Source organism: Arvicola amphibius, chromosome 7, assembly GCF_903992535.2.
Source record: "Arvicola amphibius chromosome 7, mArvAmp1.2, whole genome shotgun sequence".
Classification (NCBI taxonomy): domain Eukaryota; kingdom Metazoa; phylum Chordata; class Mammalia; order Rodentia; family Cricetidae; genus Arvicola; species Arvicola amphibius.
Window position 1 is genome coordinate 5639949 of NC_052053.1, and position 72089 is coordinate 5712037.

General features: G+C 40.9%; 1 protein-coding gene across 1 annotated transcript; it reads right to left on the reverse strand.

Moving 5' to 3' along the window:
* Nucleotides 1-1616: 1616 nt before the first annotated feature.
* Itprid2 (ITPR interacting domain containing 2) lies at nt 1617-37395 on the reverse strand. The gene is given in 23 exon segments (XM_038336351.1): nt 1617-2742; nt 3631-3749; nt 10416-10853; nt 11451-11516; nt 12617-12767; nt 13364-13491; nt 13571-13648; nt 15455-16633; nt 18061-18149; nt 21878-21950; nt 27320-27538; nt 27540-27644; nt 27647-27697; nt 27699-27758; nt 27761-27877; nt 27879-28020; nt 29027-29236; nt 30425-30523; nt 30617-30656; nt 32512-32568; nt 33385-33434; nt 36716-36761; nt 37042-37395. Coding segments are annotated over 22 exon segments (3714 nt in total). The 5' UTR covers nt 37253-37395; the 3' UTR covers nt 1617-2742; nt 3631-3644.
* Between the last annotated feature and the right edge of the window lie 34694 nt (nt 37396-72089).

A 72089-nucleotide genomic window follows, 5' to 3' on the forward strand; every position in this document is an offset into this window, starting at 1 on the left:
TAATACGTGTTTGTGTAACCAGAGACTGTGCATTGATTTCCCGGCCTATTAGCTCAGGTTTCTTGTTAAGTAACTCTTACATTTTAAATTAACCTATTTCTATTAATCTATGTATTACCTCAAGGCTATGGCCTACCAGCAAGTTTCTGGTGTCTGTCTCCTTTGTCAGTTACATGGTGTCTCTCTGACTCCGTCTACTCTCTCTAAATATCTCTTTCAGCCTGGCTATATTCTGCCTTGCCATAGGCCAAAGCAGCTTTATTCATTAACCAATAAGAGCAACACATATACAGAAAGACTTTCCACATCATGTTTATGAATCTAATTTAGAATCTTCTTCAAAATACTTAAAGGTGTTTTTTTTTTTGTTTTTTTAAAAAATAAAATCTTTGGACTACAGAAATGATAGAAGGAACCATAAATCATCTATATATGGATTTACTAAACAATGACTCAAGAACACGAGTAACAAACTATAGTGTTTACCATAGACGGCCTTGCTTTTAACTGCCAATTCCTTCCTGAAAAGGAACGGTACAGCCTGAGCTCTGATCTGTGGCGCTGCCTGTTGTTGGTGTATCATTCAGTGGCTACAGACTTCAAGAATCATCTCGGGGCTGTCTTCTGTGCCTTCCTTTGTGAGGGCTCTTGGCACAGTATACTGAGCTATGAACAGTGTGCACCTTCAGAAACACTACTCCCCAGGCACATGGTAACTTAAACTCGATGCTGGTGTGCTAAACTCTCCACTTCTCTGTCTTTAGTCTGGAAACTTCACTCAAACCAGAACACATTTGTAGACTTTTTTTTAACCACTTTTAAGTTATACTCTCTCAAATTCTTTCTTGAAATTGGACACTGCTAAGCATACTTTATATGAAAAGATGTATCTGTTTTCAGTCCCCTCCCCGCATCATCCTACATCGCTCAGCGTCTTGAACATGAAGATTTCCCAAGAAACCCAGGAAGAAAAGCATAACAGAGAATGCATGCCAAGTGATCTGTCTGTTGGCACTGCCTGCTGTTTCAACTGTTAGACCACCAATATTAATCATCAAAGCATGGGAGTCTTATTCTATTAGAAATAGACTGAAATTGTCTAAAAATTCCCATAGTTGCATTCCTTACTATCCCTGTGGGATGTCTGATTGACACGTTTGCCATCACTGTCACAATCATCCGGTTAAATTCCTGGAAAATTTGACTAACAATAATATTTTATATATTATTTTTCATTTATTTTTTGAGGCACAGTGACATGTAGTCCATCCAGGCTGGCTTCAAACTCCTGATATATCTGCATCACATCTACAATACTGAGATTATAGGCATGCATTTCATAACTGGCTTTTTATCTGTTCTTCATAGTTTAACTGTACATTTTAAAGACAAGGTCAACCTGGCCTTAGATGGGATCGTAGCCCTGGGCCGTTATGAGCCTGTGAGTGTCTTATTACTGTGCCTCCTCTTGGTAGTGGAGACCGAACTCCCTGAGCATTGCAGGAGTCTCACCAGGGGAAAGGAGGCTTGGTAAGAAGTTCAGAATTATTGGTTAGTCATGAAATGTAATCCAAATTCTTCAGGTTGCAGGTTAATAAATAAATAAGAAATTAACATTTTAAGCAAAATAAATACTTTATTGTTTTAATGGGTTTTTGTTTCTTAGAGATCAGCCTTTATGTGATATTTCAAATATTTATAAACCTTTTAGATAGTTTTTCAAAGAATGCTAATATTTCAAGCACTTTGACTAAAATTTCTCACATAAAGTAACATATAGGAATTGAAGATTACAAATACTAAAATACTAATTTCTAATATCATTTGGTTGTTACTTTATACATTTATTTGATACATAAAATACTGGATAGGAGACTTTTTTAAAAAAGAAAAACTAAGACTTTTCTGGTTAAAACTGAATTAAAATCATTTAGGCGTGAGGAAAACAAATCTAAATCTCATTTTGGAAAAAAACACAAAAACCAGCTTATTCATTTCTATTCTATCCATTCAAGTCACAGATCCCATTATCTTAACAATACTATTTAGTCTAAAAGACAGAGAAAATGTCTTAAAGTAAGACATCTGGACAATGCAGGAATACATAGTGTTTACCATAAGGCACATAGCTATAAAATTACATTTGTTTGGGCAAAGCAACAAGGCTTACAGTGTAAGAACATGAAGTATCCGTAGGTAACCTCATGAAATCTACCCTCTTGCTTCTCAGTAGACTCCTCAAGAATTGAGTGCATTTTTAACAACATAACTGTTTGTCTTCTTGGAAGTGACTCAATAAAGAGCAGTGGAGGGAAAAGTCATTGGTTGCTTCAAGCTCTCAGAAGATGAATCTGTTATTGCACAGTAAATACCTCATAGAGGTCAGTGTTGTCGAAGCTAGTCTGAAGAAATATGTTATAAGCTGATTATGTCTGGAACTCTTCAAGTTTTATAATTCATTCTATGTAGGACATCAACTGGAAAAATATTGACAAACAAATAAATACTAGACTTTCAAATGGACAGTCTGATAGTTTAGAAATGAGCCAGAAAAGTGCCTAAGTTTCTATGTATGTTTTTAAATTTTTATGCATAGAAGAACACTGCATACAGAAATGCATACAGTCCATTGTGTACAGTAGCCCAGTTCAGTAGAAAGTATCCTCCAAAGGCGAGCAACACCTCCACCAGCAGAAATCACTGATAACACCAGTATTACAGCTAATGGGATCCATCCCAACCCTAAGAAGAAGGAAACGTGAATATTAAACATTCTTCAAATACTATTTTGAAAGTTTTTTTAATATAAGATTTATTCAAATAAATCCATATATATATATAAACATACATGTGTATTTGACTGTCTATCTTCATATCTAACTCTCATCTATCTATCTGCACATACATGCATACACATATGAACACTTGCACATAATCCTCTGGCTGCTGTATATTTTTTGAGAGTTAATTGTTTGATTCTTGGCTTTTGAAAAGAAATCCTCTGAGCTGGTTATGACATAACTTATTAAAGTATTTTCTTGTTTCCCACAGCTGAACCATGGGTAGCACTTTTCATGTGACAGGGGACATAGAACACCTCCACTGTGACAGTCGTGCAGACTACTGTCCCTGCTGTGCTTACCAGCACTGCTCTGCTAGTGATACAGTTTATAAAAGAGTTGTAGTGATTCATCTCAATAAGAAAACCACATAAAATTACTTAATAAATTGTGAATAGAAATGGATCTATGGAATGTCTGTATAAAAAATAAAAATAACAAGGAAAGGTATTACAATTTTTTTGACTAATTCTCAAACTCTTGCCCATAAACTGCACATCTAAGGTATAATTTAATTAATATTAAGGTAAGCTTTGGGTCTAAAGTCCAATTCCAGGATTTATTTATTATATTGAAATTCCAAAGTAAACACACATTGTAGGCAGTTCTGTTCTTAAATTGAGCTGTCTATACTTTACATGAGGTTAAATGTGGTTTTTATACTGTAGGACAACTAAGACACACGTTATGAAAAGAAAAATTTAGCTAAAGATAACAAACTGCACTAAAACTAAGAATTAAAAAGGCACCAATTCATATCTAGTTAAATGAAGGAATCAATAAACATTACCTAATAAATTCCATTCAGTGACTGTCCTGCTTAGAATTCGATGCTTTACTTGAAGACACTGCTGCCAAAAGGCCACTTACAATTTCTCGCCGAATCTCCCCAACAATAGACTCTTTAATCTATAATGGAAAAAGAGAAAAACACACAACTTAATAACAGGACTAAGATTTGTTTTGTTTTAGTTTTCAGAAATAAATATATCCCACTTGATTGCTATAGTTGGTTAATCACAGAAGGGGTCACGGTGTTCACGGCAAGCACAAAGGAGCTCGCAGTGCAGGCCCACCCTCAGCTCCCATCAGACGCTGTGGTCTGCGGCAGCACAACCCAGCCAGCGATAGTATGAAAACAGTCACAGTTCCTATAGGACAAGCAAGATTAAACCATCTCGTAAGTTACTTCACAGTGACCTGCAGGAACGAATGTGAGGCTCGCACTGTGAAGTCAACAGGATTCAGAAAACCTGCAAGTGCAAAGGGATAGGCAGGCAGAAATATTCTGCCTGTTTCCACCAACTAAAAACTGAACATGTAGAGAAGTTATATATTGTTTTAATCTAACATACATTTTAAGTGGACAGAAGAAACTTTCATTTAATAATTAATAGTTATGTTTTAAATATTATAAACATACTCAAAACAACAATCCACTCTAAAATTAATATTATTCTTTAGTTTTATAGTGTGCTTGTCACCTGTCTAGGTAAGAACTTTCATCTTGGGTTGGGGAAAAGCCAGTCAGTAAAGTGCTTACCACATAGGCAAGAGGATCTGACTCTGATCCAAGAACCATGCAAGAAAGTCAGTTGTGGTGATGTGTACTTGTAATTCAGGCATCAGGGAGGTAGAGACAGGTGGGTCCCTGGAGCTCACACTATCTGTCTGTCAGTCTGTCAGTCCAGCCTAATGCATGAACTCAGAGTCAGTGAGAGATCTGTCTCATAAAACAAAGTAGAAACATGTTGAAGATGACACTTGAGGTTGTCCTCTGGCTTCCACAGGCACATCCACAAATAGACACCCAAACATACACACACACACACACACACACACACACACACAGAGAGAGAGAGAGAGAGAGAGAGAGAGAGAGAGAGAGAGAGAGAGAGAGAGAGAGAGAGAGACTCACTTTGCTTTTAAGGAAAGCAAACAGACCTGAGGCAATGATCATTTGAATTAGGATTTTCTTGTCTAGATATCTAAATACAACATAAGACTACTTTTCTTTCCAATGATAAAGCCTCACCTCCAAATAGCTCTTTGTAAAGGCTTCAAATGTGCATTTCCTGAAGTAAACTGATAATGCATTCCCATATTAGTACTGTGCTGCTTTCAACTAGCTCTTAAATTTTCTACAATTCCACAGTTTCCTGTCAGCCTGATCTATTTCCTAACACGTTCCTAAATACATCCTGAAAACATCTCAATTGAAGTCTTTCTAAAATGGCTCTGCTATGCAAAACTGGGACATAATACCCAGACTTCTATAGACTCTTCATAGGAGCGAATCAGGGCTAGAGTGACGGCTCCGTCTAAATGCGAGCCTCGCACCAAAAAGACAATAGAAACACTCATGTGACCTGCTACACATGTTAATAAACATAGCTTTTTAAATTTATCTCTTACCACCATTTTTAGAACAGTAACAAAAGTTTTTGAAATTCATAGCATTATAGGCCCATTTTTAAGTAAGTATAAAACATGAACACCAGATGGTCATAGCCACAGTCTATAAGGCAAACGCAGTAGGTAAGAAAAGGCCAGTGCAAATCTGCATTTCACAAGATGACAGGCACTCTTTCTAAGGCAACTATAGTCAGACAACTTTACGACATCTCCTTCCTGCTCATCATTTAAATACACACTTGCTAACAAGTTAGCACATGATATACCAATTAAAAATGAATGCTAAGCATTTTGGATAACACGGATATTACTGGCATAAAGAATGAAAGAATACCTAAGACCCTAGCAGGGTGAAATGCCTCTGTAGTCCCAGTCATTCGGGGACTGGGACAGGAGGATTGCTTAAACTCAGGAGTATGACTGTATCTTGAACAATAAAAAACAAAATAAACAAACAAACATGACTCTCTCCTGTCAGACATATTTTACTATAGATGGGTACAGACAACGATATTGTCTCTAAAGCAATGAGAGGAGGTTACGTGTGGTGGCGCGTGCCTTTAATGCCAATGCTTGGCCGCAGAAGGGGTTCCAGGACAGCCAGTGCTACACAGTGAAACCCTTGTCTGGAAAAAACAAACAAACAAAAAAGACAGAAAAGTAGCTACATGTAAACTAGCACTGAAGTAACACAATGCCTATAATATCTATTTCATAACTAATCATGGAGAACTCTTAAAGTTCTGAAGTTCTCCATTTTATACAGAGACAGGCGGGTTCAGGAAAGACAATTCTAGGGATGGTGGTAAAACTACCTTTGTGAGCTCAATCTCCAAGGCTGTGCAGACTTTAGAGGGACTACCCGACATATAAAAAGGGCTGTTGGTCTTGCTGGTGTGACACGGGAGGCTGCATCTACACAGTGCCTCGAGCTCCAAAGCCGTGACCCTTAAACAGTCTCTAAACGATTCCCAAGGAATATATGACAAGCTGTGTTTTTACCAAAACACATGTTTCAACATGTGAGATGAACTGACAGTTGTAAACCAAGCCCAGAAGCTTAAACAAACACAAAAAACCTTTACTAAAAGCATGGCAATCTATGTTTATTTCTCAACATTCAGTGTTGAATTTGCCTCTGTGAAAATGGCATGTTCACATATCCAAGATATTGTCTTTTTATTCCTACGTATATGTACATTTTCTAAAATATATGTAAATAGTTTCAGGCCCCATCACACATACCATATCACAATGACTGGGGCAAATTCGAAGGCCTTACTGACTGTGTTTTCCCCAACTGTGGCATGCAGACAATCTGAGCAAGGGTGTATCCTCAGTCTGACAAAAGTGTAAATGCAGACTGTGTATTAAACACTTGTCTGAAAGGTCTTTGTGTCGACTTTCTCCTTCCACAGTGGGGCTCCCCTGAATTAGCACACTGTAGTAATGAAGTGCTCAAGACCTCACATGGTACCGCGATGGGAACAAAGGCCTGAGAGTCACCATTGTTTCCATGCATGGGACTGCAGGAAGAAGCTTCCTTGACTGCAGCTGCCAAGCATATTTAATCCTTACCTGCAGAACTCTTCTACCCAAGACAGAGCTCGCCATCCTGAATGGAGGCTTTGTCAATGGGGCGCAGGGACCACAAGTTTATAAGGAAGATAGAATCTAATTTAATTTTCTTGGTAGCAGATACAAAATGTAAGAACTTGAAATTTCGTACCATGGACATTTAAATTTAAAAGGTTACCAGTCAGAATTAATGGAGTACGGACAACTCAGTATTTTAAATATTTTGTAAATAAACTTTTAACATAAAACTACCTAGCTATGCTATGACAACAACAGGAATTGCTTTTGAATTTTAATGAGCAATGACCAGTGTTATCTATGCATGCATGTTCTCAAAGTACTCCAGAGAGTTTGATTTGCTAATTATAATTATATCAATATTGTTTGTGCCTTGTTTATATAGGGTAAGCCTTCTTTGTAGCCAGCAAGGCTACAAGTGTTAAGGCAGATTTCCTTCAAATGGTGCCATTCTGAGCTGAATGGCTTCTCCTGAAGGGTTTAGTAACACATTCTAAAAAGTTCATCAAACATTTGTCCAGCATGCCAATTTAGATGTTGACAAAGTATAACATCTTACATATTTAATGGGAGAGTCCTATAAATGATTAAGTATTTCTCTAGGACCAAGGCGGCATAATGGAAACAAATGACTTCTTCTACAGTCTGTGCTATTGGCCAAAGAATCAATGTTCTGGTCTAAAGTGAGCAGTCTCTTCCTAGGAAATTACCTGCAACATGGATCAGGCCAATACATTTTTTAAAGTGGGAGCTCCGGCATGCATTAAGAAGCAACCATGCCAAACGAGCAATAGGACAGGAAGTCATGTTTTCAGACCTTCCTGACCAAAGCAGGCTAAAGGAACAAAAGTATCAGAATTTAGTAAAAGAAAAACAGAGTTAGCAAACGTGCCATGAGCAAATGCATACAGAGTAATTACTTAATCTAACTCAGGGGCTGTCCTGTGCTTAAATACGCACCTAGGGACAGATTCCTCCACACAGGCATACCTGACGATGGAGGCTTGATGTACACTTCGCTAAATGTTAGCCAACCATCACCAACATACAAAACTAACTCCATCTGTGGAACAAATAAACATGCCCAATTAAAAGCTTCCACTAGTCCATAGTCAAGTCTGGAGAATACATAAGAACCATGCAGCCTGAGCTACACTGATTTTGAAAATGGGCGCTTGTTCCAACATGTCAGAAATCCTGGGTAACAACATGCATGTAACACAAATGTAGCGTCTATTTATTTGCATTTCATCCTCAAGATGCATGAGTGGCCACAGAAAGTAGCTTACAGCTGAACCCAGGACTCAGAACACAAAATGCAGAACTTACCCATCCACCAACACGGTCAGCCCTGTACACAGCCATTCCTACTCACACCCGGCAGTGTAGTTTTGTTAGATTCCAGACCATCTTTTCACCCCACGATAGTGACCCCCATGCGCTGGCCCTCCCAAGCCCCAGTTCCACAAGCACAAGTCAAATGTTTCCAAGGTCCAAGGAACATTTTCACATTGTATGGTCTGCTTCCAGACTGTGTAACTATGCATAAAGCCACGCTACTGTTTTGATAGTTTTCTGTCTTTTGCCCTTTCTAGTGTCGCTGATGAAATCTGGAATGTTGTCTTTCCAACACTATTCTACCCAGACAGGTCCTATGGTTTTACTGCACGTTTCCACAGCATGTACAGTTTCAGCATGACATCATCTGTGTGTTCACAGAACTCTGTTTACTTTAATGTACTTTTTAAGCTACTGATGTGCAATAAATGATAGCATCATATATGTAAGCATCAATCTTTGGCCTTAGGAGCTCAATGGCCCATTTGAAGAAAGATTCTATGCTACAAAGTGATTCTAAAAGTACACTTATATTTACATTAGAAATAGTTTAAAAATAGGGAACCCTAGTTCCTCTGGCTTATTTTGCTCCTAAATTGTTAGTTCTTGAATAACTGAAAGATTAGGAAATCTGCATTCATGAGGCAAGAAATGTTGTATAGTGTGTACACGTGTGTGTGAGTGTATGTGTATGTTTTCATATGCTTTAAAATCACAAAATTCATAAAATAAAAAGGCCTAAAAACCTGAAAACTTTTTAGGGATCACTGTAAAAGTTTTCTATTTTCCTTGGGGTTTGTCTTCTTTAGCCCGCTGTAATTTACGTTACTGATTTTATGGCTTACTACTACCCTAGATACTTTGTAAACTGTATTGCTGGTTTCTTTTTGTTTTTCCTTTTGAGTAGTCCTGTGCTAAGGAGGGGGGTGTCATACTTGGAGCCACACACATACTGAAGGCTACCTTTGCTGGGGGTCACACTTCAGCCTAAAACTTTTGCCACTAAGCTACACATGAAACCATAAAGTGACTTTTAAAATATATAATGTATTCTTCTTTTTAGCTAATGGCAAAACATAAAAGGTGCTTATGTCAGGGATTTTGGACTGGGTGGAAGGAAAAGCACAACTGTGCTCCCTCTTCACGGTTATTCTTAGGAAAACAGAACAGAAAGTATCCCGGGTGTATAACCTCCACAGAGTCAGATTAAAAAGCCATCATGAAGCTTGTCCATAGTGCTTTTCTTCTTAATGATATACACCAGTTTATGTGACTGTAACTCAATAGTAAAATTAGTGCTGTAACTTAAATCTCCAATCCCCAGGGGCTCAGATGCCAACAGTTTGGCTCCTGTGCAATGAGTCTCAGAGGTGTGCCTTTTGAGAGCCACTAGATTAATTCACATGTGGGCTCATAATTCCACAGGCTACAGGAAGTCAAAGAAACTCACAAGTGGGGACCAGGTATAAAGTAGCTGGGGCACAGAACCAGCCGTGGGTGCTCTTTGTTTGCCTGGCCCCTAGAGCTCCCTTCTCCCCTCACAGCTAACACAGGGCAAGCAGCCCTGCTCTGTCCTTCTGTCCTGCTGCAGCCTTCTCTACTTGCTGGGCTGCAGCACAGGCAAATGAACACAGAACCACGTGCTTAGGGGCTGAAACCTCTGAGCACAACAGAAACAAACCTTTCCTGTATCAGCTTGTTCTCCAGGGCATTTTGTCAGGGCGATGGAAAGGTCACAGCCATTCTATACATTTTCTCAGTTAACTTTTAACCGTATAACCTCCATAGATGTCCGTGATTCCTTTGGTAAGCCAGAACTATGGTTAACACTTTAGGAACCCACGCTGTTGTTATCCAGGGTAAACCTCTTTTTCATACCATGTTTCAATCTATGAACAAATCATACAATTTCTACACTTTTCCAACCATCAAAGGAAAAAGAACATTCTTCTCAATCATTAATCACCTACTTATCTCATGCCAAGTGGAATTTTATAAAATGACAGCTCTAATTCTGGAAGAAGTCTAAAGAGCTTTCCCGCCTTCCACCTTTATGAACAGCTTCTGCACCAGAGTGGGAACACCCTGCAGGATGAAATCCACAGAAACACGTGGGGTGGGAAAGCTCCTGCACCCACTGCAGTCAGCCGCACACGTCAGCAGCCTCTGAGCAGATCTAGCAGGACACACGAGCGCAGCGGCCCACGCACGCCAGACTCGACCCACCTCCCGTATGACTTGCTGCAACTCATCCTGCTCCACGTTCCGATGCATTTCCTCAGCAGCGGGTAGCAGCTCCTCTTGCTCTTCCTCCAGGTGAGATGGAAGTCCCACAACCTGTGAGGCTTCCTCAGAACTCTCCAGCTCTGGAGGTGTCTGCACAGAGCCTGTTCTGGAGGGGGCTGTTGGCGTCAGAGCAACAGAGGCTCGGAAGATCTTTCTCGCCACTAAGCGGGCTCGGGGTTTGCTTCCCGAGTTGCCAGAAGGCCCCCTGGATCTTCTGGTGTTGTGGGAGGGGCTGGAACAGACGGAAGATGACTCTGATGTGGCCTGAGAGAAAACGGACTCTGAGCTCTCTCCAGGAGGGATTTCAAACCCCATCTCTCCAAGTCCCAGGCCCAGCTCCGACTTCAGGTACGACTGCTCCCGTATCAGTTCTGTGACCTGGGGGCCAAAACATGGCTCTTCACTCAGAAGATGAAGACTGGTAATTAAGAAGGGCAAATCCCAGCTGTGCTTGCTGTCCCCAACTATCTTACTAACTGGCCAATTTCATTTCCAAAAAAGAATTTAAATTCACAGTAATCTCAAGTCATAACTTGGGAGTGTAAGAAACACAATGAAGTGAAATTGTACTAGTTAACACACAGATGTCTGAATTATTTCATGGAGGAGCAATTAATGAAAAATAAAACAGCTGCTCAGACGGCTTTGCCAATGAGTCTACAATGTATGTAATGACGATAACATAAGTCATCTTATAGATCCTGTGAAGACCTTCATCTACAGGAAAGGATCTTTGGAGGGTAAACAAAGTGTTTCTACAGTGCATACTTCCTTCATGGTATGGAGACAAATCACTATCCCAATAAAGCTGGCTTTCTAGGGGCCCAAAATGGCACTAGATTTCTAAATGGCAAACCCACTTTCAATAAATTTAACTTCCTGACCTCTGTATTTAAAAGCAGCATGCCTTGTATAGGAACGGGGCAAACTGCACACTCACAAGGCGCCCCGGTGCCTGGGAGGACAGAGACTTACTGGCTCCATGACGTTCAGTGGAGACGAGCAGGACAAGTTGTCAGCACTTCTACTGCCACACATCCCCTGAGGAGTAAGGACAACACACGCGCTTACACACGGACAGTTTCTCAAGTGGCAAATGTGTCATAGGAACATCACTTTATGTCACAAGCACTGTAGTAATCAACTGCCATGAGTACCACCAGATGTATCACTGTGACAGCTACACAGACATCTGCTGCTCTGGTCCCAACACACTTCTCAGAACAATGGCTCAAAACCACAGGAGCATGCATCCGTAATGATTTAGAATATTATTTTATCTATGAGCATATACAGCTTCCTTTGTATATGTCTACACATGCATCCATTTTAAACAAAATCAAACATGAAAAAGTAGGATAAAATTCAAAATTTCAAATGAACATATTTTATAACTGGAAAGATAGTGGCAAAAATCAGAATATAATGGTGAAGCTCAGATTCCATGGGATAGCACATTAGAAATACTGAGGAGTGACAGAACATGAGGACAAACAGTGTCCCTTTCTTTATTCTTGCTGTATACACAGATCACATCATGACATCACACTTGGTTCCTTAAGGAGATGGGAAAGGCACCCGAGGCACTGCCAGGGGATAGAGCATGATTTGGCCTAGGGGAGTCCTCAGGTTCAATCTTCAGCATCAGAACAAAAACACAAAGCAAAAAAACACAAGGAATGGAAAGGAACTACACTGAAACAAAGAAAAAATTCAAAGGCATAGCCTATTTACTTAAACAAGGAAGCCGGGTGAAAAGGAGTCATATACTATGTTCTTTGTAATTACAAGCAGGGACACGAACTTAAAGTAGTCATATTTTAATTTGTTAAAATTTTTCCTTCAAAACCAGAACTTTTATGTTGATCTTTGCTTTTTCTATTACTGAAAATTATCATTAAAAATTTCAATGTATTTCTAATTATACTAATTATGGAACTTATCATACTTTATACATAAAACTAATGTGTATAATATGAAGGTAATTAAGGCAAAATTAAATCTTCAGTAAGTAGGATGAAAACTACTTGAACATCATGCATGGTTCTAAAGCCATTAAAGCAAATGGTTAAACAAATCCCCAGTCCTAAATCACACATTATGAACAACCCTACTTGGGACTCTGGACCCCGACAGCGTACCGGAAGCACAGAGGATCGGAAAGGGGAAGGCACCCGGACTGCATGGAGCTGCTCATCCAGGCCCAGCAGCCGCTCCTCCAGCTGCATCTCCAGTTCCTGCAGCTCCATTCGGACAGAGTTCCGCAAGCCCTGCAGCTGATCCACTTCATACCTGTAGATTGTGAGAAGCGTAACTTTAGAAAAAAGTAGCCGAGTGATTTCCAGTAGTGACTAGAAAAACTAGACACTTTTGAATACTGTGAACTAATGAAATGTTTACAAATGATTGCAGTCCCATCAATTTGGACAGAAGCAACCCTGGGGTAATGACTAGGTCTTTTTTAAAAAATAGTTTTTTATTTTTATTTCATGTGAATTTGTGTTTTGTCTGCATGTATGTCACATGTGAAGGTACTGGATCCCTTGAAATTGGAGTTAAATGTGAAGGTACTGGATCCCTTGAAACTGGCAGTTATGAGCTTCCATGTGGGTGCTAAGAATTGAACTAGGATCCCCTGGAAGAGCAGCCACTGCTTTTAACTGCTGAGTCATCTCTCCAGCCCATGATGAGGCCTTTGATCCCCTGCACTGTCACCTCTGTAAAGCAGACTACTGAGAGTCTTGCTTGGCACACTGGGGGCACAGATATAACTTCAGTAAACTCCCCATGCCTATCTCTTACCTACACTGCTTCACTAAAGACAGAGTTCAGGGAGTGTGAACCAAGTGATGCTGAAGGCCCGCTCTCTAAAGACAATGAAGCTTTACCTGTCCTGCTCTGTCATATGAGGGTACACCATGGTCTGCTGCCGCAGCATGGCCAACTCCAAGTCCATCATCTGCGTTCTGAACAGATTCAGGCTCCGTCTCACGACTTGAAGCTCCTGAAAGGTATTCTGAAATGCAACCGAGTAAGATTACACCTCTAAGTAACACTAACTACCTTGCAATGGAAAGGGTTAGGAGGGAACTTACTTCATAAAGAGGTAGAACAGACGACTTCTGAGTACTGTATGGGGCAGCAGCAAGATCAGGTCCTCTCATCAGGGGGTACTTCAAACAATGAAACAGGATTAAAAGTCAGGTCAAAGTGGCTACCGCCAAGTTCTCTAAGGTGCTAAGGCTATTGTTAGACATGCATTATCATTTCTCTTTAAGCTAAATCAAATCCAGCAACAATGTTTTATACTATAATCAGCAATGAAAGAAATTACTCTCTAATACTACCTATTATTCTTAAATATTTCAGGTCCAAGTTACTCTTTTTGGGAAAAGAGGCAAAAGTGGTGTGTGTGTGTGTGTGTGTGTGTGTGTGTTCACAGAACTCCCTTCTTGCCTTAAAAAATTAAGTAAAAAGCCAACTGAGACTTGGGGGTCTGAAGCAAATGCAACAGCAGACTGCATCACACTGGTGTGGCTGGAGAGAACAGCCAGCGGCCATCACACAGACTCTCAGTGGGCATATTCTATCGTTATAGGCAGAGACGACAGAGATTTGCCTTGCCCAATCTCACAATGTAAGGAAGAAAAAAAAAGAAGTTAAAAAGAATAGTGTAAATGTGTACATGTGTGTATGTGTGAGATCAGCATGTATGTGAATGTTTGTGTTAGTGTATGTGAGTGTTTGCAATGTGTTTGAGTGTGTATGGATGGATCAGTGTGTGCAGATGCTCAGTATGAATGTGCATGTGAGTGTGTGTGTGAAAGAGAATGTTTATGAGTGTGTGAGTATCTGGTAGGAGGCTATGACGTGAAAATAAGCAAAAATCCAGTGGGCTGAGCTGAACTTCAGACACCACTGAAGCTTTGCAGTCCATGCAAAGAACGGCAAGGCCAGAGCTCTGCAGGTGGAAAAGAGCAACAAGATCACCCGACCCAACCAACCAAGTGACAGGTGCAGATTACCCAAAAGTCAAGGATACAGAGAACCCTGCGTGCCCTGCTGCTCAGTATCACCCAAGCAAGGACACAGAGAATCATCTGTCTGCTTGGGTGAGGTGGGGAGTGGGGCAATTCCTCGGCTACACTCATGGCCACAGCCCACAGGTGACGCTGCTGGCCTGGAAAGGCATATCACAGAGGCACAGAGAGAGGGCTCTGAGAAGTCTCAGCCTCACAGAAGGACAGCAAAAATGCCGAACAGCGCAGCCACAGCCAGAACTGTTCCACGGGGAAGGAGAAGTAAGTATATCTGATCGGACTGCAGACCATTCGGGACAGTTGTCGGGGACAAGGGTGGTATCTAACACGTCTATTCTATTGTTCTTTGAAGGACTGCAACTCTGATTTTCACCAAAGCGGCTTCCCGTCCACTCTTTCATGGTAACAGGCGGCATGCACTGGGCATTCACACTTTACCTGATTCTCTTCAGAGCGGTTCCAGTTTTGAGCCCATGGAAACAGACTAATTCTGTGCCAGAAGGCAGCATCAGAGGTCAGCGGGTGAAGAGGAAAGCCTAGTCACAGAACTATGAGAACCAGGAGAACACCGTGCCAGCGGAGCCAATGAGAAGACTTTAAGTTAGGGGACCACACATCCAAATGGCAGAGAGGAGGAAAGGCTGGGGATGCTTTTAACAGGACAGCCTGAAGTTTCGGACAAAGAGAATGAAGGAGAGGCTAAAGGCAAACACATGAAACAGTACCTCCTCTCAAAGAGGAGGCTGTCAGCACAGAAATGAACTGTTTGGGATTAGTTACAGCCTTCCCCCACAAAACGGGGGTTCTGTCTAGAGAGCAGGTAGAGATGAGTTCAGGCAAGTAGGAAGGCAGGCCGAGGTGGTTTGTCTGCTCAGTTCTCACTTCCTGGTGACTTAAGAAGAATGTGGAACAGTAAAGTGTGCCGCTCTCTTTTCTCACCTGTGAAAGGTTCTGTAGTGAGTTTCTGATATCATGCAGCACTCTCCGCAACTGCATCTCTATGGCAGAAGGAGGATTCACGGGGCACGCCCTGTACGGGTGGGCAGCATGTCTGTGTGCATAGGGACACCCGAAAGGAGAAGAGAAGCTACTACACGAGGTGCCCGATATGTTGGGGACACTGTGGGCACTCAGAGTTCTCATGTGTTCACACAGGGGCCTGTCCTGCCACTCGTGGGCAGAGTGAAGGGAGCAGGTGGACTGGGATATTGGAGCAAACTGTGGACAAGGGGGAAGCCGTCTGTGGGGGCATTCCTCCGGCTGCGTCGCCTCACTCTGAGGGGTTTCTTCTTTCTTCACAGAGGACGGGGGGATGAAGATGGTGGATTTAACCACAGACTGACCGTCATGCTCAGTCACTTGCTTTTCCAATTCTTGTTCCTCCTCAGGTGTGTACTTGTAGGTGAAGGAAGGCGGGCTGCACCTGGTCTCTTTTCCTGGAGATAATCGCACATTGACAGAAGACACAACCCTTACTGGGCTAAGTAAGGTGGTCGGCAAAGACTGAGACCTTCTTAGGGGATAGCCAGCTTTTGCAAGCAAGTACCTTTGTTTCAACAGATCCTTTGATTTTATTAGGCTCCGCCCTACTCTCTGAGCAGACAGATTGCACACCTTCATCTGAGCTCTCTGCAAGGCAGTATTCACCCTCTCCACAGAGGAGGGAAACCCAGTTCTCTTTTCAGAGCTCACAGCGCTGCACTGAGCTTCGATGGAGGCCAAGGGCTTGAGGATGTGGTGTGTGGTATACTGGGGGAATTCACAGCCACCGCCCCTCTCCACATCGCTGTCTTCACTCCCTTCCCTTAGGAGCTCTCCAGCCTCCTCCATGGCAGCATTCTCGGGGTCACCTGGATCCCTCGGGGACTCTTTGCTCCCAGTATTCTCTGCAGTCTCACATGGAGGGGAATCCTGGCTGTCTGCGTTCATTTTGTCAGCAACTACGGCCACCTTTGCTTTTCCTTTCTCAACAGGGGCACGAGACTCCTCCTCTGACTCGTTAAAGTAAGGCTGGTCTTGTACTGTAGGCGTCACATGGTCTTCCCCAAGTGAGGTGACAGTGGTCTCACTGTCACAGCTGTCAGCACTGCTCCCCATGGCTTGCAGGGATTCGTGAACCTGAAATGGAAACCATTTGGGAGGATGGGAATAAAATCAGAGCCACCACTGACAAAAGACTGCAGATGAAATATGTCTGCTATCGTGGTTGGTTTGGTTCTTACCACCTTCCTCCCCACTTACTCATCAAGATTGTTTAAGGTCTATTTTTCTTCAATTTCCTTTCCAACACTTGCCACTGACTCACAGAATTGGACAAAAATGTCTTGATGTTCTCTTCCAGTGCCTATAATTTCCCGAGCTATCACCACTTTCCTTCATTCTGAAAGGATGCACGTTCTTCCCCACATCTAACCATGCTGCATTTGTGATCACGTGGCTCCAGACCAAGTGGTCCATCCACAGATGTATGGTCTTCAGCTCCTTCCCTAAACCTCCGATGCTAAGACATAGAAACTTCTTCAAGGAAGCAGTCATCCTTACTTGAAAACCTAGCCAAGGGTCTCATCTTTCCTTCCTCATCACTGGCGTATGGTGCAGGCCACCTTTCCCTGGCTTATTTCATCACAACCATATGCCCTCTTCCCACTGCCCAATTCTGTTGTAGTCCATTGTTCTTTATTTAAATGTATTTAATATACATAACCTGCCAAGTGTCATATCTTAGCCTATTTTATCTTAAGTATGCTCAAACCACTTATACTAACTTACAGGTGAGCAAAATTATCTAAATCAGTCTTGAAAACACAGTGAATCTAACCAGTCTTACCCATATGTACAGGGCCAAAGCCACTCACTGCAACATGGACAATCTAATAGTGGCCGGCCAGAACACCAAAGAAAAATGACCCCTCCCCTAGCTGTTATCAGCTGCCAATAACTCAGGTCAGGGCAGATCATTGGGATCTCCTCTTACTGACTCTTCCTGGGTCTTTTTTGGGTGTGTTGCTTGCCTGTTTACCCTTCAAATGTCATGTTTCTAGAAAGCTCTTTTTACTTTTTTTCCCTTATCTTAAATTTCAAATTTTATTGAAGATACTTTGAATACCTTCATGAGCATCCTGTGACTACACACACCAACCCACCCACAGCTCCTCAAGGATAAAGAAGCCCCTGCTTCCTGGGTCACCTAGCACAGTCTAACTTTCCACAGAAGTCCACAAAACTAGCAGAAATACGAGTTTTCAAATAAACTAGTCATTATAAAATGTTGGCATATACAAATGTAAACAAACAAAAAACATCAGGCCAAGCACTTTAATGATAAAGTAATTTAGTCACTAATAATACAAAATTAAGATTTTTTTTAATATTCTGAGATCATGAATGAGTAAAACCTGAAATTTATAGTCAAATACTTAGCCAAGATCTATATTCCAGATCTATATTTCTATTTCCATTTGATGGACCACCCTGCAGTAAGACATGGGCAGAGCACCGTAAGCTGAAGATGTAGTGAGAGTGCCTACTCCAACAGGAAGCGGTACCTGAAGATGATTGAGCGAGAGGCAGTCCGCAGAGTCCTCAGCGAAGCCGCTGCTGTCGGAGTGCTGACTTGCAGTTCTCAACAGGTGATCTGTCAGCAGAAACACACTGGTGAACAAAACTGCATAGGCCTGCATGGCAGCAGCACATTCATTGATACGAGCCCCAATAAAGCAGCCCAGATTACCTATAAAAAAATCACGGCTTCAAAGCATGGCAAGTAAATCAAGTTCAAGTAAAAGTTGGGTCCGGTTTCCTATCAGAAACCCTCAGTATTCACTTGCTCATTAGGCTTCAATGGTAATGCATTTGGTAAATCCAATAAATTTTTCTCTTACCATAGAGAAAAACAGGACGAAATAAAAATTATATTATGTAAATCTATAAAAGATAGTTAAGTGCCGGTCGGTGGTGGTGCACGCCTTTAATCCCAGCACTCGGGAGGCAGAGGCAGGCGGATCTCTGTGAGTTTGAGGCCAGTCTGGTCTACAAGAGCTAGTTCCAGGACAGGCTTTAAAAAAAAAGCTACAGGGAAACCCTGTCTCGAAAAACCAAAAAAAGAAAAAAAAAGATAGTTAAGTAAAATTAGAATATTATATGTAGAATGCATTTTAAAAGTTTTATATCTTCTTAGTATAAAAGAATGAAATTAAGGGCAGTAAAGCAAATCATTTGAAATGGGAGGGTATTTAAATATATTTGTAATGATACAAGTATTTGTATTAGGAAATAATTCTTTCATAAGAATTATACCAAAGTCAAAGATTCAATTAATATATAACATTGCTAATATTGTAAAAACATGTTTTTACATCACAAGGCTCTAATTTCTACATATATAAATATGTATATATGCTTTTAAGAAAGATGCTCAGTACAGCAAGCAAGACGACACTTGTTCCACACGAGAGCTACCACAGAGGGGATGTTATAGCTAGTTCATTTGCAAGGATCTGAGAGACAGGAGCGTCTTACAGAACTTCAGAAACAATAGCCAAATACAGTATTTACCAAATAATTTGAACCAGATAATATGACTAAATAAAATTCAAAATTAAAGTTCACTTGGCTTTAAAACATCCCACTGGAGTTTGAGGGCTCATGAGATGTGACTTTGATCCTATTAAAAACAGAATAACTACAGTTATGACAACAGTAGTTATAATATTAATAAAGCTCTATAATGAGTGATGGAAGTGTTCCGTATCCTTACCAAACCTAGAAATGCTGGAATAATTACTACACTCAATTTTAACAAACCCTTACCACCAGTTCTAATGGGAATTAATTTATTCAAACATGAACTAACAGTAAATTAAGCTACATCAGCGCTCTTGTCAGTGTGCTGGTGGATCCATGTCTTTGCTATGCTTTGCTTTTTAACTACAAGCCCATTAAGCCGGGGGAACTTTATTCTTAATGTTCTGGTATGCAGACCAACAAGGCAATGCTTGCTGAATGCCTCAGTCTTAACTCTCCACACAACAATTGAGCAGTGATATAAATGATCTAGAAGCTAAAGTGCCTATTTGGTTGGGAAAAGGGAACTTTGGTGGAGTACAGAGAGGCCAGAAAGACCTGTTGAATGTGCAGCAGAATAAGGTCTGAGCCGGTTGCCCTCAAAGCTGAGCACCGTGTGACCCCCACAGTGTGAATAGCAACGGAGACTATGCAGGCTTCAGAGTGAGCAGAACAAAGAGCTTAAGTTTTCAGTGACTCCTCTCCTCTGCAGATTGGGCTCAGAGCCCTCCACTGCCTGGGACTACTTCAGAAGGCAGGAAAATATCCCCTTAGCTGCAAAGCACACAGGACTGCTGTGCTCATCTACAAGCCCAGAGACTGAGCTGCAGAGAAAGGCCTTGCCTACAAGCAGCATTCTTAAAGTCTGAATATCCCAATTTACGGTCTTTAGGCAGACATTTCTGTTCCATAAAAAGCATAGTTCTCTTCACCTGAAGAGAGGCTCAGCAGTAAAGAACATTTGTTTTTTGCAGAGGACCTGGGTTCGATTCCCAGCATCCACAGTTCTCTGTGGTTCATAAATAACGGTAACTACAGTTCTAGGGGACACAGCACCTTCTTCTCGCCCCCACGGACACCAAGTATACAGACTACATACAAGGAAAATAGTCAGAAAATAAAATAAATTAAGGAAATTTTATAAAATGAAACCACAGTTCTTCATCAGAGAAATTTAGAGCTAAGGATTAACTCTCAGTTCTGAAGACATTGAATATTATCTAAATTTAAAAGTTATAAGAAGTATTTAAGTGTGAAAACATAAAACAAAACATGAAAACCATCCGCTCAGTATCAAAGAAACTAAATACAATCAGCATATTCTCTTCTAGATGTGTAAGGAAAGTCTGCTACGTCTTCTATCACAAGACCAGTGCTGGACTTCTAGGAATGTGAAGCCACGCAATAAACATGAGGCTGGGACACTCTGAGCCAGAGCCTTTCTGAGGTGCAGGAGAGAAGAACAGAGTCCCTGCCCCTGAGGTTAGGGAACTTCAACTTGTAAAGTCCTACTAGTGAAGCCGTGCACCATTTCTATTACAGCTGTGGAATAAGTGGCCTGCCGTGATTCTAATTCTGAAATTAGGATCAGTCAATGACATACCACATTACCAGAATTCCTTCCCAAATGGATAAAACGTAGCTGTTTCCTGACCCCCTTTTTTGTGAATGCACACACAAAGCACTCTTACTGCTAGTTTATAAAAGATTTATTCACAAATATGTTACTAGATTGTTTGCGCTGTGACAAACAAGAGACCAGAGACTGTGAGAGGAAGAAACTCAGGTGTGGCCATAACTGAGTGAGTCTTCCCCATCCCTTAGCTCCCTGAGACAACTTAATGCAATTTCACTGTTTTCATCCTTGCCTATCCACCTACGGCAAAGACTGAGGCATCACTTCAGACCTCAGATGCAGATATACTTATTTATGGACTTAAGAAGGAAGGGAGAGTCAGTGAGGAAGTTCATTTTGTGCCTGGCGAGAGCTGCAGTCCACAGGGCCCCATTCTTTAATGCCACACTGCAAAGGAAGAGAAGTCACACGCAAACTGTCCCTCAGGAGGAATTTCAGAGATCAGGAGGGCAAACATATAATTTTCTATTCTAGGAACATACATATACATTTTTGTTAAAAAAAAAAAAACACGGTGGTTTGGTATGTGTAAGGTTTCAAAAATAAACAGTCCTACCTGCAGTGGCCATTGAATTCCTTCCTCTTTCCCTAAATACCAAAAGCTCTATGAATCTAAAACCAGACTGTCTTTTCTAGTTGCAAGTCAGAAGTGTAGGGATGGATCCAAAGGTTCTCCGGTCAATAATTAATGATTTAAGAGGAAAGTGCACCTGTGGCCACTCACCTTTGAGCGATACTTTGAATTTATCTAACTTGGTTTAACAATTGCGAGCAAGTTTTTGCCAGTTACACCGCATGTATTATACTTACAAGATGTGTTTGCATAAAGAAAACCCAGCCAGAGAACAAGAGTTTCCAATCCGGCCAATGTAAAAGCAGTCTTGATCTGTTTCAGCACATCTGCAGATCTGAGTACTATTTGGAGCACCCAGACATGTTTAATGAGGTCATTCCAGGATAGACAATCTAATATTAGTTTATAAGTATAAATGTCTCCCCTGCATAAAAATCCCACAGTAATTATACGATAAAATGATAACACCCCCCCTTATCCTAATCTTTGCACACTTACTGCTCCTACAGAACTGATGGAGAAACCCCTTGTTTTCCCAACCCAAAACATAGAGTAACCATGGGGAACTTGTGGGCAGTGGTCCACTTACCTCTCTTTGACTTGGCAAGACCTAGCTGGCAAGTGGCTGGCACGTGAGGTGCCTCTCCCTCTGTGCTCTGAACCTAAAAGAGAATCCTATGTAGTTAAGAAAATCTATGGCAAGAATCAAATATCTCTTGATGGTAACTCATCAAACAAATCAGTCTAACTAAAGCATACAAACATCACACAGACATTCTGTCTCTAAACTGTCAGTGTGTCCCCACAGCCATGTCTTCCGACTGCGTCCCCAGAAACACGCAGCACCTACCTAGGTAGCTGGGGAGAGAAATAACATTACAAAGTCACTGCACAGGCAGAAGTGCAAGAAGCACTGCCACACCAGGAAGCTGTGCAAATCTTAAACTCTGCAGTAGTTTCAGAGGGAAAATGCTAATCTATGTATCATAGGAAGTGATGGCTGAGCCATATTTGATACACAGATTAGCATTTTTCCTCAGACTGAAACTAAAGTTTAACATTTAGGCAACTTCCTGGAATAGGTCACCTTTCACCTATGACACCTTTTCAGAAATGACGTCATTACACGTGACATTTTCCTACAGTTATGTGTGTATTTAAGTGGAAAGAAATCTTAAACAGCTAAAACCTTGAAAAGTCTTACCCATAAAATCTCTCTAAAAATTCTATTAATGGAATCATCAAAACCTACAAAAATTGCCTGTCTTTGTCCTACCTGCACAAATATATCCTTGTCAGGAAATTCTGATTCTAAATGCCATCCGCACCCTGTGCAGACACTAGCTAGCTATTCTAATCTGACTAACTTGTGTCATTAAGAGGAGGCACATGCTAATTTCCCAATACTTTATGACATAAAAGTAAGTGGAATGGCCAAACACAGCTTTTCAAACCTGAACAAGTCAAAGAGCAAAGAGCAAAGTTTTAATTTGAAGCCTGTTATACTTTGAGCAATTGGACTTAATTTAAAACTAATTAATATCCCATAGGAATGAATAGAAAGCCAACATGTGTGTGGCATACACACCACACACACACACACCCACACACACACACACCACACACACACAACACATACACACACACATACATACAACGCTGCCCTCCACAAAGTGTAATGCTACTACGGCCCAGATGGGGAATGTCTGCTGTGATGTGATGGCTGTACTCTACAGTGTCAGGAGTCTACAGCTATGGCCTGAAGAACTGGAATACTATCCTGATAGGAGACATATAAAGCAAGCTCTACTGTGCTTTGCTACTATTTATAAATTATATTATTCAAAGCAGCAGATACAAGTTCAACCGGAAAACCATTGTTTTAAGTGCAAGGGAACAGAACACATTTTCTTTTTATATTCAACAAAAGGTCTATTATTAGCTGCTACTCAGGCCCAACCTAATACAGACAGATTTCTAAACAACAATCATTAACTAGACTGAAAGAGTGCAAAAGAATCCAGACAACTATTATCTTTTAGGAATCTAGGTTAGACACAAACAAATTACTATTTTTCACCCTGAAATGTAGGATTAGCAAACCATTTCTATTTCCTAAGAGATAAAATTAATCACAAAGTAGTGCTACCTTCTCTAGCAGTCTATCCTCCCTGATGCTATTTTAGGGGAAAAGAATACTTTGCCTTCTACTACAAAGCCCTGCATCTCCACACTGACAAACAGAGAGGGTCCCTGTTTTACAAAACTGACGTTCACTGAGCCTACTCTCACTCAGCAGATTTTCCAGTGTTAAAAACAGCGAGCCATAGCTTATTTCTTAGCTCTTATTGGTCCCAACTATGCAACAAACAGATTTGAGTGGAAAATCAGGAAGCCAATACAAAATGAAGATGTACACAGCAGGCGTTCCTAGTGCTGTGTGGTAAGCTGGCCGTGTGTGCTACAGGTAGCCCTTTGATTACATTCTTAAAAATATAATCAAACATAACTGAATTGAATTAAGTAATAGGCTTTCATCATACAATCCTGAACTTTGTAAGTTTAAAACTTTCCATAATAAAAGGAAAACAAACAAATAAGCAATACAATTAAGTCAAAATAATAAATTAGGTTGTTCCTTAATGTTTGGGGGACAGCTTTCTGAATCAGTGTCTGTACATCATGGCTTAGAAACTAAAGAAATCCAAGAACGTCAAGCAGAGAGGCTGTTGGGGCTATGACAAGAACTCGAGCTCCTGTGCCCTGAGCTCACCACTCTCCACCCAGCCATCTGATCCATGGGAAGTCTATGGTGCAGTCAAAAGCAGCCAGTCCTGAGCTCCAGCCTTACTTACTTACGATTCCTCTCAGCCTTCTGTCACTGACCTTCACCCATCTCTGCTTCACCCATCTCTGCCCACCTCCACCTGACATCATAGGGGAAGATTGCCATCCTTCAGAGAGATGGTGAAAAGCCCCTGTTGGGAAGTGCTATCTAAGTGTCAGGAAGGTGTGTGTTGGGGGGAGGGGAGACAATTGCAAACAATCTTCTTTGTACTATTATGTAATTCTGTAATTACTTGTAAATTTCCTTAAAGAAAAGAAAACCACTAAGTTTTTTAAACACACAAACCACAGTTTGTTTCCCACTGTTACATAATTTTTTTAAAAGACTTTAGACATTTATATTTAAAATAAAACAGGTCAAAACACGGTGGATACTGGGCACATCAGGGCAGACATCAATTGTTAGAATTGACATTCTTATCTCCAAAATTAGAACTAGAAACAGGCACGCTGGAACATGCCTGCAATCCTAATATTTGGAAGTAGGAGAATCAATGTGAGTTCAAGGTCAACCTCGGCTGCATAGCAAGACCTTGTCTCAAGAAAACAATTCCACAGCCAAATTTGGAGGGACAAAGGAACAGTGTCAGCTGTTCCTCAAGTATCTGACTGATTTGGAGTTATTTAAATTCCAGATGAATAAATAAAATAAACCCTAAAAACTTAATGCTAAAAGTAATAAACTTCATTAGTTACAAACCAAAAATAAGTACAAAGATAGGATAAATGCTCAAGAAATATTATGTATGCACTCAGTAAGGATTATATTTAAGTAGTTCAATAGCACTGTGAGAGGACCACCAGGCACACAGGGGCGGGCTCCCAACACATTACAGACATATCTTATCCACAAAACATGAGCAACTGTTCATTCAGTAAGATCAACTTTAACTGTGAGTCAGTCACACATTTGATGCCTAATCCTTAGAGTTATCATGCTATTCAAAACAAGCCAACAAAAACCAACAAACAAAAATTATCCATTTAAGCCAAGAAGTAAAATCCTCTCCCCGCAACCCAAACAAAAACTGAGAAAGTATTGAATTTCTGGATCTTTTGGGCATTCTGAAATGTTTTTTAGAAGGCAAGCTGACTTTTAACTAAATAGCCTATGAGCTTTTTCATCTTTTTCTTTGTCTTAAATATAAGAAACAGACACTTCTCCTGGGCCGCATCTGTCTTGTCGTCTGCTCGGCTCTCTCCACAGTTAAACATCTTCCTACTTAGGCCCTGGTTACCGTCACATCTTACCTCCTGCCTCACCCAAGGAACCACAGCAAGCTGCTGGCCTTGGGACTGCTTGGAGAGCTGGCTTTTTCTAAGAGAAAGAACTCTAACCGGTATCCACCCGCTGTTCCACAGGAACAAAACACTCTCTACAGGACTCGGACCCCAACTGAAGGGTGTCTCCCAGAGAAGCCGTGCTGGCCTCCTCTGAAGGGGATGTAAGTCGCCTCAGGAGGACTGCTCTTTGTCCTATCATGCTTAAGAGGAAATGAAAACAACACATTTCCTGCTTAGTTATTGTTCTATAAGCTTTCTCTAAAGTTCTCAAAGAAAAAAATAGAATTCTAGGTTTCTAATGCATTTTTAAAATAATATGAAAAGGGTAAAGATCATTATCCCTAAAGTCTATTTACAACAGACAAAGCTAACAAAATAATTGTTTTATTTATTTGAGAAAATATCTATGTATATCAGGCTACTAGCCTAGAAACTTGCTATGTAGCTTCATCTTGTCTCTGAACTTATGGCCATCCCGCCTCAGCCCTCTGGATGCTAACATTACACACACACAACACCATTCCTAGTGACAGCACACACAAATATCTAACTACACTTCACAAAAAAGGTTCCACCTTATGTTGTCATTAAACTGATTTTGCCCAGCAGAGGGCACAAATGAAACAGGTCTAAACAGAAAGGAAAGGGAAGCTACCATTTTACAGGGGCTGTGGACTCTGGTGAATGTAACGGTCCCTTTCAGAGAACTGTCCCCTTACACTTCTGCTTAGAAACCATCAATTCTTGAAAATCCTATAAATCACAAAGACACTGCCAAGCTATTGCTGTCCAAACCGAAACAACAGCATGAAATTTTCAGAGAGTGCATGATTTGTATTTGTTTTGTGTGATACGGTGCTGAAGTGTAGAAGCTGTGGGGTTGCTCAGCACAAAAGAGTGGGCCCCAGGAAAGACTCGAACCAGACTTAGTAGTTAGACCAAAACAACATGCAACAGGAATCATTAGGACAGGGCCAGAGGTTTGAAAGCATACATCATAATTCCCTTCTGTCCTCATTGGACTGAGATGTAACTGCCTTAATAATTGAATAATAGAAATATAGCTACAGGAAAAAGATTTAGGGAAAGTAGCCTGCAAGAAAATGCACAATATGCCAAAGAGATTCTGTCTCTTTCCCCTTCCTTTCATTTTACTCTTTAGTCATAATGAACATTTAAAAATTCTAAAACTACACACATACAAAAAAAGAAAAAAAAAACATAAATAGCCCAATCAGGCCCAAGCATCAGTCCCGCCCACAGTGCAATGGTGTCCTGCTGGACCACAAAGCTGAATCTCCTTGTGCATCAGTCCCTATGGTCAAGAAGGAGCTCTAGATGAACCTCATGAGAATTTTTCCTCCCCTGAATTCAAATTCTACCATTAACTAGCAGGATGATTTTAATCAGTCAAATAAAAAGTCCCCAAATGTTGATTGGGCTTACAAACACCACTCAGTGCCTTCCAGAACCTTCCCTTCTTAGGCAATAAACCAACCAAGACAGTATCTATTCCACAATCTTGCCTTCAACCCCTCTCCCTAGTCACTGGGACCCCTTTCCGATCCTGAACTGCATATCTGATTGATTTTTTGCATTTTACTGTATGCAATACTGATTTGGAATTTACATATACACTCTCAAGGCCTCTCTCTGACATCAAAATCTTAGGCTTGAGAGAAAAATTGGCTGCAGATAAAATGTCATGTTGGGGGGAGATGACATAACAGTCTGGCCTGAGGGGTGCCACCACACACAGTTTGGCAACCAACTCCTGGTTCGTGGGGGACGACCCAGGGCCAAGTTTCCATAGCTACGAGTGTGCCGGCCTCCCATCTCATGAAAAGGTTCTGGAGCTTCTCTTCCGGGCTCTTTGCTGTCTCGGGAACCATTTACCTACCTCTTCCATCTCGAAGGAGTCTTTCTGCTGCATCATTATGTTTCTTATGAATGGGATCGTCAGGGGTGCACAGGGCTCTTTGTCACTTGTAGATGCATGGGCACTTCTCAGCTCACTGCTGCTCTCGGACTCGCAGTGGCTCGGCATGTTGACATCACAACCTAAGACAGACCCTGCAACACCAGATTTATCCTCCTGACTTGGAGTTTCCTTTGCTTCCTTCGCTTTCCATTTTGTGGCTAATGTTACTATCTGCGTCATCAGAGAGTCTGTCGGTATCCACACTGTCTGTGATAGTCGATGAACTACCCCGAGACTCTTCTCTGTAACTGTAGCCAGTGTAGAAGAGGACTCCTTCTTCTTCATAACTTTCTGCAAACTTGGGGTCATTCTTGCTGCCACTGTCCTCAGCCAGAGAGATGCTCAGAGCCTTTCCTTTCTATCACTAGAAGGGGAGGGGCTCCCTTCCCCTTTCTCTGTCTTTATCAACACATACGTTTAGTTTGATAGTGTTTTCATCAGACGGTTTGCAGTGTTGCTTCGAGTTAGAGGAGGGGGGAGGAATCTGATGCCTCCTTGGTGGAGGGTCGACTGAGGACATGCTTCCCAATTCTCTTGAAGGGGGGTTCCCAGAGACTTGGGAATATAGAGAAGAAGAATGCATTGGCACAGTAGTAAGCACTTCAATTTGACGAAACGGCCTACAGGAAAAAAAAAAAAAGAAAGAAAAAAAGAAATTATATGCTTATGTTATATGTACCTACTGTTAAACAAATTCTATGCTATCGGCACATAAACACATGCTCGTTTAGAACTCTAGTAATTGATTTAGACCTTAGTATTACGAAATCATCTTTTCCCATATAAAACACTGAAATCTCTACATTGTAGAATAGGGAAGATTTTTTACTGTGAACATAGAATTTATATTAAAAAAGTTAGAAATAAGCACAAAATGGCGATAATACTGAGTATGAGAGAACTATGCTACTGTTCTCTAGTATGATTTATGTTTGATCATGGACTCCACTAAGACTCTCAAAATGCCTTCCTGAGAGAACACATCAGCATATACTAACACTGATCCATTGACAACCCTGAAGGAATCATGTTTTTTAACTCTATTTACCATAGAAACCAGCAGAGATGGAGTGAAAACCAGCACACCAGCCAAGGTAAGTTTGATTATAGAAACAGCACCTGAAATGTACTGACTTTTCATTAAAGTTAACAAGTTCTTTCACCTACTTCTTTCTTTCTGAACAAATGCCTCCGATTCGAGATAAATAAAGGTGTCTGCAATAATAAATTGATGATTGAGTTAATGAGGAAGGAAAGATGGAATAACCTCTATAAATAGAATAATTAATTCAGAATGAGTAAAAGATGCCTATTCTAGTATTACACCTTCTTTTTAAATGTCAGGTGCTCAAAACAAAGGCCATCTGGCCTTAGATGCTAATAAAAAAAATTTTTTTCTTGTTTTTTTTTTTTTTTTTTTTTTTTTTTGAGTCAGGGGTTTCTCTGTGTAAACAGCCCCTGGCTGTCCTGGAACTCGCTCTTCCTGAGACTCGGCTGGCCTTCGAACCTCACAGAGATCTGGCCTGCCTCTGCTTCCTAAGGGCTGGATTAAAGGTGTTGTTGCTCCACCCGCCCGGCTTGATGCTAAATTTTTAAATGCAATACATTAACTATCAAAAATCTTACTGTCAATGCATTAATTTGGGTTTCTCACTTCCATCCGTTTGCATTTGTGCACTCAAAAATACTTTAATGTCTATGCCTCTGGCAAAGGATGATGAATTAAAAAATCTGGAAGGAATTTTAGAAGCAATATCTGGTTCATCTCGTCCAAATCCAAGATTGTACAGAATTTCTTCAGGATCTTCTTCATAGAGCTCCAGCAGTTCTGAGACACTGCAACGAACGAGGATAAGCGTGAGGATGGGAAGTGTAGCTGTGGTCGACACTGCACTCTCAAAAACACACAGCTCGGTCTGTCTCTACTCTTCACACCAACATTTCTTTCGCTGTCTTCTGATACTGCGCACTCCTGGGATACACAACCCTTAGGAAGGACACACAGGTGCATTTTCTCAGGGTGCTAATGTTGGAAAAACAGAAACTGAAGTTTGAACACATAGTCCCTAAAAAATGAAAGAGACCTCTAACGGATTCCTCACCCTATTTTCTTGGTCATTTTTAAGGGATTCTCCAGTAAAGCAATTCAGTTAAAACAGAGTATGCATAATAAGGAAAGAATGGATGAAGGGGAGATGACCAGGAAAAGCATCTCGGGAAGTTGGTACGGCTTGAGTACTGAGGAGCCAGATGTGAAACACAAGCTTGTCAGGCTTTTTTTTTTTTTTGTCTTAGAGAGGCAACTACCTTAGAAGAAGCAATGAAGGAGACAAAGTGGAGTCAGAGAGCAGGGAGGAGCCTCCAGTTCTCTCCCCACATGTACTCAGGAAGGAGGGGTAGGGGAGGAGGATGCAGGTTACACAAAGGGAAACTCTCTCTCTCACTCTGCTGTGCTGGACGCTCAGCAGCATCACACCTTTTCACCCCAGTGATAATCCAAGCTTTCTGGGGCTCAGTAACAACCAAGAACTTGTCAAGAGGATGGTTATATCTGCTTCAAAGATAAGTGCCTAGGTTGTGATACAATCATTTGTACAGCAATTTAAATACTGGTTCCACAGGCCCCCATAGTTGATTTAATGCACGTATTAAAGATTGGTTTAACACGCTGAAAACAAATTTAGCCTTGAATACAAAGAAACTAATTAGGCAGGTTTATGCTGATTTCTATGTCAGTTACTCAAGGCTCTCATAGTACAGGGGGGTTTGGTTCTCATTCCAGTATGGAGTTTCTCTTTCAGGATGCTCATACAGCTTTAACTCTATTTACTGTTAGGAACACAGCTACTGATTTCATTTGCTTAGTTACAGGTGCTGTTGGTTTCTGCACGAGAAGCTCCTGTCAGTTATGACAGTTCAGGAAACACTTTGGGTTCCCTTTAATTCAGTCTCAGCATCAAAACAAAGACCAGAAGGTGACAGGTCCCTTCAGCAGCATATGATCCCAGGCTTAGCAGGACTCACCTTGACACTGTACCACTGCTTTTCCCAGACCCAGTAGAATTCATACTTCTCCCTTTCTGATGGAACTGTAGTCTCCTCTCTTTGGCCAGGATATTATTGCTATAAACATAACAACACACTTTAAAAACCTGATTCTTCTATAACCAATCCCTTTTCACTTTCAGAAAGAAGCAGAACCAAACAGGTACATACCAGTTTTCAACTTGAGCATCAGGTTCGTGTAGATGATTGGCTACAAATAAAAAATAAGTGAGCTCAATAAAAATCAATAAAAAAAATAAGTGAACAGAGAACACAGCCGCCAGCAGGACAATGGCACAACTATGCAGAACACAGGTTATCCACATTGCCACAGCTGGCCTGCTAACTGTGGCCGACTGAAACTACAGTACAGAGAGGCAAGCAGTGGGCCAGCAGCTTTTAGAGGCTGCTTGTACTTTCTGGCAATGCAAAACTACTCTTATTTGAGTGCTTAAAAATAAAAAGATCTATTAATAATCAGTTAAATTTCTGGACCAGCTTGAAAAGTTAATGAGGAAAATAAACAGCACATACTGGTGTACGCAGTGCTATTAAACTTCCAAGTTGTCAATCAAGAACTTCTTAAAAGCAAATGTAACCGGGCACCAGTGAGTGGAGCCACAGTGCTCACATATTTCTTATTTGTTTTCAAAGCTGCTGGCAGCCTTAAGTATGCAATGTGAAATGCTCTACACCTTTCAATATAACGTTTCCTTTAAAAGCCAAAAATAAATTAATTAATTTAAAAAAGAATCACCTAACATAAAAAACCCAAAAACCATCCTCTCAACTTTATTAGATTAACAAGATCAAAGCAAATAGAAAAAAGCCAATGTTTAGACTTAATTTTATCATTATTTATAGAAAAATGAAACAAGTGAGGTTAATAACAAAAATGTCTACTTCATCAATTGCCTTTTTTCATTTATGATGTACAAATTGGTGAGAATGTTTTTATTTTGCTTCTTTGTGTATCCCCTAATAGCATCATCTGACATCATGACCCAGGCAGACTGTTAAAGCTGTCCACAAGGTGCTGACAAGCATCTTAACAAGGTGCTGACGGGTTTGTTAAGGGCAATGACTTGAAAGAAGGAAGCTAAAGTTTTCATTTATTCTTGAAAAATACATTGATAGATAGTGACAATATACATATTCTCAACTTTCTGAGGGTTCTAATGCTAAAATGCTCCAATAAGTAACTCAGCTTACAAATGGCATTAAAGTACCAAAGGGCCAAGGATACAAAATTCAGTGGAGGAATTCACTCTTCATCAGCTTCTACTTTTTAAGCATTTAACAAAAATCTTTAGTTCTTTGTAAAAGTTACCAATAACCTATTCACCTAGTGTAACAGAATAGAATCAGTGTGGGTTCAAGCATGGTGGACCACACCTGCAATCAAGACGCACACAGCTGTGAATTTGAGGCCAGCCTGAGGCTACACGGGGAACTCAAGGCCACTGTGCCTACAGAGCAAAACCTATCTCAAAACACAGTAAAAGCCCTACCTTTTATTATATCAACAAAAGAGTTTTAAAAAGAGAACCCTAACTTACTGTCCTGGGAAGCTTTATTGGGAAGTTACAAAGAACTGAAAGACATGCTTTTACAGCGCTGAAGCGCCCTGACAGACACCAGCAAAGTGACCTGACTTCGACTTCTCTTCAGTCTTTGTGCTTCAGCCTTAACTGTCAGGAAAAGAGGGAGAGCCTGAGGAGAAAGACAAATCCCAGCCAGAGTGTGACATGAGTCCGCTTCCCTGAACCAAAACTAACTGCAGCTGAGTTTCTCCTGCATAAATATTTAAGCTCCTTTTCTCCTTGGGGACACTTTTCCCCTCATTTATATCACCATAGTTCTGTCACAAACAGTTCCTCCAAGCGTTGAAAACAGGTGAGAGGTAGCTATGGTATTTCAGAGAAAGCATCCTACCGGTTAGGACAATGAAAGTGGCACATTGTCAAGACCTTCCAGTGATCCCTGAGAACTGGAGACGGACAGTCTTTACCTCATTTCTAAGATAACCATAGCTACAGGAAGGCACAGCTCCTCGGCAAGCATACCTTCAGCTCCCAGCGACAAGTCATCTTCGAAGCTTCCTCCATTTCTCCCAAGCACACCTACAGCAGAGTGTGAAAATTCAGAACCATACCCGAGCTCTGCTCTACCCCATGACGCCACTGCCATACAAAGTCATTAATTAAATACGTCGACCAAGCAAAATATTCCATAAACCACAGGAAACTATCTCAAACCTCAATGCACTCAAAATTATTAAGCTGGCCATGCAAACGAGCTTTTTCTCTGTTGTACAGAAATAACGTTGGTAGCCAGGCAAAACTTCCAGAGCACAGGGAATAGACTTTATATTTCTTACGCCTAGGGAGACATTTCATTAGACAGAATACGTGACTGGAGAGTTCCACAGAAAGCTGGGTCCTGAAGCGGCCACCCCTTCTCCACCTTCAGGCTGCATCGGGCCGAGCTTTGTTCTCCTGACACTGTGAATTCTTTCTCTTCACCCTGTCATTACCTGCACATTCTTGTTGCATTTTGAACTTGAGAATTTTGTCTTTCACAGGTGCTAAAATTTCAGGTGTGGCAATTTCAGTTAGTGTAAGCAAAGAAATGTTACAGTCAAATTAGCCTACCTAGTTCACTCACTGTGAATTTTCGTTATGTTTACATATCGTACCCTGTATTTGATCAGCCTTTATAAGATCTAACCGGGCAATAACAATATAAGTATGACATTGTGAAAAGCTTTGGGAAACAAAGTTATTTAAAGTTACTATTCTTCCATGGCTTATGAGAATATTTTTCCCTTTGAACTTCTAGCTCAGAATGGCGCCAAGCCTCACTTGTGTGATTCAAGCACACTCTCACCTAAAAGACGAAAGAAAATTTTCTGTTTGGAAAAAAGAAAGCTCTCTTACCCTTCACTGCTCCACCACTTTGCTCATCCAGTGAGGCTCCCAAAGGGGTGCTGCAATCACAGAGACACAGAAGCCTCAGTCCTCTGAAAACCCATCTGCAGAACTGTCACTGCAGAGCCTCACTGCAGAGTTACAGCCAAGCAAGCATCTTAATCAATTTAGCGCTCCTCCCCAAACACCAGGAATGTGAGTGGCTTACATAAGCAATGTCCTTCTAAGCAAATACGTGTTGTCAAGTCAGTTCACCAGCAATGACTTAATCACAGGTCTGCTCTGCAGCAATTAAGAGCAGGAATGGCAGTCGTACACGATATTAATTGTTATTTTCTTTGCAAACACACACATACACACACAGAGAGAGAAACAAAGACAGAGAATATCGATGACAAAAGGCTACGGAATCGTGTCAGTGTCTTCCGCCGAAACAAACCAAAGCCAACTAAACCAAACAACCAAAGAAACAAAACAACAGAAAACATAATTTCAGTGGTAAGCAACTTAATTTAGTAAAACAAAAAGTTCCAAGGGTTAGGAAATAAGCCCAAGAGTTTTGGTTCTTTCTTACCTGTCAGCCGAGCCGGCAGTTCAGAGTACTGCCTCAGCAGCTGCTCCCTACCTCAACGAAAGCCTTCCTCATACACACAGAGAAGATTAACTTTGGAAAGTCCTCAGCTCAGCTTGGGAATCAGGGTTAAGGCTCAGCCAAGGCTGATTTTCTCCCCATTTGTAGTTCAAACACAAATGTCTCAGAATTGGTTGCCAAATACAGAGATACCTTTACTTTTCTCCAAACAACTTAGTTTTGTAACTTGAATCACAGAAACATCCCTTTATTCTGAAGGCTGCATTTATTCAAACTTTGGCTTCTCAGTAACAGTTCCGACCTGCTAAAGGCTACATCCGAAGAGAGCTCCATCCTGGGAACCGTTTCAAAGACTGTGCTACAGAGCCGGTTAAAAGTGCGAGCACACACATAAGCAAGGTGGGTCTCTGAAACTGATCTTCTGAGACTTAGAAGAATCAAGAGCAAGCACCATAATGGGAACTGATAAAAACCTTTCACTAGGTTTTGCATATATTTCATTTAAGCTCTAACTGATGTTATTAGGAAACCCTGTCTTTTCTCCTGATGGCTCTTTTCTTAGTTGGGCCCAAACACTGTATTTCTGTGCCCATAGCTGCCCGTGCTGCTCCGCACTAACAGAGAACAACAAATGAGGCAGACTATAACTGGCTTCCTTCTTCAAAAACAAGTTCTTTACTCCTAGCTACCCTCGTCCAAGTCCCAGCAGAATCTGCACTGCTTCCTAGATGTCGCTTCAGTCAATTTGGGTGGTTAAAAAAAATAGTTATCAGAATGAATAAAGATTCCATCAGAGAAGAGAAAGTATGACATCTTCACTCAGGATATGGATAACAATGAGAAACAGAGTATTTCAGAATTGGTCAAGGAGGGAAAAAGCTATCCTTCTAATCATTTGCAAAGAATCTACAAAATATATTAACACTCAACTCTGAGAAAGATCCCACATTGCTCTTAAAAAATAGGAAGGAAGGGGAGTGGGGGAAATGTATAGCTCAATTAAAAACAATAAAGAATAAAGAAAAATACAGTTGCAAATATCTTAGCAATCAAATCTACAACAGAATAGCCAACATCAAATAGGATTCCATGTTCTAACTTTCCCAGGCGCAGATGAATATGCTTGTGTGCTGACAGGGGTAGCTATCGGAACAACAACGCCATCTATGAGAGGAGGGACAGAGGCTGCAGAATCTGTGCACATTGAGTTTAGCAATGAAACTTCTGGAATTTTCTGATCTGAACTTGTGTCCTGGTCAATGTCAGCATTCTCCTACTGCATTTACCTGAAAGATGCATTTATTTTCTGTCTACTTAATATTTTTATCTTCTTCAACCCTGCTTCCTATACATCATTTTTTAAATGTGATTTTTCTCTTTGCCTTACATTAAAAAAAAAATCCTTTGGCTTGAAATAAAATGCTAGAAAATTTAAGAGCGATTTTAAGGGTTAACCAATACTGTATTCAGCAATGGATTTTAAATCAGGACCAAGATGTAAACTTGAAAGACTTGAATAAAAACAAGGGTAGACTACACTCTCCACTCCACGATGGAGAAATATCAGAGATACTGCTTTCTACGTTCTCTCCTAGAAAGTTTCGACGATGTCCATCTAAAATTCCAACCTTTCTGTTTCACACTATTCTGCTGACCAGCCCCTGGCACACGACTGTGCTTCTTAAAGATCATATTCTCATAACTGAAGGGGTAAACTAAGCTGAGAGTTAACCTAAAGATGTCTTGAAGCAGTGTATTTGCCTCTGTGCTTCTTTGAGAGGGCCGTCTACACATTCCATAACATTTCCGACCCTTCCATGACACAACTAACCAAAGCAAAGAAAAATAAAAATCCGCGGTGAAAAATCAGTAAGGCTCCAATCACTCAAGTCACCAAAACAAAGACTTCCAGTATTCCATCTTTAAGGGACAAAAATTACTACCATATATAAGAATCGCTTTCCAAAATAAAAAAACAACAATATAATCCCCAGAACAAACATAACTTGAGAAAACAGCAAACGCCAACAAAAGTTTAAAAGCTATAATCTTTACACGGATTTTTCAAAGAGCAAATAAATTGGAAAAAGATGAAAGTGAGATACATTTTACCATAGTCAGATTTACTTGCAATGCCACCTATTCTCTGTATTTTATCAAACAGTTTTGTGCCAGTTGCCAAGGCATGTAACTACACAGACTCATGAAGTCTGAATGCCTTCAAAGCTCCATTTCCTTCTTCGAATTCCAACGCGAGCTGACAAACCCAGGTCCAAGGAGTTCAACTCAAAGGACCAAGCTGACTAGTTTTAATAGCTCCCCAGAGGGACTTAAGGCACACAACCCAAATTAAAGCCCGGTTAGAGTAGTTAAGTAAATTAAATTCGTCTAAAACACATTTGAAAGGAAAATGACTTGGTGCCAGATATGCAGATGCCAAAATAAAACACCCTACGAAACACCAGAATTCAAAGAAATGCCACGACCAACCAAAGTAGCATCACCATGACCTGTTTTAGTTTTTGATCTGATGCTGACATCACGCCCGGGCTGCTAAACTTTGCAGTCCTAACTGTAAAGTTAACTCAGTCACAAACAATCAGCGGCCACAACACTTCCACTTCTAATCGCTTTAAGAAGGAAGCTATCGGCCGGCTCACTTTCCGGTTCCTAGCATACAGCTGCCACGGGACCCAGAGACACCGCCGAGTCCCTCGCTTCTCCCCGGACAACCCGAGCAGGACTCACCGGCAGTCTTTGAGCCATATTGCGATCTTCTCATTGGGCACGTTTCCTGCGGAGCAGAGCGAAGGGACAGCTCGTTAGGGACTCCAGAAGAACTCAGAGGCTGTGCCATCCTGACACTCCCTTGCAGAAGAATCCGCCGGGGGTAACCGGCAGCCTCGGGGAGCCTTCCGGGCGCCCGACCGGGCGGAGCCAGCCGGCAGCCAGGTGCACAGGCTGGCGCGAGAGCGCCGATCACGCGCGCGTGTAAAGGTCGGGGGTCGTCCGGTTCCAGCGCCCGGTGGCACGGAGCACGCCACCTCCCCGCCCGCACGTCCCGGAGAACCGACCTCGCCCCGCGGCCGCCGGCAGCTTCGCGCCGGGGAGGTCCTCCTCGTCGTCCTCGTCCTCGTCCTGTGTCGTCGCCTCTGTGGACAGATCCTCCGTCTCCGACGCCTGCCAGGAGCTGCGGCACTTGGCCCAGGCCTTCCTCCTGCGACTCGCCACTTGCCACTCCAGTTCCTCCTCCGCCTCCGCCGACGCCGTCAGGGGTCGGTTCATGGCCGCGCCGGGGGCTTCCGCGGGCCCAGCCCGAGCCTACGCGGGACACGGCGGCGGCTGCGGGGACCCCCGCCGCTGCTGTCAGCGCCCAGCCGGGCAGGGGGCCCGGGGGAGCGGGAGCGAGCGCCGCAGGAGGAGGGGACTGGGAGGGAGGGAGGGAGGGAAGGAAGGGAGGGAGGGGCGGAGGGCCGGCGCTTCACGTGAACCCGGCCTGGCGGGGCGCAGCGGCGCGAGTGGCTCCGGGGAGCGCGGTAGGCGCCGAGCGCCCGGCCGGCCCGACCCCGCCCACTCCGAGACCCCGCCCCGCCCCCTTCCTAGCCACGCCTCCCCACGAGACACGGTCCGGCCCCCTCGCGGCAGGGCGCCCCGCCCACGAAGGCAACCACGCCCCCTTCCGGTGGCGGTCTCGCCGGGAGCCGGAGTGGCGAGTCCGGGCGGGGCTTGGCCTGACGAGCCCGGAGCCGACCCGCCCCTTTGGCGGTTGCCACAGGAAAGAGCCAGATTTGTTTGTTTGTTTGCTTGCTCCTAGATTTTCCTTCTGTCAGCTCCACGCTCAGCCAGCGACTGAGGTAAAGTGCCAAGGCCAAGTCTCGTAACTCGCCCCCGCGCGCGAGCAAGTGGCTGGGCTGCTGAGACCTCTCCTTTGAGGCGTTGCTCCAGTGTGGGATGCCTGAGGGGTTGGGCAGGGATGAAAGAAGCAGGGGGTTGCACCAAGTGTGAACGCCTCCCCCGGTGCTGCTTGCACGCTTGAGAAATGTCCGTCCTGGCTCGTGCGAGTGATGGGAATGTGCTGAGAAAGGAAGGACAAACCACATGGAAGCTGCCGGCCGAAAAGGGAAGGCGACTGGAGCGAGAAATGGCCCTGGAACTGTAGAGCTAGCTAGCCGCTTGGGAGTGGAGGGTTAGGGGAAGCCACAAGAAGCAGACAGTGCCAAGGTTCTGAAATGAAATGAGCCTCGCATCCTCCCTCCCCCCCGACAGTGCCAAGGTTCTGAAATATCTTTTAAATGAGTCTCGACATCCACCTTTATCACATTTTTATCCCTTATGAGAAAACAGATTCAACTTCTATCCAGAATGAGACAAAGTGTGACTTCTCAAACAGCGAACATCCTCTCTAGTGTTATTTCTAAACTATCTGCACATAATATAGGTTTCCAATATTTCATTGTACATGGTCTGAACTCCGAAAACAAAGAATACTTTCTGTTTTAGTCTTACCATTGCTAACAAGAATATTTTTACATAAATAATAAGGAAGAAACTTTCCACTTGAAATAGATATTTACAGTTAATAAAATTTCAATTCCAGGGTGCATTAGTAACCAAGGGAAATAATTTTGGGAAATGTTAGGGTGTCAAATGTTCTTGAGGTAGCATGGTAGTCTTCCACGCATGCGCTCACACCTAACCCATACACTTAAAAAATAGCTCCTTGACCTTCTCGTTCTTTCCTGTCTTCTTTCTGGTCTAGTCCATATGTTTGATAGTTCACAACAACTCCTGATAGCTTTATCAATATCGCCAAGATCAAATCCCAAATCCGGGCTGTCTTCCCAGAGCCATCACAGTGTGATGTCTCGCACTTCCGGTGAAATGTAAAGGGGTTAGAAGGACGCTTCCAGCGTCTCGGTGTTGGCCTTTCTCTGGGAAAGAACCTTCTAGTTCTTAATATGTCTTAGACATCCAGGAGGTCTGTCCTGAGGGTGAAGCTCACTCCCTAGCATCCTTCCCAAAGCAGCTGTCTGGGAACTGAGACAGACAACAAGGTGGAGTCTGTCGAACTGTCACGGGCTTGGTCAGATGCTGCCGAGTTACTGCCGCATAGTTTAGTCAGGACCGTGCTGGATCCTGTCCCATCCATCTGCTGTCCCCAGCTTCCATCCTGCCTCGGTCATGTGCTGTGGCTGGCTCTTTTTCTTTGTCCTTTAATTCATTCCTACTCTGTCTAATACCTGAATGGACAGACCAGCTGATCCAGAATTCCTTCACTCTGTAGTTCACCAGTCATGATCAAAACCCCACTAACAGTCCCTTGATAAGTGACAGAATGGGGCACTGATTGTGCAGCAAATAATATGACTGGATCCAGACAACAGGCTTAGTTTACCAGCCACATTGTACAAATGAGAGCTTAGGAAACACATTTTAATAGCTTTCTAGTCAATCTAATACAATACTTATTCTACATGGAATACTGACTGCTTGAGCTAAGTTGTCTACTTGTTAATGTTCTTCAAAGGAGACAAATTAGGAATATGTTGTTTTTGTGTTTTTCTACAGTGCGTATTATTTTTTAATTAGTTTTGCTCGCATTTTTCGAGTGAAAATGGGAAAGGCAGTAATGGAGTATAACTTACAGTTACAAGTCATTCAACCACAATCAAAGAAAAAAGGGAGTAAACGCAGGAAATATCATTAGAATAGAGTATAGCGATTATTGAATCTGCAGTAGCACAAATATTTTTATTTTACATTGCAAAACTTAATGGAGAATGAGAAAAGTATATTTCCTTGAGAAGAAAATTCTCAGAGAGCATGTTTTTACCTTATAAACAAAGACATTTGTGTGGTCAACTCAGAAGTTATTTTTAATGCTCAGAGTATTTGATTTGTTCAATAATGAATACTAAACCTGAGGAGAGTCTAGGCATTTGTATGTTTTTCAGGCAAGTACCCTAGGCTAGACCAGATGCAAAATCTGCATTGTTAATGTTCTATATTAAAATATTGTCTAAGTCATTGATGTTTATGGAAAGGAGAAATACAGTTCTATTAATATGGACAATGTCAACTGACAATATAGAGTAGAAAGGGGGAGGCCTTTGGTATTAGACCAAAGCTGAATGTTTTCCTTCTTTCTGGGAATCACTACATTCATATGTGAACTCGCAATCATAACTACCAAGTTGTTGTGAGGGTTACAGAAAGTCAAGTAGATGTTCATTAGTGCTATTACATTATTGTGTTTCAAGAGACAAAAATAAGTCGATTTCACATAGAGGAAATTTCTCTAATACTAGTGAATAGCTCCTATTTCTATTTTTATAAAGATGTTTTTTAAAATTATAGTAACTTCAGAATTGAACAAAAAACAGATTGTTGTTAAATAACAAAATTTAAATGGAAATGCTCCAATAGTAAGCAATATACGCTAACATGTAAAATTTCTTAACTTTAAAATTAGATTCTAATTTGATTTAATAAATTAGATTTATTTTGGTGTGAGTTACATTGAAGCCTGTTTCATTTATATCTATGAAATCAAAATCTGATCTGAGATGGCGGAATTGTAGTCATATCCACCACATACTGTGATACTGTGGTCTCCACTTTCTTCCGTGCCAGCCCAATGCCAGCATTAGAGGCTTGGGAAATACCTAAAGCATATTTATGTGAGACTGACAGGGTGTCTCCTGAGCAAAGGAGGCTCCTTCATGGGTTATTCTAAACAAATATAACGATTTGGGTTAGCTCAGTAATTCTAAAATTCATTTGAGAAGAAAACCTAGTGGGTCCCTCAGCATCTATTAGCATTTCCAGTGACAGCAGGGGGAAGTTCCCAAACAGGATAGAATTGAAGGAAGAAGTCAATCAATAAAAATGAACTCTTCAGAAATACCCAATGGCTTATTTATAAAAACAGGTATAAAAAATGAACTCTGCTGAAACTCTGCTAGTTAGTCTGACTTTGGTCAGTTCTTTGATCTATTCCAATAAACTATTATTAATCATTAAAATATATTTTGTTTTAGTATTCTAGTTATTGTTATTTTAGAGTAATAAAATCTTCTCATATATTAACTCAAACCTGTTATTAGACTTTCCAGACTAGTAACAAATCAGCAATTACTGGGTTACTTTGTTTTTGTTATTGGAAACACCAGTATAGCACAACCATCTGCTACTTTTGTTTTCTATTTTTTTATCAGGTTGCGCATCAGAGGGAACGGTGTAAATAACTTGAAAACTGCCTTACGGAGTATTTATTCAACAGGCAAGTAGGATATTTTCTGATGTTATACACATTGGAGGATGGCCAGTTTTATTACTTGTTCTTGGGTCACAATTGCTTGTTTGTAGAATTCTAGATTTGCCCTTTCCACAGTGACTTTGTAGCCAGCTTTCCGCCCCCCCCCCCCCCACTGACTCAGTTGTCTCCTGTTTCTGAGCAACAGTCAGCATGCCGTCTACTCTTCATCCACAGTGCAGAGCAAGATTATGTAACAGAGTAAATAAACTCCATTGGGTTTGGTTTGTGAATTCATGAAATGGGTCTAAGGAGGCATTGGAGCCTCCTCACTGGACATATAGGGAAGTTATATGGGAAAGCCAAAATATTTGCAATTCATCTGTGAAGCCTAGATCCTCAAGTTTGGATTCATCTCTGTTCTTTTCCCCTCTCAGTCCTGCCCTAAAATGTTGCTTTTAAAGATCCCAGACATCTTGAATCATGCAAGATTTTACGAAAGTGCAAGAATCTATATCAAATGCTCGCCCTATGCCAGTACTTGCTGATGGTAAGACTTTTTTGTTGCAGTATAGAACAAAACAGGATAATGTCTGAAGTTCCTAAGGATTAACATCGTCCTGTAATGGGATCAATTTTTTGATACACATTTTCTTCCTAACTTGATTATTTCCAAACACTTGTATTTTATATACTATTGTTTTTTTCACTTAAACCAAATAGAACTTTAAAATTTTACTACGTATAGGTTTAGAATTAGGTATTCTAATTTACATTCCAATTCTAATTTAGAATATGGATTCTAATTCTAATTTAGAATATGGATTCTAATTCTAATTTAGAATATGGATTTATACTATACTATATAAAACATTCTTTGTGCCTTTTATAAAGGTGAAAGAAAAATGTTAGTGCCTGGATATACCACATATCCAGGCAATACTGATATATCTGAAAAGCTTTGTGAGGACAATGTTCATAACATTTGTTCCTCATGTGAGGATGCATGAACATGCGCATGGAACACACACACACACACACACACACACACACACACACACACACACACACACACGTTTTCTTAAAACACAATCAGTTCTTTGATATTCACCTGATCCCGAGTAAATACGAACTACACTAGCTTCCCCCATGACATTTCCTGTCTCTAATCTCATTTCTGCAGCTACTTCATGCCCACTGCAGAACAAACAAAATCTGCATTCAGAACAGGACCCTTCACAAGTTCAATAGAGTTATTTTGGGGGAGTCATTGAAAACTCAGTACAAAAACCTTTCCTCACTCACCAGAAATGCATTTTAAAAATGAAGCCAAAGTGAACAAGGCTTGGCCAGTTTAAGAGTAAAACAGGGAGAAAGCAGGGTCTTTTCTAGCCACAGACAGGATTTTGGCTGCTTCTTAACTTTCAACTACTCCATTTCCTTTAATCAGCTCTAAATAAAAAGTGCAAAATCTGTCAGGTAAGACATCAAAATAATGACACCTGGTTTCAACCAGCATTGTCGCAGTGGGTCCCCTGCAGAGCTAGCACATCTCTGTAGCTCAGAACAGTTTTGAGACGCCTTTGTGTCTTTCTTACTTCAGATATGAAAAGCACACACATTAACTAACTTCTTTCTCAGGCTTTCAGACAAATAATTAGAAAGCTGTATATAGAGGCCATGTTCATTTCTTTACAATAGCTTTTAGGTAAGCCAGGCCCCATGAAAGTTAATCCAGAAATGAATTATTAGAGGAAGCAGAACTATAGAGACAGAATATAAGCTAGTTCCTAAGAAATTTTTAAGTTGAGTTTGATAATAACCAAGTCTGTATAATAGTTTCATTCATTTGAGATATTTAACATAGAAGTATTGAAGATTTCTAAACCAGTACAGTCTACTTCCCATTAAACATGTTACTCACCCAATACTGTGAAGAAAGCTTGCTATTTTCCACAAGGCACAATGTATCACACAGGTGTTCACATCCCATGAGCAAAAAGTAATCCAGAATCTACAAGGAGATATGATAGGATTTGGGTTTTATTATTTTTTAATTATGTGTATATGTGCATGCCTGTGTGTGGGTGTGTGCATATGCAAGCAGATGTCCAAGAAAGCAACCATGGTTGGATCCCAGGGGCTGAAGGGTGTCTGTTTCCCTTCTGACGTGGGTTTTGGGAACTGAACTGGCATCTTTTGCAAGAGCAGCAAACTCCCTTACCCACCCACTGATCCATCACTCCAGGCCTAATGGAGACAGTCTTTTAAAAGAATGCTAACTCAGAACTCTTGCTACAGACTTTTATAATTCCCAAGATCCTCCTTAACTCAGGATGACCCAGCATGGTTACTGTGAGCTAATGGTTTTACTGTAAAGGATCCTACAGTGAGAAGTGTCCTATTCCCAGAAGTCCTCTCCTAGAGTTATAGGAAAAGCCAAGAACACTGAGTTCCTTGTATATTATCATCCCTGGGCGTTGCTTCTACAAGTCAAGGTGACAACTGTCGGTAAAGAAATAAAATGTCTATGTTTGAAATTTAATCTGCCCATGGAAATACTAGGAACAAAATAAATAGATATTCCTACTTTAGTGGAAAACAGACCATAGTATTCCATCCCCAGATTTAGAGAATCTCTTTCCTTTCACTTCTCTTCGGAGTAATAATTTTTAAATAATAAAATATTATTCTTCTTTTAAAATGTGTCTCTCCTACCTAGGAATGATTTTATGTTGTTTATTTTTATTTAACATAATCTACATATAATGAAAGTTAAGGGGACTTAATGTATATTATCATTAAGAACTAAACCCCTATAGTCTATGTCAAAAGAATAAAAATGTAAAGCAAATTTCATTGAAATCTTATCTATTGTGCATAAAAGTGTTTTAAGGCTGCACGGTAGCAAGTGTGGCCTCAATTTCATTAGTGCAGGCCACACAGCTCCTGGCATGTGGCATGCTCATTAGTAGATTGTTATTACGTAAAAGAGTCACAAGGTAAAAGTTCCGTGCAGGTTGTTTGCTTAATTTTTCAATATTCTTCTGAGTCTGTGATTTTCCTATAGGTTTTTAACAAATCCTCTCAGGGTGGTACTTTAAACCTTTCAAACACACCTTCTTTCAGATATGTTGATCTCTCTTCATAGAAGTTTTAATAGGGCAATTATTTCAGTGGACTACAGGAAATGGCAATGTTATAAAATGAGTAGTTTTAACTAGGTATTTCCTTTGTGACCAGTCACAATGTTTAGAACCATACTGACACTGTCTCTCTTGATAAAACAACAAACAAAACCCACCAAATTCTTTAAATACTTGTATCATTCTAGCTTTATGGGTAGAAAAGCTGGATTTTGAGGCAGTAGTGTTCCAGACCACACACTAGTACACTTCCTGAGTGGCTGTGTGGAAGCAAGGCTTCTCCCTACCACACTCACACTCTATAGCTTACCCTGAACAGCTGCCTGGTGGAACCTGAGCCTGGCTATTAGAGCCAGTAGCTGTGTGAGCACTGCAGGCCTCCCACTTACAGCTGGACCGAGGAGCAAGGGCAGGGAACCATGGGGAGAGATTTACCTGTTCCAACTCCTTGGGTGTTTTTCAGGGCCACAAAACTGAGATAGAAATATTAGGGAGCCTGCCCCAGGCCAGCAGGTAGTCAGTGACAGAAATATGGACAAGAGTCCATAGCAGCCTTCCAGGATGCTTATCTACCTCTCAGGGACCCTACCAGGACATACCTTAACACTTTAACTTGAACATTCTGGGAAATCATACGTTATCAATTCTGGGATTGTTTTTGAAAAATATAAACATTGCTTATAAAATGAATACATTTAGGGTTTCAGCAACCTCATATACTACACTAGCAGAGGACGCAAGTTCAGTTCCCAGGATCCACATACTGAAGTTCCCACAGCTTGTAACTTTAGTCCCAGTGGGCCCTGATGTGGGAATCCCCTCTGTATGCTGTGAATACCGTTGGTTAATAAAGAAACTGTCATAGGCCTGTGATAGGGTAGAGTAGAGCTAGGTGGGGAAAACTAAACTGAATGCTGGGAGAAAGGAGGCACAGTCACGGAGAAGCCACGTAGCCCCGCCAGAGACAGACACTGGACAGGAACTTTACCTGGTAAGCCACAGCTACGTGGCGATACACAGATTAATGGAGATGGGTTAAATTAATATGTAAGAGTCAGCCAATAAGAAGCTACAGCTAATAAGACAAGCAGTGATTTAATTAATACAGTTTCTATGTGGTTTTTTGGGATGGAGCTGCTGAGTGGCCTTCCTACAACAGGACCCAATGCCTCTGGCCTCTGCAAGCACCAGTACATTCATGAAGCTCATACCCCCCCAGACAGAAACACAGGCATACCCATGGTAATAAATAAGTAAATACAGACTTGAGATATAGATCAACATTAACTGCCAAGCCTTTATTGCTCTTTCAGAGGACACATTTGGCTCCCATTACCCCAGTGGCAGCTCACAACCAACCTTCTGTAATTCCAGTTCCAGGGAATCTAATACCTTGTTTAATCTTTGTTGGCTTCTGAATGCACACAATGCACATATATACACTCAGATACATACAGGTACATTTTAAATAAGGATATTTAAAAGCTTTAATGCTAAGAATATTTGCAGTCATCAAATGCTAAACTTTTAAACATTTAAGAGGATTTCCAGAACCCTCTGAAATATTTGTTGACCTGTAATCAGGAGAGTTCTGGCTAAATGGAGGAAAGGTCTCCTATTTTCTCCAGAAAAAAAGAATTCTTTGTTTTTTCTCTTAATATAACACTTCTAGATTTCTTGTTTTGTACTAATTTAATGTGGATGTATTTTGTGTTTTGAAGTGGAGTCTCTCTGTGTAGCCTGAAACTCATGATGAGTCTACTTCTGTCTGCCAAATACTGAATTATTTTTCTTTGCATTATCATAAATTATGCTACAACCTTTACCATGTGGCTTATAGAGTAGGAAAACTACCAGTAAGATGTTTGTTTTAGTCTCATTTATACATGAGACTCATAGTCATAACAAGTCTTCTCTATAAAGCATTTTATAACCAGCAGAGAAACATCTCAAGACAGTCTAGCAATAGATACACTTCAGTGCTACTTGGGAAACTTAAAGCTTGTTGTAATCTTCCCAGGCCTTCAACTACACAAGTTCAAGTCTGTGTGCTAATAGACTTTGAAGCAGCTACACACAAAGTTAAAAACCACAATGAGAAACAGCACTGTCTGTTAGAGCATATGTTGTCATTTTAAGGATGGCTAGGCAGGATGAGGAGAGCATGATGTGCTGGTGATTCAGAAGGAAGTATACAAACTCTGATGCAGCCTTTTTGGCTGGTGTCTGGTGGAGATGAGGGTAAATTTACCACAATATTCCATAGTCCTTTAAAGCACCATGGACTTGTGTTTGTAAGTGGGCTCCTTTGATAACTATTTTTGAACTTATTATAGGTGTAGAGTTATAGCCATTCAATAGTTAATCAACCATCCCTTCCTTTACTCCTCTGGGAATAATTGGATTGGATTGGATACCATTCAATCTGCCTTTAGAGCCGTACAATATAGGAACATGTCTAGATAATCTATGTGCCTATTGATTTCAGTACTATATGCAAACATGTAAGATATATTATATCCCATAATAAAAATTTTACTTTCATATAAGCAATGTATCTCAGGGAGTTTATATTTATTGATAAATGTATATATGTAAAATAGCTTTTATATTATCAAATCATCAAAATGGCAAGTAATAATTTTAACATCTAAGTTTCTCACTAGCAAGTAATCTTAAAAATCCACAGTAAAATTGGTATTATTCAGTTCCTAAACCTATCACTCCCTGCTGCATCAGTATTCACTCGGGATTGGGGACAGAATCTCTGTAACACAAGGGTGTCCTTTAACTTATATTTGAGTCATATATGGAAGCATAGTATTCTATACTAGAAGCAATAGGCTAAGACTGTAACATATCTGGTCTAGCTACTTTTTGATACTAAGAGTATTATCTAAGGGGATAGGTTCATGATAAGAACATGGGGGACTCAGTATCTGAACCTAAAAGCTAGCCTTCACAGCAAAGCTCAAATGCCATGTGTGGGACCCAATGCCTTAACTGTTTACTTGTAGGTCTGGAGCAGTGGCTGAGCAGTTAAGAGGCTCATCATCCAGGGGACGCGCACCCACTTAGGGCTTCACAAAGGCTTTAACTCTAGGTCCAGAGGATTCAATGTCCTCTTCTGGCTTCCATGGATACCACATACCTCTGGTGCACAGACATGCATCTAGGCAAAAACACCCATACATATCAAGTAAATACATCTTTTTTAAAGTTTACTTAAGAAATATTTAAAATTCTAACATATTGAACGAGGTGGATATGTTAACTACCCAGATTTGATCATCACACATTGCCAATAGATACTGTCACACTACCCAAGAAATTTATACAATAAATATAATTAAAATAAAATACTACCTTGAGGAGGAAAAACATTGAAAGTTTTCTAAAGGATACAAATGCAGCTACTATCCTGACTGTACAATGTCATTATGCATGATTGTGTCAATATATCAATATTTACCCAGGACTCAAGAACAGTCTTGGAACTAGGCCACCTCTTTGCTGCTTTGATAGCATTCAGTGGTTTCCATAAGTATCCATAAGTATATTTTACATGGCTACCCTGTAGTTTGAACAGTAACACCTGCCGGTATCGACGCTGCATGTGAACAGTGACAGGAGAGGTGATTAATGTCATCCTTCATGTTTGGTGACGCTCTGCATGTGTGGAGACAGGCATGGGAAGATTTACACAAAGTCCTAGTAGGATTAATCAGAAAGTTAGCAAGAGAGGTTTAAATTCAGTGTTACCAAATCCAGTCAGAAGTAGCAAAGCAGCTTTGTATACCTCAGTACAACAAAACAGTACCTTATCTTAGATTCTCTGTAGAGAACTCCCGTAGAAACTCTTTGTACAGTATTTATTGCAAGCACAGTTGAGATTGTCAGGCTTTATGTGTTACCTCACTGGTCCTGAACAACGGACCAAACCTGTGCTGCATTGGCAGCTCATGCGGGGCAGATGAGTAGGTCGCCATGGTAACGCATCTTAACCCTTGCTCTACTTCGCCTCCACGCTGTCCTCTCTCTGCCTTCATTTGTTCTGCAGAACAGTGTTTCATTGTTTGTGAACATCCCTTTCTATGCTATACCAAGAAACAGGTAAGTCATATATATTGGGAAAGTATAGAAAATTGTGTTTAGTCATGGAAATAGATATTTTACAGAGGAAACAAGAGAATGGAAAAAAGACTGTTCCATGGCAGCATTATGGCTAACTCTTTTCCAAACTGTTTAAAATTACATTGACAACTTAGTAGGGGGCAGGGAAACTACTTGAATTCGGAAGGCTATAACTATCTAAGTGGGAATAAGGGGAGTATACACATGACCCCGCACACTATATTTCAGTATGGATATATTAATGCGTATGAAGAATTATCATAATCGAGGTTAAGATGGTAGGTTAGATTTTCAGTCATTGTCCTGAGGGATTCTGGTTTTTTTTTTTCTATTTTTAACTAACATGCGCTATTGAAATAAATAAATAGTAACTTTAAAGTTGAGAGAGTTCAGCTGGCCTCGGGCAAGGCAACACAAATAGGAAGTTTATTAATTGGTATTTGGTACAGAAGATGAACAACTGTGTTAGCACTGTAGTGATAGGGCCTGCACACAACACTGACATCTTAGAAATAGGTGTGTGTGGTGGGGTGCGGAGGGGGGGGAGAACAAGAATGAACTGCCTGACCTTTGTTTTCAACTTTTATTAAAAAGGTGTTTATTGATGTTATTTGACGTGACAGGAAATACTATAAAGATTGAATATTTGATGTTAATTGGTTTATGATTAAGGAGAACCAGGCAGAAAAAAAAGAAATAAGTATATTACTGTACATATTAAATGACAAGTGTTTATAAAGACTACTGATGAGAGGTGTCTCCAAGCACTCACAAGTAGAGTTCAGGCTAAAACTGTCGATGAAAGTTGGACTTAAACATTGCATGTATATTTTGACGGCCTTCTATCTCCATGGTTCTTGTCAGTCTCTGTCCACTCCCCAAGGAAGCTGGTGTATACCCAGTGAGGTGACAACCATAAATGGCCTGTAAAGTGCAAATTCCAGTGGTCAGCTCTAAGCCTCTATCTTTTGGAAGAACTCCCGACTCCTTCTATTGCTTCTTGTCCTTCTGTGGTTTCCATCGTGTTTCTCAGCCTCTGTAATTGGATCTGTTCTTCCTTCATATGTACTCCTGTGTTCCCTGAATTCCCATCCTCAGTTCACCAACTGTCCCTGTGTGAGGAGGAAGAGAGACAACTATGCCACAGTGCTCTGTAGGCCTCTGAAGTCATGTACTTCTAATTCAATGAGAGCAGAAGCTAAGCGGAGGGATTGCATGGCCTGACTCGTATTTTTGAAGACTGACTCTGACTGTTCTTCATGAATGTGACGAATATGGTGAAGATAGGAATGGAGAATAAAAGAAGATTATGGAATAACAGGGTTGAACCAGGTGATATGTGGTGGAGATGATAGGTATATCTTGAGGATAAAGGCAGCTGGACTTGCTATGGGTTAGAAGTGGTGTATAACAAGAATAAGGGGGTAAGCGTGATTCATTTATTGAGAAACTAAAGACTGTGTTCAGGCTGAGGCAAGGAAGACTTTTAGTAGAACAGTCTTGTAAAAAGTTATTGGATGTGTTAAGTTGGAAGAGCTTTTCAGGTAGTTAGAAAGATAGAATAATCATACAACTATGGAGACTGAGATCAGGAGAAAAATTGGACTTAAATATAATTTAGGGAGTAATAGATAAATATGTAATATCTATTATCCAAAAGTTAGGTGGGGCCATAAATTGGGAACTGGTAAAGAATGATGGGAAGAGATACCCAAGGACAGTATGTTGGGGCACGTCACACTTTAGAGGTCGGTGAAATGAAGAAAATTCATCAAAGGAGGCTGAGAAAAGTAAACCTATGAGAAAGAAAAAGAGAAAGTGGAATCAAGAGAACAGGTTTGAAGGGAAGAAATCAACTTTGCTGACTTCCTGATGAGTTCATTAGGATGAAGACAGAACTGAGTATAGTTTGGCTTCCTAACAATGGTGAAGAATGGAGACTTGATTAGAGTGGAAATCTGTGGGCCAGTTCTTTGAGAAGAAGGAAACAGGAAGTGGTATGGGTATTCACACTGAAACAATTCACTAACCTACAACAAAAAAGCAGGAAACCCATTATACGAATATATGGACATAAAATCACAAAAGTCTGTGCTAGCTGAAGCAAGTCCTAATTTTGGATTCTTCTGAACTTAATATTAGCCTCACAATTGCCGTCATTCCATCATTTTTCAACAATTCAGAAACCACAAGAAGTAGAAAATCCCGTGCGTGTGTGTGTGTGTGCGTGTGTGTGTGTGTGTGTGTGTGGTGCTTTGGATGAGAATGATCCCGTAGGTGCTCAGGTATTTGTACTTGGTCTCCAGTTGTTGGTGCTGTCTAGGGAAGTTTAAGGAAGGAGTGAGTTTAGCTAGAGGAAGTATTTCACTGGGGTCATGTTTTGAGATTGAGAGCTTTGTGCCACTCCCAGTTCACTCTCTCTGCATGGTGCTTGTGGTTTAAAATGTGAGCACTCAGCTTCCTTTTCCTGACACCATGCCTATCACTTGCCGTTATACTCCCCAACACCATAGACTTAGGCCACCGGAACCATAATCTACACAAACTCTTCTTTATGTGGCTATGGTGTTCTGCCACAGTGGCAGAAAAGTAGCACACGTTAGCTAGAAGAGAATGCAGGGCTGGAATTAGAGGTGCGGGCGGTGCCCATGTGGTAAACTGCATGGTGTTTGTGTTCCTGTGCCTCCTTATTTTACTCAACACAATGTCCCCCTCCACACTCCTCTGTGTTGCCGCAAGGGAAGGGCTGTTTTTCTTTCCGTAGCACAGCAGTGTGCCATCACGACTGCAAATCACATTTTGTCCATTTATTTGTACATGGACACAGGTTTATTCCATACATTTTAATACTGGCATCACTGCAGTTGACAAGAGCGCAGATGTCTCTTGAGTGTTCTCATGCCCTGACTGACTGATCATTTCCTCCAGGAATACAGTTATGAGGTTGCGGGATCATCTAGCAACTCTGTTCCTCAATTCTGAGGAACCTCCATGCCACTTTCCATAGTCACTCCACCAATTTACATGCTCAGACTACTTTCTGGTCTTCCCTCTTCTCATTCTTGCCAACACTGGTGAGCTTTCGTTTTGTTAGAAGTTATTGTAAAGGTGTAAGATTGTATGTCTTTGTTGGTATAATTTGCATTTCCCTGATGGTTAGTAGTGTTGAACAGTTTTCGAATGCCGTTTGGTCCTTTGTTTTACTTTGACTCTTTGTGGACTTCACATCATGTGCTGTGATCCCACTTCTTTCCCTGTCCCCTTGTATCTGCCCTCTGCCCTTGAAACCTCTCCCAAAACAAAACCAAATTTAATGAAAAACCAATAGCCAAACATAACAAAAAAAAAAAAAATGAAAAGAAAAACAGCAGCGAAAAGAAGAATCTTGTCATGGAGGCTGCAGAGTGGCCCGGGGAGTCACTTTAGTCCGTACATTGGTACTTGTAAGTGTCCATTGCTCTGAGTCATTGGTCTGGTTCGAGGCCTCTGGTTTCTGCTACACCACAGGTAATGGGGCTCTTCTTGGATATCCTGTTGTTGTCCTGTATCCATGGAGATCCTGCATTTTGGGTTTGTAGGTTCTTCCCCTTACATGCTCCAATAGTTCATAGATTTGGTGGATGTTGGGGTGAGCCAACTCAGCTCTGGTCTGGGCCTGGGTGGTAGCTGAGTCGGTCATCTCATTAGCTTTTCCTCATTGTCTCTAGCCAGACGAGCTCTCCAGCACTGCCCAGGCCAGCCCAGCCAGTTCAGCCTACAGCAAGGAGCAGGGACACTTCTGCTCTTGGGCCCTCAGATCTGGGTCCCCCTCACTTATATGGCCAGGGTCAGCTCTACTGTGCTGCCTAGGCAAAAAGCAGGGCCCTCTCTCCAGATTGCTGCAGAGGCATGCAGGGTGGGAGGGGCAGAGTCAGCACTCCTGCTCTCACTCCCTCAGGGCTTGTTCACCTGAGTCCCCACAGCAGGTTCAGCTCTACTGGGCCGTTAAGACAGAAGCAGAAGCTGCTTTCTCCTGCACTGCAGCCAGTAAGAGTCAGGGCTAGTTCCCTGTTCCCATGACCGCATGGCCAGCTCTCTCACCTGTCGCAGGTGGTAACGGCTGTGTTGGTCATTTCTTTAGAGAAATGTGAAATCAGGTCTCTTTCTCATTTTTAAAAACAATTTATTTCTTTTCTTGCTATTGAGTTATGTTCTTTATATATTTTAAATCTTTACCCTTTATCTGGTACACACACACACACACACACACACACAGTTGCAAATATATTCTCCTTGTAGGGTGTCCCTTCACTTAGTTGCTATATAGCACCTCTGTAGTTTAACATAACCACATTTATCCATTTTTGCTTTTGTTCAGTAGATTGGAAATCATATCAAAAAAACTCACTGTCTAGATCAATGTTTCAGAGGTTTGCAGAGAAAGGTAATTTAAATAAGTTCTTATCCATCGTCCTGAACATGCCCAGAATCAGATGATCTACTAAAGTAATGGAGCCTGTGTCATGTGGAGATTGGAAAGAAAGATACAAAATTGTGAACTGTTGTGTGGGAACTCATTCCGCCATTAGCCTTGGGGTACCAGCTATAGGGTGTGGCTTCTTGTCTGCAGACATGACTACTTATTAGGAGAGAGAGGGGTTCTGCTCTCTCTTGGGTGGTGAAGCTGTGTGTGATTGGTTTCCAGCTCCCTTGGGCTAAATGGAAGAACTCTTCAATACCTAATCTGTTCACCTTATCCTTTATCTGAGAGTCTGTTTCCCCATTGCATGCCTTAATAAATGGATGGATATATATATATATCTATATATATATATATATATATATATATATATATATATATTCGTTCACATTACAAAGTATTGTTCCCAGATCTGAATAGAAAACTAAAGAGATACAAAAACATGTCTGTTCGAGTTATATACCTCTCTAAGCAACTTATCATAACATACCTGTGAGACATGTCCAGCTATCATGTGCTTCTTGTAGGTGAAGCAAAGAAAGTCCAGAATGGCCATGGTATTTTCCCAAGAGCGGGCTCCCAGCTAGCATGGGAGTAGAAAGTAAGGAAAGCGCCACACTCCTTGCCACACCCTGTGATGCTTCCTTATTGTAAAGCATCCTAGAGGCCTTCTTGGGAAAGATACAGCCGTAACTAGTAGGTTCAGACATACAGGTGTTAAATTTGAAGAACAATTTTAAGATCTTTAAGATAGGAGTTCCAAGGTTGAAATTGGGTGTGGTGGAAATTGGAGAAATGGAGGATGTTGAGCACTTAGCTGTTTGGCTAAACTGTAGAAACAGTTGGAAGAGGAAAGTCAGAACAGGAGGAAGTAGGCTAGTGGAAGGCTTCAGAGAGACGGTCCTGTGTGATTTTGTAAGGTTTTCAGTTCCTTGTGAAGAATGAACTTGTCTGATAAAGTCAGGGAAGAGCTCAGGTTGAAGGAGTGGACACTCAGGTTAAGATGGTGGTACTGCGCTGTGATTAGACCAGGTGAGGGATTCCTCGGGGTGAGTAGGTAGCTCTAGGTCATGCCACTGGCTGTTAACACTGACGCGCAAAGGGAAAAGATTTATGCACCTCAGAAGGTCAAGAAATTATGAGTCTAGTGTGTTGGGTGGGGCATCATCATAAATACTGAAGTCATGTATGAATCACTCAGGATGAGACAGGAAGCAGGGTGGAGAAAAGGCCGGCAGAGCCCAAGGCACTGCAGTGTGAGGCCATGAGGAGTGAAGATGGAGGAAGTCACAAGAGCGAGCTAGCAATGACCAAAGTTCAGACAGTCTACACACGACATCTGTCTCTGGAGCGTGGAAGGCAAGCTGACGGTGCTGTCACTGTGGTGCCTGCCCTGGCTGCGTTCCTCAAAAGCTTTTGAGACGCTGAACTTATGAAATGATTAAAGCATTAAATTCCCTCAGAGGTCCAACACATTAGTAAAGTAAATATTAACACAGATTAGTCTATCAAGCCTATTAAAAGCCATCAGCGCTTTACGCACAAACGAGGCTCCGGAGGTGTGGAGCTATTGAAAGTGGGGGCGTGGAAGGAGGAAGGGAGCAAAGGAAACAGCCCTAGGCAGAAGGAAACAACTGCCCAGCACAAGCATGGGGAATTGTCTGACTAGTGTGTCCTGGCAATGCTGTGGCGAGAGGGCAGAGTGTCAGTGAGCCCTGTTCCTCGGCTCAATACCCTCATTATTGTTATTATTTCAAGTACAGAGGTAGGGGTGGAGGAAATATTAACATTTACCCATTAAAAAGGGGAAAGGAAAAGGACAGAGGCTCCTGCATAAATGTGACAGCTGACCAACTTTCTATCCCTGAATCAGAAAGCAGGGTCCATTATATCCTGTTACAGAACTAAGTGCATCTTAATAGAGGAAACTGTTAGTCAACAAAAATCCAGACCTGTCTTGGTGACACCTATTGTTAGTTACTAAGCCACCACTTCTCCTTCTTAGCAACAGAATCATTTTCATATCATTTGTATATTGGCCTGAAACTTGACATTAGGAGCCAAGTGGTCTTGTGACCGCAAAGGAAGGTACCCTCAGAAGACTATCTGCTGAGGGGGTGCCTGGAATTTAAGAAACAGAAATACATAGCACCCAATTTAACTGAAACTTATGATACCAATATTTCCTGACGAACAGTTAAAAATTATGCATTCTTTAGTTGAAATTCAAATTCTAGGAGATGTTGTATACTTAATTTTATAAGTCTGGATGCTAAGAATGACAAAACACATATTTACAAAGTCCTACCTCAATAAAAATCTACAGAAACTGCTGACCTAATCAGCTCTGGGGAATACCGCAGTTGAAAACATTTGACACTGGTGAAATTCCTTTACAAGTAAGTCAGATTTATTTCCATGTTTTCTGTCACGTCCTGTCAAATGCATCCTAACTAATGAAGTTTTACCATCTCCCCACCCAGCCAGTTGATAAGATGTATGGTTCAGACTTCACATCAACTTAGAAATGCTAATTAGCATTTTCAAAAGCTCTGAAAATGAAATATAGTTTTAAAAAATTCATAATTTTATATCTTTGTGTAGAATACCACAAGAGTTATTGTGCGCAATTCATTACACATCAGTATCTTTGTTGGCACAGTTTCTCTAGGCTCCTAGATTAGAAAGGTTCCTGTTTAGAAACCAATGAATACATAGTATAAAAGATGCCAAGGTGAGGTAGATATTTGTCAAAATACCTAACAATTCTGGCATACAATAGATTTTAATCTTATATTGAGATTATTTATGTAAAAGACCATTTTCAGCAGCAATAATTCATTATGGGAAGTAATGCAGCTATGTATTCATGATAACAATCATTATAGAAGCAATAATTACATGCCTGCTACATGCTTCTGAATTATGAATAAAAGTTAGATCATGGTTCTGTATCTATGTAACTGTACAACTTTGCCTCTCAGTATCACAGAAGAATGAAGTAGCATCATCTCTTATCAGGTGAATTCTTCCAAACCTCTTTCGTACCATGGTTGTTGCCATAGTGTTTTCGTACCGCGGCTGTGGCCACAGTGGTTCAAGAGTAGAATAAGGTTTTTCATTTTGGTGTGGTTTGGTTTGGTTTGGCTTGGCTTGGTTTGATTTGGTTTGGTTTGGTTTTTCGAGACAGGGTTTCTCTGTAGTTTTGGAGCCTATCCTGGAACTCACTCTGTAGACCAAGCTGCCTTGAACTCACAGAGATCGGCCTGCCTCTGCCTCTGGAGTGCTAGGATTAAAGGCGTGTGCTCCCACCGCCCGGCTAGAATAAGTTTTTTTTTTAACTGAATTCCCAGGGTTGGTAGCAGCTTACACTGGCAAATAGAATCCTTTCAATTGGTAATATGCATTTGTGTCCAAATATGCACATGCCAGTGAGCATGTGTGTATATTAATAACCTGGACTCTACCTGTGTGACCTCCCCTAGGGAAACTTCACAATACCAGAGCCAGTGAGAGCATCTTTTTCTAGAGCTTTCTACCAGATGGAAATGGCATAACACAACACAGTTCATAGTACACTCCTTGAAATGGCACTACTGTTTTGTCATGCCTCTCCTATTGCTCTCCTCACAGTCTTGCTTAAGAGAAATCAAGCTTGCTTTCAGGTAAACACATCTTTTTCTTTTAAAAAAAAATCAGTAGTTACAGGAGGCACTCACTGGGACACCCCACTCTCAGACATACCTTCGACAGCCTTCCTGTGCATACCCCAGACTAGGAACACACCATAGCACTCATCCAGAGTTTTTTCTGCCTAGAGATTCTTATTTGCAGTTGATTTCTGAAAAGGAAATTAGAGCACTTTTACATTCACTTGACTAGGCCACCTGTTAAATAGACTGTGCTGCTCTTCACCTCCGAGGACTTTAATGTAGCTGCCAACATCTGTAAATTTTTTAGAATTCCTGGTTTTCCCATCAGGTCAACTTGACTCAGCTACCAATAAAAAAAGTGCTTTGGTTGTCAACTCAGCTTCGTCCAAACAATTGCTGATATGACTAAACTTTGCACCAAAGTTTCTCATTTTTAAGAAACAGATTTATAACATGAAAAGTCTAATAAAAAGCCAGTTTGTATATTTATGTATTATACATATGTGTATATGTAAACATGTAGGGGCATATATATATATATATATATATATATATAATACATACAAATTTAGAAATATTCACTGTAAATTACTTCTGGTGAATTAAGCTTGGCAAATAAATCTTATATAGAGACAATTTAATCATCTTAGTGAAAATGTTCTCTTATCATACCTTATTGGTAAAATGCTAAGTAAAATATGATAGATATAGACTATTCTGTCCATGTACCTTGTCATTCATTCTGTAAATAGTTGTGTTGTGTTTTTGCACAAGATGATCTTTTGGGCCTTTTGAAAGTCATTGACAAATGAGGACCATACGGAAGAACTACAGCAGAAAGTAGCAGTTCTCAACCTGTGGATTATAACCCCTTTGAAGGTTGAGTGTCCCTTTCTCAGGGGTCTAAAACCATCAGAAACCCAGACATTTACATTGTCCTTCATAACAGTGAACTACAGTGATGAAGTAGCAACAGAAATAAGCTGATTGCTGTGGGGTCAACCACACATGGGAACTAACGCTATTAGTTAGGGAGGTTGAGGGTCACTCATACAAAGTTTATCACCTCAGTGGTCACAGAGTTAGGGAGGTTGAGGGCCACTCATACAAAGTTTATCACCTCAGTGGTCACAGAGTTAGGGAGGTTGAGGGTCACTCATACAAAGTTTATCACCTCAGTGGTCCAGGCAAGCACTTTCATATCAATCATATTTTTTAGAGACACTCAGAAGCAAGTGAGATCTGAAACAAATCAAAGAAGGGCACTTCTCTTTTTCTGTCTGGAGAACAATGAGAGATTCCTTATATATTTTCTCTCCCTTCTTTTACAGAGCTCACTGTAGAATTAACCGAATTTAAAAGCACTGCCTCTTAAGTTTAAAAGCAGTGGAGAGAATGACTTTGAGCAGGAAAAAATCTGTAGGCGACAGACAAGCAAGAGGGGCTGACTGAAGGATTCCCTACGTTTTCAAGTTTTTGTTGAAACAAAATACTATCAATTGTTTTCTCTTACAGTTTACAATAGGAGATAGGAATTTTATGTCCAATAATCTCTGTGGTTTTATTACAAAACCAGTCTCACTTCCATGTGATTATTAGGACCAAAACAGGGGATAATAATTAAGGAAGTAACTAACTTTGGAAGAGGCAAGAGTAATGAACAGTCATGTTGATAAATGAAACCACAGTCCTCTGCACACAGAGAAGGGGTGATGAGTAAAATGTGCCTGGTGTCACCTAGGTGAACAAAGCCCTGACTCTGACTGTCCCAAAGATATCATCACTTCAGGTAACTAATACACACGCCACCAGATGAAAATGTTTGATTTATTTATAATAAATCAGGGATTCAAACGACAGATTCACAGTGAAACTCTCCTGCTTCAGAGACAAGATATACTTCACAGTTCTAGAGATACAGCTTTAGAGTCTCAAAGGAATCTTAATCCCCATCAATTATGATATTTGCATAAAGTGTTTTTAGAAATATTATCATCATTTAGGTACTGACCTGACTTTTATTTTATTTATGATATGTTACATAACCTAAAAAATGTATAGTTAAATGGGTGCATGTTATACAATTTAGTTTAAAGTGTATATGGAAGATGAGAGTGTTTTTAGAAGAGAAAGGAGCTGGCAGTCCTAATAATGTCCTTCAGTGGACTCAGAGTCAAGCAGTAGACAGGTTAGCACCAACCAGATGTTTACAGAGTGTTCCACCATCATACTTCTAGTTAACAGAGAAAAAGAATTACACTAAATTTCTTAATTGACATGGGGTAGTCCAGGTTGTTCTCTTTCCTGTCTCAGCTCTGATAGGAGGAGTGCTTGCATTTCAATACTTAGCACAATTCATCATAGGAATCAGTTTTGTTTTTATCGACATAAAGTGAAAAGTTTTGTGTGTGTGTTTGTGGGTATAACTAAATTTTGTGGCATCCCTAGTGTTTAGCACAGTACCTGACACTTGATACACACAGTTGAGTTACATACCACATAACAGAGTTTCTACTGACTCTGAGATTAGTATTAATGTTGCTCAAGTTACTGGCTCCATACAAGTAATTTGTGTATAAGTCACACATGAAAGAATTTGTGGGGTATCATTTCTATTTTCAAAGAAGTTTTTCATAATTAATAAGATATTTTCCTGAAATTTTATTAAATACCAAATCATTTAAATTTAACTATCTCAATAAATTTTAAATCGTAAATTTACACTGATTACTGAGGTCTATTAGTCATCAGTCTTCAGATAATCTATCTTTAAGAGTAGAGTTTACAGTGATTCTTAACCCAAAATTTCTCTGAAGATTAATTACAGAGTCCTGGGAATTTTGGTTTGTAAATTATCTCCTGCCACAAGAATGGTTAGACCTAAACACTAAAACCAATAGTTTTACACATGAAGTCATGAATTTTGTTTCCCATTAGAAACAAAGACATTTGAACGTATGATCTTAATGTAGATAAGTTTTCTGATGAAAGAATTCCTGGAAGTTGGAAAAGTATTTCAATTGTTAATAATGTTATTTTCCCTGCAGTATACACATTACCTATGGGCATGCTTGACCCTGGCAAGCCTGTGGCATATATTGTAAAATATACATCTGGGTAAAAGTACACAAGAGGATTTTAACTTATGCTTCAGTATCCTTTCCCCCAGTCTGCACATCTGAGCACAGATGGCCTGGCCTCAGCATACACATGATGGTGTACACATTCTTGGACTGCTTCTGATTAAGGAATTGCATTTACACTGCACCTTTAAAACCAAATTGTTCCTCATCACAGACTTTACACTCCAGCCAAGGTGACCTGTGCAGTACCAATGTTCCCTGTCTTCCCACGACTTCTGTGCCTTTGCATGCAGAATGAGCTCTTCATCTTTCTTCCTGGGATTCCTCTGCTTAGGGTACCTTCTATCCCATCCAAGCTCCTGATTCCACTTCACACTTCAAGACTGGCTTAGTTAGAAATGTCTATGGGAACCAGTCCCTAACCCTGGTTAGAGTCCTGTGAACAGTACACCTAAAGTTTTTGTGAAAATTGGTCCATTCTCCTTTTACTTCCACATTAATATTTTGTCCTTAGGGGCTGTGACTTACTCATCCATTATCACACTTAGATAATATAAAGCCAGTGAGGCAGCTTGGATAAGAAAAAGATTGTGGAGATGCAGGGGCTACGGCTTTGTTGCTGAGTTGTTTTGAATAAAGCACCAGCATCTCAATGACTTGATTTCATTCCCTGTGAAATGGACTCACACTGCTTACATTGTGGGGCTGTTCATAAGCACTCAAATATATACTTGATGGTTTTTCTATGTTTCCTACATACATTGTCTTATTGTTTAGGACAACCTTAGTAGTGTTATTATCCATACTTCATAGTTTTAAAATGATTAAGAACAAAAGCATGCAGTAACTTTCCCAAAGTTCATAAAGACATAGTATTTCAGCACTGAGCCACCTAGTTCTCTATCACTCCTACATCCCATAACCCCCAATCCAATTCTTACATCCTATTTTCCCTAAGTAATTTCTTAATCACAAAAAACTTATTAAACTTCTAAAATTTAACACACAATATGTTTTCTACAAAATTAAGAATACTTTCTAAATTTCTGGCAGGTACTGAGACTTTTTTCTCTAGAAATGTCATACTAAAATATCCCTCAAGGGGCTCAGGGATGTAGCTCAGCAGTGTAGTATTTGCCCTGGGCTTGATCCTCACTATTGCAAAACAAAGTTGAATGTGATTTCTGTAATCCTAGTGAGACTAAGCTAGCCCCCACCTAAGTTCTCTGAAAAAAAATAGAAGTTTAAGAATCATCTCTTAAACACTCTATAGTGTCCAAAAGAGTCCCATAATAATTTATGCTCTGGCCGGGCGGTGGTGGCGCACGCCTTTAATCCCAGCACTCGGGAGGCAGAGGCAGGCGGATCTCTGTGAGTTCGAAGCCAGCCTGGTCTACAAGAGCTAGGTCCAGGACAGGCTCTAAAAAAGCTGCAGAGAAACCCTGTCTTGAAAAACCAAAAAAAAAAAAAAATAATAATAATAATAATTTATGCTCTGTCTCAACACAGAGAAGCAAAAGGTGTAGAAATCTGTCGTGTACTTAAAGTATGGAGACGGAAACAAGAGCCAAGGCTGTGCAGTGCCACCCAAATGAGAGCAAAGGGATAAAGGTGGGCACACAGAAGATCTAGGAGCGGGTGAGGGAAACCTGCAGAGAGGCAAGCCTGGGATGGGAAAGTCAGAAGAGTAGGGGAAGGCTCAGACTGCGGGCCTTTGACGTTTGTGCCACATCCACAGCCTCTAACACGGGCTTTCACAACCACAGGCAAATGTAATCTGCTCACACTTTCTTCTGCGCTCCGAACATGTGTATACTTTGCTCAAATGCTCAGTGCGGCAGATCGTGCATCATGGTGCCAATCACAATTTCAGAAACCTTCATTTATTTGCCAAGTATTGTTTGAATGTGAAAAAAATAAAATAAAATGACGCAAGTAGCCTTTCTGTGACTGCATTGTTTGCCTGGGCTGTGATTGGATATGGTCCAGTAATACCTTTAAGATAGGCCAAGACATAAATAAATATGCAATGTGTATTTTGAAAGAAACTCTTAAGAGAAGTCACATGGTTTCATAGTTCTAATTGACCTTAGAAATCAGAGCCCAACCCCTGATTACAAAGAAAAATTCTAACACTAAAAGAGGTCAGAGGACCTGCTCAGGCTCACCAGACTGGTTACTGGCAAAGCTACAGCCAGGAAAAGAGTAGAACACTTATTCCTATTGCATGTGTGTTCTGTCTCCCAGAAAACTCAGAACAATCCCAGAGAGCAGTGGTTTGAGCTTCAACAGAAATACATATTTTCCCCTATATAGACTAACATAGCCATAGTCCTGGACATTACCTTTGTCATCTGAGAAAGTCTCAAGTTAACATTCCAGAACTTCATTTAATAAGAAAAATTTTAATCAAATATGTCATATCAGTTGTTAAGCAAATTAGTTCAGCTGAACAACTTCCCAGATCTTATCTGCCTGTTGTTTAGTTTCTCATGTTAGAAACCAGAAAACATAGTCACTGCCTTTCTCATAGGTGTTTTGAAATGGTGCCATGAATAATGAAATTCACATTTAATAAATTTAAAGACATAAATGCACAGTGAACCGGTTTAGGAAACCTTACGGTGAGACTTCAGCTTAGGCTCTGGTGTGATACCGCCAAGTCAACGCTGTCTACTCTCCTCTCTACCACAGTTTTCTACTGAACAGAGGGAGTGACCACATGAAAATATAACATCTAATAATAGACACCATGACTTGGAATAAAGTTAATTTATTTGTTAAGTTTGTGAAAGAATTTCTGAGGCTTCCTGCTCTTTTTTCCTTAAGCAATAAGGAGGCCAAAGGGCGAGAGCATGTGCACAGGAATCCACCAGGTAGGTCGGAAGGATTGGGCAGACACCAATGTGAAGAATCTCAGAGAGGCAGAGACAGGACTGGGAGGGGCAGAGCCATTATTCCTGAAGTAGGAGCCGGGGAAGTCAGGCAAGACCAAATACTAGCTGACAAGGACCACTTCTGTACCCAGAGCCCAGCAACGCAGGATCAAAAGGAAACCTTCATGACGAAGACAACAGTAAACAGATGCTAGCCCTTGCTTCCCCCTTGTGGGCCCTTGATCACAGAGTGCTTCCCCACAGGTTAGAACTGCATTCTACCTGTCAGAGGCAGAGGATCCGGGGCACCAAGGGTCGAGACTTTGCCATTTTAGAGCAAAGCTTACTGACTTCTTGAACAAACCAGCAGTTAGCTTTGGAAAGAACTTACTGACTATAGTTACCTATGAGACTCTTGACCCTCTGCTCAAGCTACTGAGATATAAACTGTGAGGGTCAGAATCTTATGGGCAGGGGGTGCTGACTGATGATAACGGCGAGTCTGTGTCCTAAGCTGTGTGGCCTTCAGCTCACAGGCTCACTGCCTTCTGTAGAGTGGTACAATATTTGAAAACCTGTGTGGGCAGTAGAAAAACAAAACCAAAAATAGTCCTAGTGGGCATTATCAAGGGTATTAAACAGTGAGAAGAGGAAAAATCAATCTCATTGTAAATTCTGACCAAACATATCACAACAGATTAAAAAACTACTAAACTCAGTTTTGAATGTGGCTATAAATTTAATGTCTGCTGAAACACTTGACAGTTCACTTTACTAGGAATTACTTTACGTTATATACTTAATAGTTTTTCCTATGACTTATAATCCAGGTTTTGGCTTCTCTACTCCCCAAATAAAGACACTAGCTGAAATATTACCTCAGAAAATTTCATGCTCACACATAAAGTTGTTTCTTATTTCATGTTTTATTTTTTTCTGATTATTTTTTCCAGTAGCACTGCTACAAAAGTAAATACATTTAGAACTTCAATGGGTTTTGGTCAAACTGAAAATGAAGCCTCGGTGAAACACTGTACGTTATACCCATGATTTCAGCAATTGGCTCACCATTATTTGGAGGCTAACCTATTCTGCATAGCATGTCCCAGGCCAGCCTGGGCTGCACAGCGAAACTTAAAAGATTACCAGCTCTCTTCATTGACAAAGAAAGCTGCAGCTCACAGAATTGAGGTGCCAAGAAGGCCACAAATATTCACAGCCTATGTACAGAATGAAACAGCCTCCAGGAAAGAAGAGATGCGGCTGATGTGGTCATGCTCAATTAACCCCTGCTGGTCTCCAGCCAAGAATAGTGGTCCTCACCTGTCCAGTGCAGCACAGGCCAGTACGTGTGAGATGGACCTGTTTCTATAGTGTTCATCTGTAGGAAAACTCAGATTTCCAGGACTCTTAGAGGGCTACTGTCTCATTATTTGACCATATCACATTATTTTGTTTAAATCATTTACATAGCCTAAGTCAGCTAAATATGGTAATGAGTAACCACAAATACGCGTGTTGTAAATTCTGGAAATCATTCACTCACTGTATCCTCTCCCTATAGATGATACAAGATTATATGTAATATTTTAAAAGATATATATATTATATATATAGATAATAGAGTTTGACATAAATTAGTCAGGGATGTGTGTGTGGTGTGTGTGTGTGTGTAGGTGTGTACTTGAACATGCAAACATATATCCAGCACAACTCTAAATCTAAACTCAGGCAATGGGGCTCTTCAGAGCTTCATGCTGTAATGACTCTGCCCTTTCCTTTGACCCATTCAAAGGATTCTGTGACCAAAGGGCTATGCTCATCCAAAATAGTGGTAGACACTCATCATGTGTTCTTGCTTTCCTGTGGTTACCTGGAATCTCAGAACCCTTGCCCCAAATTCCTGAACTGCTCCAGCCGTCTTCCCAAGATCAGTCTCAGGCAGTAGATTTTTCTGTCATATGAATAATACGACAATCCTGAGTGCTGCCCACCTAGCTCAGTTGCAGGAAGTCTTAGTAGATCCTGTACAAGTGAGCAGGAAGGGCCTCATGCCTACTTTTGAGACTTCTAGCTATTTAGGAAGGGCAGGGAGGATAGAAAAGGGATGTGGGCTTGGAGCAGGCTCTTTGAGCACTCTTTGAAACATAGCTGCAAAGGTATCTGCAATTCTAAACTGGAAACTTTTTGGAGCTACATTTTAATGGTAGAAGCTTAAAGAACAGAAAGCATTTCATTTAAAGGTATTTATCATGATTAATAATTCCATATATTCTTTGTAATCTCTTTCTGATCCCACAAATGTTAGGGAAATGATGACATATACCATATAGAAAACTCATATTCCCTAACGCTGTTTCTATATAAACTTCCAAGAAGATAGGAAAAGGCCTCGGATTTTTAAAGGGTACACTAGCTTGTGATTTCATATGGAGTACGCATTATTTTGTATTGCTTTCTCAACATGTCTTAGCATAATATTATATAACCTGATTAATCAAAACCTCATTCCCATGCAGCCCCACCTTCCCTACTTGGCACAACTTTAAGCTGGCAACTCCCTCTTGACACCAGCATTTCAGCAGCATTTAAAGGAAAGGGCCATTAAGACTCAAAACAGCGGGTTTTGTTTTTGTTTTTAAATTCTATACCTCATCACAGAGTAGGCAAAACTGAAAAAAAATAATTCGTACAGGAATAGCATATTTTCACAGCTTTTCTTCTTTTTTAATCCAAGACTTTTAAACACACAAAATGAAAGAGAAAAGCCCCAAACAGAAACACAGTCGAACCCCCTCCTGGGATCCCTTGTAGTGTTTATGTACACCAATAGTCCTACTCCTTTAGTGCTTGTTTATTGGGAATTAGCTACAGACAATCAAGAGATGTACATACAATTCAATGTGGAAAATAAGGTGTAGCAAATATTAGCAACAGAAAATAGTGGGTGTGTTGTTTGTTTTCTGTGGGGCTGTTAAACTAATCTCAGGGTCTCATACATGCTGGGCAAGTACACAAGCACTGAACAATACCCTTTAGCCTATTTTTTATTTTTAATTCAGATAGAGTTTGCTTAGCTGCCCAGATAGGATTCAAACTTGGGACCCCTCCTGCAGTCTCCCTCCAGAGAAGCTATGATCCCAAAGTACACCACTACAATCGGCTGAGAAAATAATTTTATGTCTCAAAGAAAAAACCAGCCTATAATTCACAATTCTAGAAAACCTAGACAACAAAGAAGACTCTACGAGAGACGTGTATACGGATCTAATCTGCATGGGAAGTAGAAAAAGACAAGATCTCCTCAGTATATAGGGATCATGGGAGAGGGTAGAAGGGAGAGGGAGGAAGGGAGGGGAGTGGAGAAAAATATATAGCTCAATAAAAGCAATTAAAAAAGAAAGAAAATAATATTAAATACTAGTCTAAGGCAGGAAGAGTTCTTTTACCTTCATGGGTGACTAGACCGGATGTGTGCTGAGAAGGTAAGAGGGTAAGTGTCCAGAAACAGAATGGAACTAGACTGCAGCTTGACTTTGCTTTCTTATGTAGATAGACTCTCCCTGTGGGGCCCAGGCTGGCCTCAAACCATGATCCTCCAGTCTTAGCCTCTTGTCATTTAAAAGGTTTTACTGTGTACACACCTCAGTTAAGGACTCCATTGCCATCAGCCCCACTTGGAAATAGCTAAGCTAATGGACACAGGCATTATTTACCCCAGTACACAAAGCAAATGTCTGTGCATCTCATCTATCTAAGGGTGTCTGCAAAACATGAAGATTTGGGCATTCTGAAATATTCTAATTCCAAATATGGAAGGTATTATATTATTTTGCTTTCACATATCTAGGCCTCTAAGACTAGATAACTCCCAAGGCAGTCTGAATAAAAGGCTAGACCTGACAGAGACTGGACGTTGGTTTCCCAGATGTTGTTTCAGAAAAGCAAGGGCTGTTTATAAAATAACAATGTGTAAAATGAATGGCATCTTCAGAGCAAGCAGGTAGCTTTAAATGTTAACATTGAGTAGGATCATAGTCCATGGGCAGCAGCATCTGACTTTCTGACATTAGCTACAGTGAGTCATTAAATTGCCAGCACTGACCACACTGTACACACCCAGTGTGTCACAACTGACATGTTCATCAGCCGTCTGGATTCCTAGCATATTGTTCTCTGAAGTCAAATCATCCCAGCCACAATGCTCACTACATTCTATACGTTAAAATATGGACCCAGCTGTCTGAAATCACGGCAGTCTGACTATCTTTAGTTATTCAAGCCATTGCATCTCTAGTGTGAATTCTGTACCACAGTATGGTCTACAGATTTCATAAGATTTTGTTGAATTGGACCAAAGCTGTAGCACCAGAATACCTCTATAAGGATTCAGAAATGCAAGGGGAGGGAGATGGCTCAGTGGGTGAAGCTATTCAGCAGTGAAGAGGCCCAGAACTCACATAAAAACCCAGTGTGGCAGCACTTGCCTGCAGTCTCAGTGCCAGAAAGTAGAAGCAGAAGAGTTAAGGGCTCTTGATGGACCTTAAAAACACGATGAAAGGCAAAATCATAATTCCATTTGTATGAAGTGCATGGAACAGGGAAACCCATAGAGCAAGAAATTAGCACACAACTGCAAAATACTGTAAATTTATTTTTAAAACCATACTGCAACTTTAATTTGATGTATTCTTTGACATGTACATTATATTTTTATATGGACCTTTTAAAAAATAATTCACAGTTGTATACTTCTTCTGGTCCACATAATAGCATTATAGAGGGGAGCTGAAGCCTCTGGAGGAGTTGTGCAAAGTCAATAGATTTCCTCCCTCTAAGTGATTCAAAAGCCGTACAAAAATACACTGCTCACATTTTCATCTCCTTGTTCCTTTGGAGTCTGAAAAGGCTTTCACAGGCTATCCTGTAAAATAAGTCAGGCAGGATCTTAGCCAAATAGGCACACTGTACATGGAAATGCACAGTACATTAACTTCTTAACATTCATATGAATAAGCTTATGAACTTAGCCAGGCATCTCACTGAGGCCCTGAAGGAATGAAATGTTAATTAAAATTTAAGGGAAGAGAAAAAGATTTGGTACTTGGCATACAGCCTAATGCAGCAATTTTTTAAGAGTAAAATCTGAGATATAGGCACAAATGTGGAACGGCACCACAGGCTACCTTTTGGCGGTCATAATTCACCGGCGTGCTCACCCCTCTCTGTGTGGACCGACATTAGCCACCCGGGCTTCAGTTAGTTATACAGTTTTACTCTTTTGCTCTTTTATGCTTTAGTAGGCAAGCAGTAAATCTAGGATTATCAATCATAATCCTTGGCAAAGAAAAGCCACTGGAGTGTTTTTAAGGAGAGCAGCGCCATGATCAGCTGCTTGAGAATTGCCTCCCTAGCTGTGGTGTGGAGACAGATGGGTGAAGAATGGGCCTCCATGTAAGGGCGATATCTAAAGACCAACAGTCCCCCAACACAGTGTAAAGATTTCAAAGTGAAAACAGTAGACATAGAAGCTTATCTGCACTTCCCTTATCTGACTGAAACAGAGCTTTATGAAAGTCAGCTGCCACAAATTGCCAGGAAGTCTCCTGTCAGGGAGGCAACTGGCTTTGACTGGGGACATTCCAAGAAACTGTATAAACAAACCTCATTAGAACCTACTTCATTTGGATCCCCAAATTGTTTCTGGTACACAAACCTTTACCCCGGGTTTCTCAGGGAGTCACGCATTTGATGCTCCACCATGCTTGTGAGTATACACTTTAACCCTACTGAGCTATTGTTAGTTTTTCTGCTGTCTGTTTCCACCCCAAACTACTCGGAATGGAAATGGTAGGTTTTCTTTTCTCTCCCAACAATGGATTGGGACACTTTCAGTCTTTCTATTGGAAAAGCAATGGTGCTTTTCACTAGGGTAGCTTCAGAGGGAAGTATCTGAGCCTGCAGGGATTGGGCATTTAATGTGTTAGGGAAGGAATAGAGAGACATTGCAATGAATCTTGCTCTTTCAAGGGCCTTTCAAAAGCTAATGTTCTCCTGGCTTATGTAACTGTCCAAACATAAGGTGAACTACGAAGTCCTGTATGTCTTTGAGAATGGGGCAGACAAGTTAAAAAGCAAGGGACAGAATTCTTCCTTGAAAAATGTTAGTCTTGGGGCTGGAGAGATGGCTCAGAGGTTACGAGCATTGACTGCTCTTCCAGAGGTCCTGAGTTCAATTCCCAGCACCTACATGGTGGCTAACAACAATATGGAGTGAGATCAGATGCCCTCTTCTGGTGTGCAGGCATATAGGAGCATTTGTCTACGTAAAATAAATAAAGAAGTCTTTAAAAAAATTAAAAAGAAGGCCGGGCGGTGGTGGCGCACGCCTTTAATCCCAGCACTCGGGAGGCAGAGGCAGGCGGATCTCTGAGTTCGAGGCCAGCCTGGTCTACAAGAGCTAGTTCCAGGACAGGCTCTAGAAACTACAGGGAAACCCTGTCTCGAAAAAAAAAAAAAATTAAAAAGAAAGAAAAATACTGACCTCTTTTGAAAAAGAAAAGAAAGTTATCATAGTAAGACAACTTTTGCTTTTTTGGATTTTGGAGAAGAGCAAAATACGCTAAATATCAGTACATGGTATACTTCCTGCTAAAAAAGGAGACTGTTTTGCTTCTGTTGGATTTTTAGTCCAAGTTCAGGAGAAGTTGGTAGGCTAGCAGAAAGCAAAAGGGATGACCGGAGGAGGCATCAGAGCTACGACCTAAGCGAAAGTGCTCAGGTGGCCAGGACAGTGAGCAGGGCTGCCTGGCGCTCTGCTTGCAGCTAAGTGGCAAGGCCTGCTGTCATGAAGAGTCCTTTCACTTTGTTTCCAGTGTCAAATGACTGCTGCCCTACTCTCAGTAAGTACTCAGTTCCCGAAAGTTCCTTTTGAAGAGTAATATATTAAATTGTCTTATCTAAGAAGTTGCCTATTGGTTGAATTCTTATGCAGTCGGGCCTCCTTGAATCAAGGAAGTTTAAATAAATGACTGTCTTGAAAACTATACTCATGAGTCAATAGTTTACGTAGTTGTGTTCTTCGTTCTGATTTCCGTAGGCCTGTGGAAATACCATGCTGTTTCCTGAGTCACTAGCTCCGCAGTTATCACACAAGCCCAAAGCACAATCATATTGCTTTGTTTCACTGCATAGACCAGTCAGATCTCTAGTGTCCCCTTAACTTTCCAATAGTATTTATTACAGTGTACCTGGGAAACAAACTGGAAAATGAATGCTTTCACAGCGGAAAGCCATGGGTGCATGGTTTGGAGTTGCCTCTGCCTTGTACATCTCTCCAGCAGAGGTTGTAAAGCTGTTTACGGTAGAGTTACACTGTGTAGACATTTTAACTTTCACCTCAGTCTAGTTTTCTGGATTCCTTTTTTTTTTCTTGGCTCTGTTACTTGCCACGCACAATTCTCTGTGGTGGGTAAAAGTGCTAAGTAGTTCAGTGGACCAAACAAATCATCATCTGCCGTTGTATCAGACAGGTGACACTTTAAATGAAGGTTTTCTTTACCTTAAATTTTGAAATTTTATCTAAATTATCACGACAGCTGGTCCTTAACCTCACCCAATGGAAAGGCTGTGAGAGGTGGTTTCCATCTGACTAGTTACATCTGACTAGTCTTCAGAGGAACCCGCGCATACAGGGTTAGGCTTCACATCTGAATAGTCCTCAGAGGAACTCGCTCATAGGGGGTTAGACTCCACATCTGACTAGTCTTCAGAGGAACTCGCGCATACAGGGTTAGGCTTTCCTTGGATTTGGAAAGCAGAGTCTTGTATACCTTGAACTGGCTAACTAGTCCAGGCTTGTCTTAAGTTTCTAATCCTCCTGCCTCAGTTACCGAGCTAGGCCACACAAAACTATTAAGTAAAGTTTATAGTTCTTTTAATTTGGTGATAGAATGTAGGTTTTGCAGTAGCTATACAAAGCAGGAAGTAGACAAAGCCTTTCTGCTGTTAGACATCAAACTTCAGGAAATGAAACATAACTCTTTCTCCTGTCTGCTCCTTATCTTGTTAGAAACAGAACTGGGCACTTTACGATCATCAGAGTTCTTCAGCTAATCTTCTCAGAGCTATGGTTTTTGCAGAAATATTCCATGTCAGGAAATCCAATGAACTGCCCCCAAAGACACTGACTAGAGAAATGTCCTCCAACTCCTAGGCTGTCATAAGAAGGGGGATTGTCACAGAGTGGACCCTTTACCTGTGTGTACGGAGTGAAACTACTAAAGTAAATCTTTAGCACTCGAGTGTGAACACGCTGAATGTTTTGAGGGGCAGCCAGAACAAGAGAGAGAAACATGACTGTCTTAGGATTAAGCACATCAGGCCACAAAATTGAGAAGGAAAATGCAAACTTTATTTTGCTAAACAGAAGAGTGGGGGAAGTGCTCCTGTCGACTACTGACATGAAGTTAATTGCTATCTCTTCAGAAACCGACACACAGAAATGCTATTTCTGTTTTCCATTGTAAAAACAGAGAAGGGTTTATTCCTTGAAATACTGATAAAAGTAAGTAAAATAAGAAATCACAACTCAGAGTTTTCCCTTCAGTTTCAAATATATAAGCTTATATGAAATTTTACTGAAATGATTGGCAGAACTAATAAAATTTCGGGTCATGGACTTTAGCTGTTTGCTGCAATTTCGAGAGTGGGAGAAATAAAAAACTGGAATTCCTGACATGTCTCCCTCCTACTGCCCTTTCTTCATGCTAAAGGGCACAGAATTGCTTTAGTGTTGCTCTGTGACAAACTGGTTATGAAGTCCTGGAGACGAGAGGGACTCTTGCATTCACCTAGACACGTTCATTATCTAACATCTAAAAACCTGAGATCAGAGTTGAAATTAATTGTTTAAAGATACAGAGCTAAAATTTAGTAGAAAAGAAGTCAGATAAAATAGAGCAGAAAGAGGTTTTTCTGTTAAATATCCATTGTGTTAGCATAACATTAGCTCAGGACAAGATTAATTTAGGGAAGCCAACAAAAAATACTTGGGTCTGTTGTTTCAGAATACAATAAGGACGTGGGGGGTTGGATCAAAAGAGTATTGGCTATTGGCTCCCAGAACAAGAAGAACTACATATGGTTTTAGTTCTTAAGTCTCCAGGCCAAAATCAAAATCACACTTACAACCTTGGTAGCCAGAAAGAATCCTGTTCCTGGAATACTTGTGAAACCTGAGTTAGGCATAAGCTTCTTAGAAAAGAATTCATTCTTTGTTTGATACTGCAGTGATTCCTGATGAGGAGGGCAAGCAAGACCCCTTCATTGTCAAGCAGCTAGAGCCTTACTGTAATTGTGGGTGTAAGCAATCCCTTGGAACCTTAAAGAGCAGTTGATTGTGAAGGATTTTACTCTGCATAAAATGTTCGCCTATGAGGCCTGTCCTTGTGGGAACCCTATCTGTGGTGCCAGCTGGTGTTAGCACGAGTTTCTGGAACTTAGAGCAGACAGCAG